Source organism: Copadichromis virginalis, linkage group LG14 (genome assembly GCF_057382275.1).
Source record: "Copadichromis virginalis isolate Kocher_CV1m ecotype Utaka linkage group LG14, C_Virginalis_male_GT1.1, whole genome shotgun sequence".
Classification (NCBI taxonomy): domain Eukaryota; kingdom Metazoa; phylum Chordata; class Actinopteri; order Cichliformes; family Cichlidae; genus Copadichromis; species Copadichromis virginalis.
Window position 1 is genome coordinate 24504670 of NC_140631.1, and position 62234 is coordinate 24566903.

The window sequence follows — 62234 nt, forward strand, 5'->3', positions numbered from 1 at the left end:
CTTAGTTACACCGCAGAAGTTAGGTTGCTGGAGGTTTCCCATGATGCACTGTTTCTTTTTCACTCACTTTGTGTTTATACATTTACTCTGTAATTAATCATTAGTTATCATTAATCTCTTGGTCTCTTCCACAGTGTGTCTTATCTTGTCTTCCTTCCCACACTTATTAAAGCAGATGGCCGCCCCTCCCTGACCCTGATTCTTCCTGGATCAGGTTTCTTCCTGTTAAAAGGGAGTTTGAGTTTTTCCTTCCCACTATCATAAAATATTTGCTCCTAGGAGGTCATCTGATTGTTGGGATTTTCTCTGTATCATTGAAGGACTTTTAACTTACAATGCAAAAGCGCATTGCTGTTGTTGTTGTTGTTGTGATTTGGTGCTATATATGTAAACAATTAGGAAAAACACTGGACACTTCATACCCCTATATGAATTTATTTGATTAAAATTGTTACGAAAACACAGAAAATTTCACTTTGGTGTTTTTTATTTTTCCTACTCCAGAATTTAGGGAAAAAAGAAAACATTTTTATTTTGGTTAAAAAAAATTATTGGTAAACTACTTCAAAATGAATCTTAAAATAATGCTTTAAGCTTGCCTTTGGAGAAATTGTACGTTCAAAATGATCGACACTATGAAAATGACTAGGGCCAGCAACATAAAGTCCATAAATATACAAAAACATTAGCAGGTCCCGCTCTTTAACCTCCAGTGCAGAAGTCAAAGTTCAAGATATGTCACCTTGATGCCTAATTTTAGTCCAGAGTGTAACGAAGCAGTGTAACGAAGCAGATCTGTCATCTTCGGAACATAGTGCTGGATGTCTTCACTGGAGCCTCACTCACACTTTTTTAAGTCTGTCCTGAATGTGATCATAAAAGATGATCCCTGGAATGAAATAATGGCTGTAATTAGGTAGAGAGAGGCAGATGGACCTAAAGGGCCAAAATGGAAACTAAAAACTAGATTTTAACAAGAACTCGTTAGTAACTCATTCTGGATAGCAATCACCCACCACAGAAAAAGTCAGTCGGATAGAAGTTGTCTTAGAGCTTTGAGTGAGAAATTGACTTCCCTTTGTGGAAAGTCAAAACTTACTCAGAGTCTTTGTTCTTTTTCTGTGAAAAAGCTCAATGTGAGATGAAGAAAAAGAAGTTTAAAGTTTCAGCTCATGAACAGAAACTGTTCTTTGTTGTCACTGTGAAAGAAACAAATAGATGAGCAACAATTTCAACAGTTTAGTTTCATCATCTGAGCCATGGAAAAATATATTTATATGCAAGCCTTAAATTTAAATGGACTATTTTATTAATTTAAAATGTTTTTCTTCCTGCTCAGTTTAAAAATAAATTGTAATCTGTTCTAATACTGTTCAGCCAAGAGCTTCACACTTTTTCACACATCAAGTGCTTGCTGAATCCAAAGTGATGAAAATGTTGCACATTTCTAAAGGTCACCTTTTACAGATCGAGTTCAGTTTACAGACAAGTTGTGGAGAGAGGCAGAGACAGAGAGCACTCATGAAACTAACACTGAACTAAAGCACAATCAAGGACTCGGTTACTCACACACACACACACCACTGTACTCACTCACTGCAGAGCTTACTTCTTCTTCCCGCCTAATGACATATTTTCAGTTTTTTTCTTCTGTGCCTCATTGAACAAAAGACACACCTTTATGTTAGCATTTAGTTCTTTAGTGTGTGTATGAATGTAGGCTTACTGCAGGCATTTGTGTGTGTGTGTGTGTAACTGAGGCAACAGCCGTGTGAAACACATTGCATAACTGATAACTGGCAGTGATTGGTAATTCCCATGGAAAGCTTAAATGGCACTGTGGACGTCAACATGAATTTGTTTACCAGTTTTCATTTTTTTCGTGCGAGAGGAATATCTCATATTTTGATATTCCTACCAATTTCCCCAGCTCTAATTTGTTATGGCAACATTAGTTAATTTTAATTGCTTGACAAGTACATGCTCAACTGGTAATGTTCCCAGTCTTGCACGCTGCATCACGCTGCACTCACAATATGAAGTTTTGCTTATAAAAAAATGATATCAATACAAGACTCAGCAACTTCTCTGTTGATTTCCTCAACAGTCTACATGTAGATACTAATGCAAAGGCTAAATACTGCTGCAGACAATAGACAATATAGACAAAAATTATTTGATTTGACTTGCCTGTGAGGGCTGAAATGAAGAAATACACACACTGGCTACTTTGGTGGGTACACCTGTTCAACTGCTCATTACCACAAATATCTAATCTGCCAATCAGAGGGCTGTAACACAATACATTTAGGCATGTAGATGCAGTGAAAATTACATTCTGAAGTTTAAACCAACCATCACAATAAGTAACAACGGTGATTTATGTGAATTTGAATGTGTCACTGTTGTTGGTGTCAGACCAGCCTGAGTATCTGAGAAGTGTGTCATGAATATGCACATGAAAAAAAGAAATGTCATAAGATGTTATAAGAATTGTTTCCAGTACCTTGTTGAATGTAAGGCAGTTCTACAGGTAAAGGAGGCTCAACCTGGTACTAGCAGAGTATACCTAATAAAGTGGCCACTGAGTGTAGTATGGCATTGTTTTGTATGGTTTCAAAAATAATAAACCATATAAGGTTTTCTAAAGTATAAGGTGAGCTTTCAGGTAGGCAGGTGCAACGAGCTAACAGAGGCAAGCTAGCTGTGTCTGTATGCTAGCTGTAATAAATTTACTGAAAAGAAGAACATTTAATTACCTATCTAACTTTAAACTAGAAAGAAAATTAGATTACTTTCCCAAACCACAACTTTCATTGTCCCCACTGTTATAAACTGTTGATTCCATTCACTATCGTGATAAACACACAAAATAGCCACATTAGCTAGCTGCTACATTAATGTCAGGTCAGAGAAAGAGCTAGATAGATAAGAGTAGGGATAGAATAGGTTTTACCTCTGTCATAGCATCATCAATCTGCTTCAGTTCCTCATAGTGGTCACGAGAGTCTCTCAAAGGCTGAACCATTAGTTCTTCAATCTGAGGGAAAAGCTAGTGGAAAATACCACAGTATAAATTTAACATAATCTGTTTACAGTACTATGCAAAATAGCCAGCTGTTATTTCTTTATAATTTGCTTCCTAGGTGCCAAATTTTCTTGCGATTTTTGTAAGTGATCTTGAGCAATAGAAACTGGACAAGTGGAGGACAAAAGAAGTGACAGGCCTAACAAACTTCAGAAGATGAATAGTATCTGAATGCCAAGACCTAAGAGATATGTCTGATTCCTCAACTGATTGATCTACGGTTGAATGAAACCTCATCATACTTTTGCACAGTACTGTACATCTGCACATAGTTGGAAAGACAGAGTTATACCTTCATGACAGTCTCAAACATTGGAATAAGGACAAACTTGATGAATCCAATTTGAGCTGTGGGTTTGGTAACTTTATCCCTGTCCATGAAGGGAGCGACGGGGAGACCCTCAGATTTCTCCCTGTCACTCTGGAAAACAAATTTGTCAAAGTATTGTTATTAAGTTCAGTGTATTCAGTCTTTGCTTTAATTTGGCATTATTAGATCACAGATTTACTGATGAACATCATTGCTTTGGATGGCGTCACCTGCATAAAGTACTCCTCAAGTAGACAGTCCACCCACGGTTCAGCAACTTCAGTTGGCCTCACCTCATTGGAAATATCACAGCACTTGATCAAAAGCATCTTCAGCTGAAAAAACAAACATACACTTGTAGAAACACATGCACAACACACACAAACTGAGAATAAAAGTAAAATGCTAACTTTTGTCTTTCAGCATTCACTGTATTTCTGTAACCAATTTCCCAATTACACTAACACAACCAGTTTCACTTCTGCAAAGTACAGCACAATCGATGAGTCTGTTTGTTCTGAGGTCACATCTGTTAAGCACAGTAAAAGAAACAGCCTATGTCAAGCAGAGTTGCAACATGACCTCCATGATGCACAGGCTACGTACGCATGTCACATGCTCTTCATTGGTGAAGTCAAAGTTGTCCACTTTTTGCTTAAAAGCCTCTAGTATCTCTCCGTGTCTAGCCATATCGGTGGCCAGAATGAGGGCGATAATTGCCTGGAAGCATAAGAGCAAAGTCAAAGTAAACTTGACATCTGCTTATACATGAAACATGAAAATACGTGGCAAGTTTGTAGGAATTGAAATGAAATGGCATGCTTGTCATAAATATATATTTGTACTAGTAATAGTTTTGAATGCCCGTCTAACCTTTCGGATCTGTTTGAATGCTTCGGGATCTACATTCGCAAAGATATTGCACTCGGGAAGAGAGAGGATCTGGAAAGCCACGGCACAGTGATGGTTCTCCAGCGGAGAGATGTCGTTGTAGCGTACTGCCAGCTCTGTGCGTGCATTGATTTGGTACCTGATAGATGGAAGACATTGTTGAATGGATGGACTCAAGATGGATGGATAGGATATTCTCATGAAGTTTCTCTGATAAGAGATATTCTCGCCTGCCTGAAATCCACAGCCCAAAACAAATACGATAAAAATGAATTGCCATGTTTACATAACCGAGTTCTCTCCATGCAGAACTAGTTTCACAGTCCATCAACAAGTGTTGTGCAGATGATGTCAAAATATACCGGGGGTCAACAGGTATGTGCAGCTCTATCAATCAACACCCCCTACAGAGAGAATAGCGAATCTTACGTGTTGTTGTAGCCCGGGTGGTCCAGGTCGTGACACACTGCAGCTGTCATTAAAATGCCCATATCTGTGAGCGTCAACTTCTCCTGGTCAGCAGTGTAAATGAAAGAGCTTGTTACAAAATGTAAATGATCATTATCATAAAAAGGATCTTTATTTTGCAAAAATGGCATAAATGCTGGAAAAGTCAGATAAATTATACACTTGAAATGCATGAGCGCGTATACACATCCACACCCGCAAACTGCACCATACCTGCAGATTGCAGAGATGAATCATGCCATACATCATCTGACTAACACAGAAGCAGTGACGAAAGTTGTGGAAAGGGTTGTTACGGTAGTTCTCCTGAACTGCCAGCTGAAAGGCAGAAAATTATTCATTCATTGGGCTCACTGCAGAGTCTTGAATTAAAAGCATTTTATAGGTTGTGCCCTTTAAAAATTCTTTTTCAATCTGTGTCTGAACTCTCTGCATTATTTAGTATAACCCAGTATACCCCTGCTGTCCTTTATTACCAGCCAGCGTTTCAGGGTGATGGGGTTCATGTTAAATTCCTTCACCAGTCCCAAGTCATGGTACATGTACTCCAAACAGCTCAGCATCTACAGCAATAAGAAAAGAGAAAAGAAGTCAAACATCAGTCATTTGGATGACACAGTGAAAATGGTTGAAGGAAACTGACAAACCTCGTTGTGTTCCCAGTGCCATACATCGAACGTTGGCTTCTTCAGCGCCTCAATAGTCTCCTGAGAGAGCGTGTACTGCAACGGCCAAGCAAGTAAAGCCATCAGATCATCAAAGACCTATTATATCTTAAGAAGGGTGCTTTGTCCAACAGCAAAGAAAACATTTATCATAGATTAGACACCTTTGGGTAACTGGGGACGTCTCGTCTTGGAGTGACCTTCTTCCCATCATCAGAGAAGTTGTACTTACATGGACAATTTACCCTGAGATAAGAAGGAAAACAATTTGAGACATATTCCCTTTTTTCTTTTACTAACTAACTTTTGATATAACTTTTGAAATTTTAGAGGCTTTATATCAGACGTCACCTGCCACCACCTCTTGAAGTCATTTCGTCTCGAAGCTTCTTCAGTTCATTTTTACACTTCTCAATCTCCACTACTTTCAAGCCCTCCACTGAAACAAGAAGAGTAATATTTTCTTAAGGAATGTGTTCCCTCTGGAATATTGCAGGTTATAGTCAATCCAAATGATGTTTCCTTTCAGATCCTCTCAGCTGTATCTTCCTTTAACACACAAAATCTTTGCTTGATTGTCTACTTGTTCCTTTGACTGTCAAGTACCTACATGATCAGGAGTTGAGCAACCAAACTTGGCACACGAGTACATCTTAGGCTCCTTAAGGTTCTTATCTATGTCGGATATTTTGATTTTATCAGGTTGCCTAGCAACCACCTAGGAACATGCTAAAATGATCTGCTAAAGCACAAACACCTATTGAAAGCATTATATGACATTTATTTCAGAACAATAATAATTACATCATAACAACTTGAATCATACATGATATAATGTCTTCATGTTGACTAGCAATTTTACCTTTAAGTACTTACAACACCTTATAAAAGCATTTTATCGTTTTAATTTCATAGCCAAAAGCATACATACAGCGATACTATAACATTAACGTATTACTAGTTGTATTAAATAGACCACTCACACTCTACCCTCTTTTCCAACATGGCTATCCTGTTGGTGACCTCAGTCTTTAACTCATTGATGCGAAAGGCTCTGTGAGGGAAAGGCAAATGACAATATGAGAATTTTATGGAGAATGTCAGGTGGTGCAATCGAACGAAAAAATAAAGAAAACAAGCCAACATCAGCTGACGACGCAGCCTATATATGCATCCTGTCGGCAAATCAGTATATAGAGCACATTGTTTAAGCTGCTTTAGTGTGCCTACAGTTTGCATATCTACAATCTGCTTTGCAACCAGCCTTCACCCTATTTCTTCCTCCTCATGCAATTTCTGACTATCAGTGTGATATCTGCTGTCACCGATGCCTGCTTTGTTATGCACCATGGATCTTGCTGCTGATTTGTGTGCATAATTACTGGAACTGACAATATTGTTTTGACTATATTGGTCCTGACTAAACTGTATTTTTCTTTTTACTAACTGACTGAACTTGCCTCTAAGGCCTGAGCATTTGTCAGTGAAATACCACGGTGTCAGATATGTGTGTTAGGTATGGGCAGTAATCTGATTAGTTTTTTCAAGTAATGAGTAAAGAAAGGGATTTCTATTTCAAAAAAGTAATTAGATTACTGTTACTTTCCCGTAAGCACACTGCGTTACTAAACCATGATTGTTTGTAAGTGTGTCATGACAATGACGTACAAGTGTGCGACGTCCGTGGCTGCAACAGACGTGTGTAGATCAGAAATGGATAATATGGAGTGCGGGAGAGAGTACAACCATGCAGCGTTTAAAGCTTGGAAGTACTGACATTACTTTGAGTTTGACTCCGTCAGTAATCATTAATTATTAGTAATTACTTTTTTCAAGTAACTTGACCAACACTGGTTAGGTACGTGTGAAAGAATAAAAGATGAAGACATTACCTGCTGAACTGCTCAGCGACTTGGGACAGCACGTTCTGAAACATGTCCTCCTTCTCTGCAAACATCAGTATAGTCTCAATAAGCAATTATGTTGTCAGATTTGGGTATTGATTACTTTCTGTTACAGTGATTACTTTGAAAAACATGTGATGTTTCAATGTACATTACACCGAGCTGTTGAAACACTTTACCTCCGAGCTGAGGAGTAGACAGTGGAACAACTTTGTACAAAGAGCTGTGAGGAAATCAGATGTACAATTATTATTATTTCTTTTCCTCAAGGTTTTAAAGTCTTTTTCAATTTTAGAAACACTGCTTCATGCAAATTTGAGAAGCAACTGTTATCTGGTTATTATTGAAAGCTTCTTTGCAGCTAGTTAGATCTGATGATGATAATGATCGTGATTACTCTGCTACTTTCCCGAAAGTAATTATATCCCAATGTCTAACAATGCTTTGATCCCAATGCCTAACAATACTTTAACAATACTTTGGAGAGTTGGTAGGCATGGTTGGATCGATGGAGACCAAGGCACCCTCTTGATCCACCATCATAATGGCAGTGTTCCTGTCGCAAGATGAGGAAAAGAAAGAGAGAGTTAAAACATCTGCCCTTAACTTTTTATAATTTACATACTTAATTGTTTATTATCCTCCTGCTATAAAACAAGGAAACACAATTTTAAAATTTGCCAAAACCATGTTTAAATCTCAAAATGATGTAATCTATTAGGCAAGTAACAAGCCTATTCCATGTTTTTATATCCAAATTTGATCCATCACTCTAGACTGTTTTTTTCTGCTTTTTTGTAAACAATACATTTGAAAATTCATGGATAACAATAATCAAATTTTGCATTATGAATATAATTTAGATTAAAGAGTCTGGTATATATTGATGGCTTAAGCATTACAGAAATATAAAAATGAATTTGATAATGGTCACTTCTTACATTGGGTGAAGCTCTTGTAAGCTTGTTAAGCACTGTATATGTATAAAATCTTTTAAAAATTAAGCTTTATTTATTTATTTATTTATTTATTTATTTTTGTGTGTCAGTTGTGGAAATAAGTTTAACCTTGAACCTTTTGTAAGACACACATACTAATTGTATTAATATTTCTGTTATTTGCTGTTAAAAAGCACAATTGTGACATAATTTGACAGGCATGTTCCTGGGTCTTTGACCCAGTTTTTACATTTATTTTGGTCTTGTCTATTTAAGAGATTTCTAGTTCTTCATTAGTCTTGAGTTTTGTTTTCTCTGGTGCATCTCAGTTTGTTATTTCTAGTTCGTGGTTCTTGTTTTGTTACATTAAGTTCCCTTTCAAGTCCAGTCTGTTGCCGGTCTCGTCTCCGTCTTGTCATCAGTGTCTCCTGCTGTAGTCTGTTTAGTCTCCGTGTTTTATTATCCTTTGTTTCGCTTTTTATGTTTCAGTGTCTGTCTGGTCTCTCTGTCTCCTAACTGGTTTCCTTATCCTTTCATGGTAACTTTTCAGTGGGCCAGTCCCTGTGTCAAGTTCATGTATCTCAGTCTAGGTCTCAGTGTGTGTTATTTCCTGTTTTATTTTGATAGTCTCCTGCCTCCTTTGTATTGTGTTCTGGTCTCATTAGTCTCTGATTAGTGTCAGCTGTGTTCCCGCCTGTGGCCTTTTCCCTCGTTGTCCTCTGTGTGTATATTTTGTCTGAGTATCCCTGTGTGTGTGTGTTTTCCCTGTGTTGAATTAAATGTGGATTATTTCCTGCTTAGCAACTTTCAGTGTGTTCTGAGAGAGCTCAGCAATAAAGCTGTTTTTGAATTCAACCTCTGTAACTTTAGTAAGACTAAACAACAAACCTGGGAATGTTAGATGATGAACACAGAAGTTCCTTGATGTCACATGGGCTGCAATGCTGGCTGAACACCACCTGTGATGTAAACACAGCTCCTGCTTTGGTTTATTTTTTCAGATACACATCTTATTCTCATATTCAGGTATAGATCAAATAAATTAGTTGTCAGTTACAGTCATGTAAAATGAGTCTTCTCAAAAGCAAACATTAAAAAAAGTGCTGCCATTTTTGTATCAGGTACACATTCACACAAACAGTTGAAGCTTGAGGCTTTAGAGTGTCTGTGTCATCACCTGGGAACATAAGGTAAGAGTCAATTATTTTTAATAGTTAAATAAGTCAAAAACACCAGGGAACAATAAAAAAAATAATTTGTTCATTAAAAAGGTGGATAAAGTTTGGTTTTATTGATCTCAAATTGCAGAAATAAATTTGCTAAGTTCATGAAACTTAAGCGTAAAATACAAGCACCAAGTTTATAAAATCTGCTTAGAGACTTGGTGGTCAAAAGTGTGTGCATCTATCCATGTAATCTCAAGTGAGCAGATGTAGCAGACAAACAACAGCCTCAGGCTGTGTGTTTGGGGCTTTTGAATAGACATGTCATCGCCAGAAGAACTCTACATCACCAGATCAGCAAATCTCAGTGTGTGTACTGAAAGCATTAGCCATGGCAGCTGCTGTTGTTATGATTAAGAATCTGAAGAAAATCTGTGCTTTTTTTTCCCGTTTCTACATCGCCCTCCATTATTAACTCAATTTCTGCTTATTGAAATGTTAATGTAATTGAATAGATAGATAGATGTAAATCTATATTGTGTTCTGTGTACAACATCAAACATTAACGAAGGTTTGTGAGAGCTTCACAAACAGGTGTTTGGGTCTGTCATTAACACCTGTGAAGCAAACTGATGAGCACCACTCTCTAATTTTAGCTCCTCCTCAGCTGAAGTGTATCCACTGGGAATTTGCTTGTAGGAAAGCCTAGGAGGTGAATTATAAATGGAATCATTTAACTGCAATAGTTATCGATTGCTGTTTTAACAATTAAACCTATTATGAAATTTTAATTATTATCCTAAAATCGATAGAATAATAAAAAACTGAGTCACTGAAACGGGGTAAAGGTTTTGAGTTAAACCAATGAAAAATGGATCCGTAATATTGATAATGCAAATATTTAAAATTAGACTCACCTTCTGCACCTTTCCATCCACATCCAGGTAAATAGTTTTGGGGGCATAGGAGGAAGAGCTGGAACCCATATTGGCCTCCCTCTCCTCTCTTACACACCCACAGATATTCTGTGTTGGAGTCCTGACAAACCTGGGAACCACCAGGGTATTTCTGCAGAGCTTATAAAAGCATGATAGTTACCAAAAAACAAGTTTTACAGCAAAAAAAACAAAACAAACAAAAAAAAAATGGTCACAACAGAACAGTACTGATGCAAAATATCACTATGAAAAACATAAAATTGTGTATAAAACAAAAATGAACACACAGTCAAATAGTTTCTTAAATTATCTTCCAATAAAACAGAAACATTTAACATTAAAACAGTTGCAATAACTAAAAGCGTCATCACATCTTTTGAACTCACAGCGTTAGTGAAGCTTCCCGTGCGGAGGCTGGAAGTAATGACCCAGGTGCTGAGGATGCAGCTGACTCACATGCAGATGCACGCGCACATGCTCAGACACAATCGATGCACATGCAAAAGGGAAAGCTACGAGGAGGAGAGAGAGGCTGGGAGCGACGAAGCTGGTGAGGAAGGGTACATGTCAGGGAGCTGGAGGGGTATGGAGTAATATGAAGATAACTGGTACTTGTATTGGTTGCCATGGAACTTAAGTGGCGTGGAGCTTTTAGGGGCTTTTACCTGAACCTCTTATCTACAACGTCCAATCCCCTGAAAATTATAGGAAAACACAAACACAAAAGCATCATCAGATACTGAAGATAATTTATTTATGCCACTCCTGTCTGAAAAATTACATTACAGTTGCAATAACAACAGCGGTTGTTATTGGGCCAAAAGGCACACAGGGCTCAAACAACACTCTGATTAGGGACTCAGGGTTACGTGGAAAATCCTAGAAAAGTATATCTTATCAAGGGGACTAAATGTCCAACAAAGGAGGGGTGTATTTTCAAATGACCTTGTTCTTTGTGTGAGCGTGTGTGTTCCTCCTCTCAGTCGGCTCATCTTCTTTATTTTTAATGGCAGGTCCTGCAGAGGGTTTGGTCAGATGAGTTCAGAAGGGCACTTGGGAAGATTTCAAGGCACATTTATTTTTCTTAGCAACACTAAAATACTACAAAACAATGATTTCATACATTTTTGTTACACATTTAGGCCATGTAAAAGATTGACTGACCAGGCTTGATGCATTTCATGTAGTGCATTTCTGATTTAAGTTTTGATGTTGTTGTAGTTTGTTTATCTATACTGCATAAGTAGATTTTCACTGCAAATGCTCCAAGGTGAAAAACCTCAGAAAGAGAAGCAGATATAGCCCTGAAGGACAAAGTAGTTAAAATCAAAACGGCTCTGTTGTAAAGAAGAACAGATGCATTAATTATCAAACATGTTAAACATGCATTTTAATCCAGCAGTATCAAAAGTATTACTGAGGCCCAAAGAGCTGCAGGATATATTCTAGGGCTTATGAGTGGAGGAATGACACATAAATAAATAAATAAAGCTCTGTCGCATCTTTTAAATTCTTGTCTTATCTTTTCTGATCTCTTTTTGTATACTTTTAGATAACAGGGACTCTTTGGGTCACAGAAACTCTGCAATGTTAAAGGGGAAAGTGGTTCACAGAAGCCAAAACAGATTGTATGGATTTATTTTCTAAATTTGCTGGGAAACGCTCTCTTAATCTTTAGCAAAATATTTCATGAGCCTCTCCAAAATAAATCTAGTTAAGAATGTGCACCACTGTTGTGTGGACTTGGACTGAAGTAAGCCAAGCCATTATGTTTGCTTCATTTGTCATAAAATAATCTTCATCTGGGCATAAAACTGCTTGTTATCCAATTCAGGATCCAATTTAAACTCTTACTTTTTGTTTTTAAGTCACTCAACGCCCGAGCCCCCCCCTACTTGTCAGAGCTCCTCTCTGCCTATGCTCCAGGAAAACCCACGAGATCTAGTTCAAAACTATTGTTGTCCATTCCACGGACTAACCTCAAATCTCGTGGTGATAGATCCTTCTCTGTGGCAGGTCCCAGACTTTGGAATAGTCTCCCCTTTAATATTAGATCTGCTCAAACTCTTGAGCAATTTAAATCTTTACTAAAGACACACTTTTACGCTCTGGCTTTTAACACATTATGACCCAAGCATTTTGGATTTATCTGAATTAGTTAGTATTGTTTCAATTCTTCTATTTTATTGTTTCTATTGTTATTATTGTATTACACTGTAGTTTTTAATTTTATTGTTATTGTTAAGCACTTTGTGCAGCATTGGCTGTTGGAAATGTGCTATATAAATAAATCTGACCTTGACCTTGACCTTGACCTTGTTAGTCAATTGTCCGATTACTTTTGAGCATCTGAAAATGGGGGACTGTGTATAATGGCTTTAAATCCATTCATCCATCCATCCATCCATCCATCCATCCATCCATCCATCCAGGGTCATGGGGGGGCTGAAGCCCAGCAGCCATAGTATGAGAGGCAATGTACACCCTGGACAGGTCGCCAGGCTGTCACATGTCTGACTTTAAATCCTAAACAGTGAATGCAAGAAAATGAAATAAAATCAAATGGTGTTAAACCCCTTAAATTTAAACTGAAAGTGAGCACTTCAGTCCCACCGTGCTTATTATTTAAAATCCACCGTGGTCCCGTACAGACACAAAACTATAAAAACTGTCTTTATCCAAGAAATTATGGATCAAACTGTGTAAATGAAAATTTTATAAAATGCTATGAGACCTGTAACTGCTGATTTTCAGTCCAGTTCTTCTGTAATTTGGCAAACTCAACCTTTTCAACCTTCCTCACTTAAGAATGTCAATGTAAAATCGATTGCTTCTTTTTTTGTCCCTTGAGTTAGATGTCTTTTTTAGATTTAAAGGTGTCTTGAATCATTCATAGGTCCGTGTTAACTGACTAAAAAAAAAACAATGTCCAACCTTTGAAAGACCTTCTGAATTTTGCACAGTTGTGTATATTGAAGCCAAAGTCAGTACTTCACTAGATCTTTGCCTATTCAGAAAAAAAGCTGGATAAGAACTTTCCAATAGTAAAATGTCACCTTCCTCCACAGGGAATTTCACACTGACTGCTTGGTGTGAAGAAAGGTGCTAAAAAAAAAGAGGCTCCGTCAGGCAGCAGGAGGTGGTCGTTCAATAAACTGGGAAAACTTCACACATCCTCTCTATTCAGTTACTGCAGATACAAACACACACATGCTTTCTGCACACAGACGGGTTGCTGTTCCCCAGAGGTTAATTACTGCTCTGCCTTCTAAGCTCTTCTGTAACCACTGGAGAACAGGTGGAAGATGATGGGACAGACTGTGCTACTAATAATCAATATGTGATATCAAAGTACACAGCTGAATAAAAACGGCCTGTTCTCACTACCAAAGGATATTTCATTTTCCACTTACTGTAACACACATGTGATTATGCACATGTATTCTTCTCGCTGCGTAATCCCATGATGCATGTGTATTCATGAGCCTGCCTGCTAAGTGATAAATGGTGTTTCAAACAGAACAAAGACCACGAAGCCCAGATCAAAACAGGCGGCCCCTGATTCGCTTATGCAACCGTAATACTCACACCTTCAGTGAGGGAAGGTACAGTTCAAAAGCAATCAGTAAAATCATGCAGATTTTCATGACAAAAGATGTCCAGCTGGACCTCTGAAGGGAACACATTATCTTAATAATAGTGATAAACCGGGATACTTTGTTTGCATGTGTTTGTAGACACTTTCACAAGCTCACATCCTCTTATTCTGTGTGTGCGAGTCTCATCACCAGGATCAAAAATTCATTTTCTCCTTTCAGACCTTTTTACCTTTATAAGTAAATCTTGCAAAGTGCATCTAACTAAAAGCATCATCACATCTGTTGAACTCACAGCGTTGGTGAAGCTTCCCGTGGCTATTCTGTACATGTATGTTGCATGCCTGTCTGTAATGCAGCCTTCACCTATTCAAAGTGAGAGTCAAAGGGTAAATATGATACAAATGGTTCAAGGAAAATATGATTTATGTTACATAAATTAAAAGTTCCTTTTTGAAATAGCTCATTTTAAAGTCAGTTAGCTCATATTATTCATACCTGAAGCAGATATAGTTATGGGTTAAACAAAGGCCGCTGTCACTGTACCACCTGCACTTGCCAATATTAGGCAAAACAAAGGGGCAAAATAGTCTTCATGAGTTTGTCAAACAAACAAACAAACAAAAAACCCACAAAGATTAAAAAAAAAAGCAAACTATCATGAAAAACAGATCATATAAAATACAGTTAGATGTAAATCTGTACTATTTAAATTGTTTCCTGCCAGAGTGCATAAAACTCAAGTATTCAAGGAAATGTTTGAGTGACACCTAATGGAGCAGACAAGTATTGCACTTAATATTCAGAACGGTACATCGAGTTCAGCTACCTTACAAAGACAAAGAGGAAGGTGTGTCTTTATTTCTTCTGTGCCGTGTGTAGCCAGCATAACAATAAAGTGTTTATGTAGATATCAGGCAAGACATAAAAGAAGAGTGAACATCTGTAGCAGTTATGATTTTGATAGAAATAAAAGGATCGCTTGATGACAAACTACAAATTATTTAAATAATTTTTATTACCTTAGTTACACAGTGACCTAATGTGGCATAAGGATACAGGGTGTGCTTTTAACTGACTAAAGAAAAATAACAACAAACAAAAACTGTACAGTCACATCTTAAACTTCCCAATAATAACTCAACAAGGAGCAAAATATATATCAGACCCAGAAACTCTTTAATGTCTCAGCATCATATACATTATATACTACATGCTGGTGGACAGGATATAACTTTTCCTGTGAGAGGATATATTTTGAAAGGACCAGAGAAACACTGTGCATAGCCACAGAGAAATAGATGATAAATAATGGAAGACAGAAAGTTAGCTGAAAGTGAACTCATCTATTACCCTAGTGCATCAGATCCATTATTCTCATGGCCGAACACAACCAACAAACTATACATGTACATCACATAACATGAGTAGCTGTCAGTGCTGTGGTGGGGTGTGAGTCTGATCGCTGGTGTCTGCACATTCCACCTCCACAGGCAGGTGGCCGGTTGGGATGCCTACAGGAGGACGGACCTTTCTCACAGGACTGAAACTGCGTGGAGATGAGCCCGGGGAGTGAGCAGGGGAGCGGACAGGGCGTAGGGAGGAACCTGGAAGGGGTTGTGGAAGTGGTTGTGCGAGTGGAGAGGAGCTGCGAGGGTATCTGCGTGGGGTGGACCAGATTGGTCGATCAGTTCTGTGGGAGGAAGGAGGCGGGACTGAAGCGTAGGTAGCGGGGAGACTCGTTTCTGATTGGCTCATAGCATTGCCAGAGCATTCTTCCAGTCGCTCCAGGCTCTCCTGAAATAAGATGATGACACATGTGTGACAGCTGTGGGCTTTCATCGGTGATTCTCATGTAATCAAGACATAGTTTGTAGCAGAACATCAGCTGGACTATGTTCATAGTCGTGACTGTACGAGGTTGTAATTATTATTAACCAACTGACAGTTTAGTAGCAGAGCTGCTGGAAAGGTTTTTCCCCAGATGAAAGAAGGACTTACATCTTCATTGAGAACGTAAAGAGGCATAGGACTCCTTCGACCAAGTGTAGATGGTTTGGGTACAACATCAACTGTAAAAGATGTATGAGTATTATTATGCAGTCCCAGTTTTTTTTTAGCTTTAACTTCGTAATATGCAATGTTAATCCTGACTGTTACAATTTAAATATTAGCCTACAGTGTGATGCAAACATCATGAAAGTGCTGTACACAATTAATAGACTGCGAACTATAACTGCTGCTCACCATCATGGCCATTTTCACTTTGCTCCACATACATGGGAGCTCTTTGGGGGACAGGTCTGTGCTTCTTCCTAAAGCAAAATAAATCAACAAAACAAAACAAGAAAACAATCAACTGATTTAAAAGACACCTTTATATATACTGCAGATCACAGTTTTGTACTATTTTCCCACCAAATGTCTAGAGACTGTGGAGCTGCTTGAGATTCTAGCCACATGTTCAAGTGCACTATCAAAGCCAATGAGAGAAAGAGGGGGGGGGGAAGAAAGAAGGAGAGGAAGAAACAGAGCAGCAGGGGAAAGAAAAAAGACTGGGAGGGGGGGAACAAAAAGAAAAGGTCTCACTTGGAAGGTTTCCAGCAGGCACACACTGTCACCAGGGTGATCAGGAGGAATATGCCCCCAGTGGACAGGATGATGTATAGCGAGCTCCGTCCTAAACCAAGGTAATACAGAGGCAGAGAAGAAAGCCAGAAAGAAAATAAGAGGAAAGAAGGAAAGAGCTTAAAACACACATGCACACACTTAAATCCTTGTGCACTTGTAAAACTATACAAAGAGTAGTAATATAATCTAAAAATGCTACATTAGTTCCTGATCTTCCCCCAGTGAACATAAAACATTTCTAACACGTCACAAATCTGTAAACATCTGTAAATTACAAGTAACACTATAAGGCATGCTCCACTTTCACTCGTCATGCAGCTCTGAGCCTGTTTGTAGCTATCGATCCATCCTCCACCGAAGGTCGCCAACGTGTTTTTCTACAGGTGGCTTATACAGGACCCTCCATCTGCCTTTAGGGGTAAGGTCTGAAGCAAAAACCTGCATTTTCCTCGACTCTCTAACACCAGCCAGAGAGCACATATTCAGCACCTTTACACAACTTTGATACAGATACTTCTTCCCACATGGAGTGAGAACACCTGATGCAGGTGTTCTCAAAGAAAGAAGCGGTTCACACTCCTCACACCAACTATCAAAAGCTGGGGTGACTGAAAGTCTTGGAAATATGTACTCATAATTCCACTGGTCAGCTAGAGCACGGTTTTCAGCAAACACTCTCAGCGGCACAGGTAAAGGACTCCCTGACTTCTTCCAGAATCCTTTTTAAGATTCTAACGGACTTGATGTTGGTAACGTTGCACATCCTTTCCAATGCATCCATAAAGCAGCTTCTGAGCAGTCTGCAATCTGAATGCAGCAGTCTTGGCTAGTCTTGTGTCAAAGGGGGTCCTTGTCCTTCCTTTGACACAGAAAGAGTAAAGAGGTGCCTTTAGCCAGTGCCGCCTAGAACAGAAGAAATTCACAATAAGATGCTGGACATCTTCAGTGAGCCCAGCAGGTGAGGCCATCACGAAGCCTGTGCCACAAGGATGAGGCAACCAGATTGTTGGCAACCAGAGCTCTTTCTGTGTCGGACAGCCGGAGTAGCAGTCATTTCCATTTAGACAACCTTTCTCCTGCACCCCGTTCCAGTTCTGTTTCTGAAAATGTTCATTACCTATAAATGCTTTAATAAGAATAAAGATGTAAACTTTATTGATCTCTGCATTAAACCCATTCACTCAGTGAAGCAGTGGGCAGCCACCAATCCAGCGCCCGGGGAGCAGTGTACAGGGACGGTGCCTTGCTCAGGGGTACCTCAGGTAGCCATTTAGTGGATTCGAACCACCGACCTTCCAAGCATGGGGGGGACCACTCTACCTACCGAGTTATCCCTGCCCCACCATTCCTATTACATTCCTTCCCAAGCATAAATTTCCTGGCAGGGTTGGAATGTCAACTGTACACCATTTACCCACCAATAAAGTAAAACCATTTACTCTAGCTTTCACAATCCCCACATTTAGGTCATATGTCTTGCAGACATTAAATATATCTCTCATAATAAATACATTTTCTAACATAGATCTGGCTGGGACACAATATGACTTATCTTCCGGAACTTAAAAGTCTGTTAGATAACACCTTTGAAATTTTTTTTATATTCGATGCATAAAAGAGTCAGTGTTCTCCACAAAACAGCAACGGTAGTCTCTACTGAATCTGCTGGATTCATTGTGACTTGCTGACCTCTCCAAGTGAAAAAGAATGTTGTTGGTACATCCATGTCCTTAAGCTTGGTAAAGCGAGCTTGAATTAGAGCCCCTTTAGTGCTCTCCTGAAGAAAATAACTTAATTCCATCTTTTTATGATACAATAAATCCTGCTGACTATTCTGACTGACTGATTGGAAACACTGTTCTTCCTGTTGCTGTTTCTGAATTACCCTCCTAATGTTATCAGTAGATCTATAAGTGTATCGCTGACAGATATCTTTGATTTGAGCTCTCCCTTCCTCCCACCGTGTAATTAGAGATTGAAACCCATTTTTCTTTGATCTCCAGAGATCATGATGATAACACCTTGAATTTCTGCTTTTACTTGTAAAATTCTACCATTAATATGTTCTGTACTTGCCAAAAAGCTGTATGTCCAAAGTGGGCCAAAAATAAAATACCGACCCCTTCGCAGAAATTTGTTCCATAGTTAAAAATACATTGCTGTGCCCAGCAGAAACTCCACTCCACTCTATTTCCATAAAATTATCACTGTGGGTTTCTTGTAGAAAAAATAAATCTAGCATCTTTTGTCTTCAAGTTCTGTAATCAAAGCTCTATTCTGTGCATCCCTCCCCCAAATTTATATTTAAAGAGGTCACCTTTAAATTTAGCAATTGAGAAAAGGAAGAAAAGCAGACACGAAAAAACTGAAAATAAGAAACATTAGTGAAGTCTAACTATCTTGAAATTATTCTAAAGGCGTTTAAGTTTGGAGTCCCTACACCCTAAACTCACAGTTTTGAATCTGAGGCACTTAAGCTCCTGTGCCAGTGCTTCATTAGATAGAAGGGGTGGAACTTCTGACGATGTAATCCAGGTGGATGGTATAGCAATCATGAGCTCATGATTTATTGAAATGAGTGAGTTGATTAACCAACTCAGGTTGCTTAACAAAAACAACTCCCTTATTTATACAGGAAGCGTATGCAATATTTCCATGCCCCACTTCGTCTCAAACTGCCAACAGCAACTGCTCCACTGTGATGCTGGGCTGTGGCACCGCTCTCACTCTCTCAAAAAGCGACAGTTTTAAATGCACCTTAGAACACACATGCATCAACATTACAATGAGCGGGTGGAGGGAGGTTTGGAGTCTTCTCTCACCCCCGTTCTCTGCGACCTGCTGGAGCAGGGGGGCTAGGAGGAGGAGTTGGCCGTCCGACTGCGGTCTGGAGTGTGGAGCCTTCCTGCTGCTGCGGAGTCGGGGCGGTCTGCCTCCCCCCACCGCAGGGAAAAGGGAAACACCACCTGGGTCTGGGTGCAGTTCCCCCCTCCAGGGGCGAGGGCACCTAGACCCGGTTTGTAGAGTACGCTTGGGGAGTGTGATCGTGTGTACAACGTCTCTTTATGTCTGTCTCCACGTTGGTTGAGTGTGGAGTAAGTGCATATGAGAGCATGAGGGTGGGAATGGATGTTTGTATCTGTGTGTGCCTGTATGTCTGTGTCTATATGTCAGGTTGGGTGTCAGGCGCCACCTCTCTGGGGACATCTCAGGCCCTCCAAGGTTTGGAGGCCTATCTCCCCCTACCACCACTTCCCCTGCCAGTGGCGGACCCCCTCAGACATCGGTGCGTTGGTGGTTCTTTGTGTCCGGGGATGGGCGTCCAGGTACACACCGGCTCACTCCTTGGCGGCCGCTTATCGGGGCCTGGAGCCTGGGGCTCGCTCGGGCCACTTCGGAGGTGGGGTGCCCCCGGCCTCTCGGCCTGGGGCTCAGTCACTCAGGCGCAGCTGGCTGCCGGCGGAGCTCACGGGCGCGTCACTGCAACTCCCCCTGGCTTCTGCTCCGCGGCTGCTGAGTGAGCCCTCATCTGGGACTCTCCTCAGCTCTTTCCGGGACAGTGGCGCAGCTGCCCCTCTGTTGGTCTTCCTTGGTCTCTTGTGTTCTGGGGGCCTCTGGATGTCTGGAGTTTTGATCTCCTCCACACCTGCTTCACGCCCTGGAGGACGGGGCTGTGGCCCCCCCACACCCTCTAGCAGATTATTACATGAAGGAACCTTTTAAAAAAACAAAAAACAAGCGCGTCCATGCTCACAGGTGTACACACGGGTGATCACACCCACAAACTACACCCTTTTTGGCTCCTACCTCAAAGCACACTGTGTTCTGTTGATCTTATGTGCTGCACAATAATGTTTAACATTTAGTATTTACTGTCATATTCCCATATATCATTGTGATGTTGTTTATTCTATTACTCTTGTTCTCTTCTGCTTGCTTTCTTTTTTCTTTCTCAGCAGGTGATCCAGGTGATTGATATATGCATTTTTTTTCTCTGCCCGTTCTGTTGGTTTTTGTCTTTTGCCCTTCTCCCCCGTCCCTCTTCTCAGCTGTTTCTCTTTCCCTCTTTCTTTCTCCCCTTCTTTCCCCCAGTAAAAAAAAAAAAGCGACAGCGTCCAAAGAGAAGTCACAACTAAAAAAGCCACAAAATGAAAACAATTGTTTACGAATATAACCACAAAAAAGAATATGAATATGGCAAAAAGTGTAGATTGAGTGTGCTGGCATGAATAGTTGCATTGAAGTAGCTCATTACGGTTATCCCTTTCAAACTCTGTACTATGAAACTATGCAAGCAGAGGAAACAGAGTAGTTTGAAAGCCTAAAGCTGTCTCCTCGTGCAGAACATCACAGTACAGCAATAATGAAGTCAGGATTACTGAGGTCCACTGAAGCACAGCGTCCTCCCACCTGCCTGTGTTTTTTCCTTCTCCCTCCTCATAAATAACCGTCCATTCATTGGATTAGACTGCCTCTCCCTCTCTTGCTCCCTCTCAGCCTGACATGCGGCTCTTCACTGGCGCCCAGTAACAGGCACTCTGAGCCAACTCTGTTACAATCACAGCCTGGATTTGCACTTGTTGTAAACAACATTGTTTGAGAGGCCAGCATGTTTGTGTATGGGTCAGCATGAGATGATAATTGCTCCTGCTAGCTCCTACAGATGGAGGGTTTGTGAATAATGAGAAGAAATTTACTGTGCATAGTTACCTTAACATATAAAGCTATCATTCAAATTAATTTAAAGGATTTTTAAAGATTATGCTGCCCTGCAGTAAGTAGAATTTACACTGATTCCAGTTTAACCAGCTACAACATAAATGCAGTTTACAGGCTATTTGTTTTACAGGCTACATTTACGTTTACAGGCTTTTTCACTGTTAGTCCAATTCTCTGACCTGGCCTGAATGTTATTTTCTTCTTCTTTTTCTTTTAAGCCACTTAACACTGATCTCTGAATCAATCGATCAATCAATCAACCACAGTTGTATATACACATAACAGACGACATAGCAAGGAACCAATTTTAAAGTGCATCTTTAGGTATTTAGGTACTAACTTTAGGTTACTAGCCGGTCACAAAAACACATCATTTGTTCCCATATTTTTTGCCAAATTTATGAAAATACCAAAGATTACGCAGTCAGACTGCCATTAAATAAAATTTTTGCACCAATAAGGTAATTCCTAGAGCTATGAGCTGAACAAACAAACAATCTACAGCAGATGAACAGTATCTGAAAGTCACATCTTTAAGAAATTAAAAAACATCCAGAAAAGTCCTGACACAGGACCTAACAGATGCATCTAACCCTTCAGCTGATCCATCTACTGTTCACTGAAGTCTCATCAGAAATGAGTCGCAGGGAAAGGGTGGCTGTCATGAAGCCAAATTTCACATCTTTGGCTCAGTATCTACAGAAGGAGTCAGCAGAGAGGTACAACTGTGAGTTTCTAGAGTAATCTTATTGAGGTTATTATTGTTATTGTGGGATCATCTTGACAGGGAACTCAACAGAAGGTCGCCAACATTCAAGAGCTTTGAATGTCCACGAAGAAGCCTGGAGAACTATTCCTGAAGACTAATTAAAGAAATGACAAGATACCAAATTTTGACTGCCAAGCTTTTTCAAGATTAAAACATTCAAGATTCAAAGATTTTTATTAATAATTTTTGACATGTACACAACATACAGGAGAATCAAAATACTGTCTCTCTCTCTCAATTGACTGTAGAGAAGATTTAAGAAAGATGAAGGACGCTCTAGGGAACAGAGAAATTTAAACCTATGTGTAGTGCAGTAGTGCGTGATATAAATAAAATAAATATATCCGCTTGTGACTAGGACAGCACTGCAAATGATCAACAACAGCCTGTATGACGGTGGTGCAGATGGTTGCAGTAGAATTAGAAATGTACTGTTTTTGCCTTATATTCTGCACTTTTGTGTTTGGACATATTTTAAGAAATCGTTGATTTCTCCTTCTATTAGCAAAATATAGAGAAATGGTACTTTTGCACATTACTGCATGTACCGGTATATACTTGTGTCTTAATGCAAAATCTTTACACTGCCATACTGCTGCATAGATAATACTTCTTAATGCTTCTTCCAGCTCTGTTCAACTATTATTAAATGTTATCACCCATACCCCCCACCCCCCTCTCTTTTATGTAAACACGTGTCTTTTGAGTTCCTACCAGCGTAACTTGCCACCTACTGTAGACAGTGAGCCTGACAGGACTGCTCTTCGTGTTGCTGATGGGGTTCTCCACTGTGCAGGCGTAAATGTCATCGTCTGACATCAGAACCCGCGAGATGGTCAGCACCTTTTGGTCATGCGAAAGCAGCAGACGCGAGTCATTCGTCAGCACTTTGCCTCCCTTCAGCCAACTGTAGACAGGCTTTGTGCCATTATCGTGGGAACAGTGGAGGTTGAAGTGCTCGCTGTACTCCAGGACAGAAGACGCCATCATCTGGATGTAAGGCTTGGATATAGGAACTGGGAAGAAGGACAGGGCAGAAGATACAGAGGTGAATGAGATTGAAATGACGTTCTCTGGACAGGAAATTTCATTTTCAACCTGTATTAAATTTTATAGGTCCTAACTCATCTTCCAGTGCTCTGCTCTTGTTGCTCAGATGTTTTGAAACACGAGTAAACTTGGCTATAGAAACGAGAGTAACTCTGCTTACCGTCCACTGTGAGCTGAATGTAGCGCTCTCCAGTGAAGGTGTCATCTGTGATGGAGATTTCCACTTCGTACACCCCTTCATCCGACAGCTGCAGGTTGTGAAGCAGCAGCGAGCCATTCTCAAACACCAGGATGCGGTTGCGATACTCGGGCCTCAGGTTTCCAATGATGTCCGTCCCTATGGACTGCACGACAGTGATCGGTTTCACTTTGTCCTTCTTTAGCTGCCACTTAACAACAGGCTTGTCTGTGCTGCTGCTCGAGTAGCTGACTGACAAAAGGGCTTCTTTGCCCACCGTTCCTCTCACCACCTGGGTTTGGCTTGTGACATTCACTCCTGACACCTCACCTGTTATAAAAAAAAAAAAAGGGGGGGGGGAAGACACAATGGTGAGGTCTTAAACTGATGAGCAAATATAGAGGTGTGTAAAGACAGTGTGAGGCAATGATGCTCTGCCAGTGATTGGAAATACATGTGGAAATTATGCAAAACAAGCTAACAAATGAAAAAAAAAAATGCACTAAATGATACTACTAGGCAAACGCAAATAGTCACATGCAATACACAGTTACAGTGCAACACAGGTATTTTACTCAAATGTTTTCCTTTGATTCATTTTGAATCTTTATCTTTATCCCTGTTCAGTTCATTTATATTGCTAGAAATACATGATGAAAAAAATGACAAACCAAAAAGGTGTAGGCTGAAGCCACAGCTTTTATATAAATTATGATGCAAGGAATTATTTCCGACAAAAGAAGAACAAGAAAGAAAATTTAGACCATTCATCACAAATGTAGCTACAGATGAATGCTTCCTCTTCCTCTCTAGAGCAGGGATGTGAAACTTATTCTCCACTGTGGGCCACATACACCATCACTTTATTCTCAAGTCAGCTGGACCAGCAAAACTCCTCATTCTGTCAGTGTAAAGAAGATTTAACTACACATTTAATCCATAAAATATTTTAATATAATAAAAACAAGTGCAGTTTAACCAGCACAGCTCTTTTTCCACATTATGTAGAAATGCTTTTGTAGTAAAAGAAAGATATCTGTCACATTTGAGGCTTGAAGTAAGTCATAAATGTTCAAAATGACAGAAACAGTAATGGCAGCTCATTGCCCAGAGCCCCAGACTACCCTGGAAGTATAAAACAGAAAGATTTTGTTAAGTCATATAAAAGATTTCTGCTTTTTCCTTTTTTTCGTATTGTAAAAAATCCTGTGTAAAAATGTTTTTGCACACTATGTTACGTATTTACCTAGGAAAAGCTCTTTATCAGTACCTAAAGCTGTAAAACCTATTAAATTACAGGGAGTGCCATGTAGCAATGTCCACTTTGCCAGAAATCAAACCAAGAACTCACAGCTGTTGGCATTTGCGCCTATGTTGTATACTCCAAAGCTGCTCTCCTACTGGATCACCCTGATATTTTATACATATGTATTTGAGTTAAAATTTTACCTGCAAATGCAAATCTGCCAAATATTGTAAAACCTGCAGTTCTTAAAGTGAAGTAGTTTAAAGTGTCTAAGAGCATCTATTTGTACTGGGAACTTTTGTGATCACTGCAGTCGTGTTACGCCGCTAGAATACAAGAGGAGATTGTAAGGATTTAAATGCATTTGACCTAAATGTGCAGAGGCCGCCTTGAAATAGAGATAGCAAGTGCTTTTCTCTCGAGTGTCGAAACCCTTTTTGCTCTTTTATGTGAAAAAGAATCGCTTTTACATGACCGATGACTTAAATGTGGGCAATAAATCCTTTAATAACATTTCTGACATGTTTTTTTTTAACTTTCACTTTTTTCTTCTCTCTCTTAACGATCAAAAGGTTGGCACATTTTAGTTTTACTGAATACACACATGCTGGTTTTACTTCAGTGTTCATGTCTTGATTACTACCCTGTTTCTGTGAACCCCACCCTCCTTCTCAAGAATTCCTCATAATCTCCTGGAGTGAACAAGTAATACACTAATTTTGATTTGTGCACCCCAGCTATCCTCCACCCCCACAGGGACATTGGAATAAGGAAATATAGCGTGAGCCACATTTCAGCTTTTTTAAGAAACCCTGTCTTGGAAACCAAACATAGCAAAGCCATTATGTCCACAGTGGAGTTCCTGTAAATCAGCTGTAGCTGGACACATGCAGGTCTGAACAGTGGCTTCGGGCCCATGAGGGGCATCCTACTGTTCTGGCTCAGTGATGGAGAGATCAACCTATGAGAGCGACAGAGAAGAGAGAGGGGAAAAGAGGGAGAGAGAGAGAGCGACCATTCTTGCAGAAAGGCAGTTAGCAAGGCATCGCCTCATTGCCGTGGTAACCATTTGGTCTGCCTGACAGGGGTTGCCAAGGCAATAAGACAAAGGGCATGATTGTTGAGACTAGTTTCCTCCCTTGAAAAGAGTGAGGGAGGGTTAGAGAGAGAAATTCTTTGTCAGTGGTGAAGTTGGAGATGGACACAGGATTCAGTGATTCCACCAAACTCGCCTGCTTTGGGTAAACTGGTACAGCTGAGAAATCAATCCAAACCTTTTAAAACCAAACTCACCGTACTGTAAACTTTTGACACTTGGTCATCATTTCCTCATCTGAAACTACCCACACACTCAGGAGAAGGCCCTGCCCAGTTCAACAGCTCTCCACAAAACTCTTTATCATCACACTTAACCTAGACATCCCCTCCTCGCACGCCTTCAATGGCCTCTCCATGCTCCTTTGAGCTTTAAATGGGAGCCCAATAACGAGCACCACCCTAGAACAAATCCATTGTGCTGCCAACCTCACAAAGTGCAAGGACAAAAATAAAAGCATCAGCGTCTAAATGAACTGGGATTAACTTTGCTTCAAAAAGAGTCGGTGTGAAAGACTTGGATCTTGGTTTTAAAGGCTATCAAATAATATAAATCTGAAATAAAGATGTGAACTAAATGATAATTATTGTGAATTGGCACACTCAGGCTGTTATTTGCATTCATTTTACTATTTACATTCCTTCAGCAAAGCAGCCTGCAGATCATTACCCTCTTTTTTCTGTTAATAGTCAAACAAAGACTTGGACTTACCTGAAAGGACAAAGACGAAGAGGCCAAGGAGCTTCAGCAGAGGAGGAATGTCAGCGAAACTGCCGTCTCTAGAGGAGGGTTTCCTCTCCACCTTCATCTTGTGTCCTGGGCAGAGTCTTTCTCCCACTTAGTGAGCATGGTTTATCCACCCTGGGCACGTCTCTGCCGCTCAACACTATCCACCGCCTGCCTGCCTGCAACACTGGCCTCTGCCTGGTCACACTGAGCCCCACTCTCCACACAGCACCCCACTCACTGCCAACAACAGCCAACTGTGTGTATGTGTGTGTTTGCATGTGTGTGTTCATGACACATAGTTTAGACGAGCTCCCCTCTTCCCTTTCAAAAAGTAGTTAACAGAAACTCTCTGCTTTTAGTAGATCATCTGCTATTTTCTAAAAGTTTTTATATTCTTTTAACTACACAAAAAGCAATTCAATGTCGAGTTCAGCTACTTTGGAAAGAAATTCACGCTGGAAAGGACTACTTAATTCAGCCAGAAGCATTTCTGAGCTTTAAGTAGGTTCCTTAGAGCTTCTGGAATCTACTTAAAGCTCGGAAATGTCTGAGTTTGAAAAACAACTCATTCCCCCCCCTCTTTGGCCTATTTTTGTGGCATTGTTCAAACTCCTCTCTGGACTGGAGCCTCACAGTAAACACACAATTTGCTGCTTGACCACCAAACCAATCACACGGAGCCTTTTAGGTATTTTGCTTCTGGTTTTTACGCACTACTGTGTCAGGTGCACGATGCTATGTACAAGACATTCATAGTAATAGCAGCAAACGAAGAGCAAGTATAGAGAGGTTTTGTACCTGCTTTGTCCTCTAGGTGGAGTCAAAACTGCACCAGAGTAGCAAAGTGACATATGAGAAGAAGTCAGGAGCCGGAGGCAAAGCTTAGAGAGAAGATAACTAAATTATTGGAAGTGATGCTAAACTTTTCATAAATCCAAATGCATGTGAAAATCAAAATGGGAATCTTACATGTGAGGTAAAAAGTACATGTGACAATGCAACAAAAGTCAAAATTCAATAGTTCTGTTGCTTTAGATCCTTCCTCTGACTGCCAGTTTGCATGGAGCTCTAATATCAGTTGGGAAGTTTGGCAGTCACTTTTTATTACAGCAGACACGCTGCCATGTGTGAAATCCCCGTATGTTTGATCAGTCTGTTTTCTGTTTTTTTTTCTTTATTTGTTTGTGTGCACTGATGAGTCAGTTGCATTATAAATCATCTCTCCCACCTTCTAAAAGTCTTTTGTCAGGAGTTTTTTTTGGAGCATTTTGTTTGACAACAAAGGGATGTTTTATGCAGAGGAGGAAGCCTGCGTTGATAGGAAGAAGAAAAAAAACAACAACAACAAAACCTTCCAGGACTGTGGGAACAGCTGCTGTTGACTACCACTCTCACAGGGCTGGTACTCCTGTGTAGTGAGCCATCAAAGTCGAACCTCTCCCCTCCACCTCTGCCCTCTCTAAAAGAAACACCTCCCATTTCCTCTCATCTTCTTACAGGCTCTAAATCAAGGGGGACAATTTCCAGTCAGCTGAGCGAAGAGGGGACTAGAAACAGACCGAGCCTGTGTGTCTCAGTTAGTTTGGCTGAATGTGTCATAACAGAAGCTATTGTCACTTTTAGACCCCATTAAGACTGATGTCATCCCCACACATGCAGATGCAACACAGTGCATACATGATACAAATGATACTCATATCTTTTGAAATCTGGGATTCTTGCATTTAACAACATCTCCTATTAGCTGATATTTGTGCAGATGTAGAAATAAAGCTCATATTTTCTGCACACTGCCCACTTGTGTATCCTACTCAGAAAACATGGTCTCTCCTAAGATGGCGAGGGCAGTCATAACCACTGGAAAGAGGATAATTACGCCCCCTGCTGTTTGTCCTGGCTTATTCTTCTCTAATTATCACCCAGGAGACCAGAAATCTTTGCACACTGACAGACTGAGGAAGAAAATGAACTAACCAAGCAAATCTTTCTCGTGATTTACTCTTAAAATGGTCCGGGTCAGCTTTAGTTAAGTGCAAGCTGCGAAGAGAAGAAAATATTATTCTTTAGTGTGTTTAAATCTGGCTCTCACATGATGATGTATTAATATCCTCACACGATTTTCCAGCTCATGTCTCTCTCTTTTTTTTTTTTGTAAAACTGTCTTTTCCATCACCTTCAGAATTCAATCTACAGCACGAAGTGGGTGTTGTGCTATGTTTGGAGGTGTGCAGGATATTGATTGCTCACCCACAGTCATTAAAGAGACAGGAGAACGTGGCCATGGCACCTCTGGGACTGAGTAGGAGAAAAGAAAGAACAGGTCCATATAAAACCCGTAGAGGATGTTCATGAGATTTGCGGCTGAGAGGAGGAAAGTCAGCTTGAGAAGGAAGTGTTTGCGCTCTGCCTTTGCGAAAAACCGCCGCAAGCAAAGGCGCTGGCTGTTCCACCTCTGCAGCTGGCGACGTGCGAGCGACAATAAGTGACTTTAACGGGATCTGCGTGATGAAGTACGGCTCGTGTTTTTCCTGTTTGAGAATGCGTGTGTGCCGTTTGAGTTTGTGCAGTTCGCTGTGTGGCTCAGATGTGTGTGGGTGTTCTGAGTGGGTGCACCAGGAGACTGAAGATGCTCTATCCTGTTTCTCATAAAGTGAACAAGACTGCCTCGGCAGATGAAGCAAAACTGTGTTATTCTTTTGTGATTTTGGCATGTAATGTAAAACGGATATACACAGAGAGTGTTTATGACAAGGCAACTGCTGGTGGATTTACATGATCTGAACATCTAAAAAAACATTTTTAGTACAAAAGAGTTTTGTGTTAATCATTCATTAGAGTTGTTGTTAGAACACTATTTCAGCTTCACTGAAACTGCTTTTAATTGCCAGCCTTGCTTATGTTCCACAGAAAAATGAGCTGCTTTGGCTCCTGTAATGTTTACAAAAAACACCAAAAATATCAAGGATTTAATTCACGGACAAAGACTGAGGTGACAGACACTTTAAAGCAGACATCTCACTGAATATTTAAGGTGGATTTATTAGTGTAATGCCACGTCTCTACACCGAAGTTCAGCAAGGTACTATTCAGTTTTTTTGTGTTTTTTTTTTTTAAGCATGAAGCCTCTGCATACAGGGACAAAGGATTTCTACACACCCGATTTAACAGAAGTCAAACAAGTAAATCCCACCAACACAACAACAGAGCATACTGAACCAGTGTGTTATTATTTAAAGCTGTACCAAATGCATCTGGAGAAACAAATAAAGAGGAGTGTAAATTACTGCATGCGTACTGTTCTGGAAGATCAGATTTATAGAAAATGCTTGGAAATGTGGAAAGAACGATTTCACTAACCATGTGACCAAAAGGATAAACAAATAGAACATACATAGCTACTTTTCTTTTGATGTTTTAATCAGTCTTGTAAGCAAGTCAAATAGGTCAAGAACTGTCAAGATACAAGCACATCAGGAAACAATGCAAAATAAGAAGTCTTTTTAAGCCACTAATCACCCAACGTGATGCGTACGAGGTTTACACACAGAGCATATGAAGTGATCCATCCATAAAAAAAAGAAAGAAAGGAAAAAAAAAGCTCTGTTTAGCATTTAGAGGACATTCATTTTCACTTTCACAGATCATCGTCTAAAAACTAGCACACTACCAGAAGTTTCACAAGTACATGCAGTGAGTTGCAAATTCTGGGTCAAAGACATCCGTACTGATGAGGCTGCTGAAGAAGCAGAGAAGGAGTGTTAAAGTTCACAAAAAAAAAAAAAAGAGAAGGGGAAAAAAGATTCACATAACACACCCTCAAAACTGTTCATTTTCTACTGCTAATTTGTGTTGAAAAAAGACTCCTGGGGTAAAAAGGTCTGCCTGAAAGCCAGCCTAGCCAGCGTATGCCGGCTGTCTCTCACTACCTTGCTTTGCCTCTTTCTCTTCATCCAGGTCGGGACAGGGGTGTCACTGCTCTGGCACAGATGTGTCGTCTCTCTCTACTGCCCCCGATCTTCCTGTCTCTAAAAACAGAAACCGGCATGGCAGTTATGCACCGTATAGGACTTGAAGGAAACTTTAAACTGAGTTTCTATTTAAGGGCGGTTCATTTCCAAGAAATATGACTCTTACGATGAATATATATAACAAATATGATTAAAATATATGTTTAATTTTAAAGAGATAATGCAACGCTTAGAACTTGATTCCTTATCATGGCCGATAAAACTGACGAGCACTTCAGCTGTAAAAAAGGGGGTCTGCCCCTGTGGGAGGTGCTTGTGACGCTTGGTTCCAGTACGACAGGCCCATTAATTCTGCTTGGCCCTTTAAAGCATATAGTGTACCTAATGCACCTGAAGCTATAAATACTTCTCCTACATAAGGATACAAGGCAGCCAGCAACTGGGTTAGGAAGAATCACTGACGTAGACACCTTGTGTCAACCTCATCCCCAAAGAAAAAGCTCTTTTGTCTCACAGGGGGAAAAAAGTGGCATTTTGAGAGCTAGGATTCAAAAGTTTTATATCTTCAAAAAGTTTCCAGTGGTCCAGATTTAAAAAGACAAACTATGATTTGAAGGAACGCAGATGTGCAGATTCGGGAGTTTAACTTTTACTGTTTTCATCTTTGATCTTGGTTTGCAGAAGGCAGAAAATCCATCTAAATGCAGCGTGTGCTCGAGCTGAAACAGAACAAGTCTTCACACTTCTCCAGTTGCTTACAAAAAAAAGAAAGAAAAAAAAAGCATCTGTTGTGACAATGTAGCTTGACATTTTTGAAACTAAACTGAACTCGGATTAAAGTCTTTTATCACTGGCGCGTTCACGGTAAATCTGGAAAGAGATTCATGTAGCAGAAAAAAATAATTCAAAGAGTCAATCATCTGTTGCTAAATGAGTCAGATATGTATTTCATTAATCACACTTGGTTTGAGCCTCAAAGGGCTCTAATAGCTGTATTTAATTATGTATACAATTTAAATGGATTCTTTTCCTGCTGTGTAAATGGGGAAAAAATGGCTCGTGTTCCTGCATTATGCAGCATTTGGAACATCCCTAAAACATCAAACTGTGCTAAATTATTTAACAGTAAGCCTAAAATTTGCTTGCTTATCATTTGGAGAATATTAAATTGCTTTAACTGCAAGACTCAAGAGACAGTTTACTAAAATGGCACTTTAGTGTCACTGTTATGTTACAAGGTCTTATTCCCCTTGGATAATATTGAATATTTCCAAGATTATACCTTCTAAAAAAAGAGGAGGACAAAGTTTTGAATTAAAGAAAAAAAAAATCGATTAAAAAAACTGGATTAGATCCGGCTTCATCCCTTCATCATGCCATTTTGCCGTTGAACAAGCTGTGCAATTCACAGCAAAAATGTAAAATTTCGTTATTTCGATTACAAATTAGGCTATAACATAATCAGGTCATTTACAGCAGTGTGTGGTGTGACAAGTTTGACACGAATCTGCAAAGTGATAAAGAAAAAGTCTTGTTTTTCCGAGTACTGTAATTTTTTTCCTCATAAATTTACCTGTTCTCTTACCTTATTTCACTCCTTTTGGGGCTGGCTACCTTTAAAGTCTTATCCCTAGATTCTACACCACTGACCTGTTGAACACATCCCCAGTGATGCTCACCTCCTCCCCTTCTGTTTTGTCCTCTGGCTTCAGCTTCTTGCGAGTCATGTGGCCACGAAAGCCAGCCTGAATCTTAGCAGCAGCCCTGTTGGCTTCGGGATCATCCAGGGGGATGTCCATTATGTCCTCCTCCTCCTGGGGCCGGCTGCACTCCTCCTGTGTAGAGGACCACAAAGTATGAGTGAACAGATTTCATGTTTTTCTTCATGAAACACTGGTGGGATAATCTCATGTTCATAACAGATTGCAGGACCATATTTTGTAAAGTTAACCATATAGGTTGCACTGTCTTTTTTGACAGCAAGCAACTTGTTCATTCTTGTTACACAACTTCACTGGGGCTCTTAGGAGGTCAATGGCCCGCTTTTTCCTCACTCTTTCCCCTCTTGTCACATACAGCATATAATACTGCTGATTTCATCGTTTAGCCTGGAAAAGCCATTATCTCTCATATCACAAAACATAAAGCAATGCACAAAATTGATGAAAAAGACTGCGTGGTAGTTTAATGTTTGTGGATAACTGTAGTTTCATCAAGCAAAGCTTAAGTGAAGTTAGAAGTCACCTTTCAAAGAAAAGATAAACTTGTAATTCTGCCGCATTCAGCGTAAAAAAAAAAAAAAAGGATGACCCAGCGAAAGCGTCGCAGTCACAGCAGCCTCTCGTTCAGACACTAAAAGTACAGAATCCACTGTCCCAAAGGAAACATAGGGTGGGTGGAAATTCTGGCTTGTCACAAACTGTCAGTGGAAGAGTGCCAAAGCTGTCGACGAGTTATGTAAACACCAATTCAAATCGTGTGGCAAACGCATATCAGCTACACCCCGTGCTTCGCTTATGGTAACAGACTGACATTTCACACAAAGGCAGCCCACAGAATGATCCCACTGTCATCCCACTACCTCAGTGAAGCAGTGCATCATGTCTCCAGTGAAACCCCTCCAGTGTAGGAGTGTGACCACCCACCTGTTCAGCCAGCATTCATTAGCCTCTCTGTCTGACTGCTCACTGAGCAGCCCGAATCCAGATCTTTCACAGCAGCAGAGGTGCAGGGTTGCTGCTGCACTGGATTTTTCTGGCAACACACCTTCTCAGTCTTACTGTTATTGAGTTCCTCGAGGGCTCTTTGATTTATTCTGACTCAGATTGATTTGAAATATTCTGGTGAAAATTCTCTTTTAATGTGATGAAAATAGCTCGAAATAGTTTTATAACAAGCCTTTATGTGGAAAAAAAATATCATTATTTGAGGACCATGAAACCACAGTGGTTACCATATACTGCACTCAAGGCAAAAAGAAAAACACACACAGCGGTGTGCATCCGAGGACAACCACATTTGGCAACTAACAAACTATAACTGTACATGCATCCACCTGGAAAACTGATCAGTGCCTAAAAATAGATCGAAAAATATTTTTGAAAAAGTTCATCTGAAGCTCGTACTTACGTTATGACAGTCCATTTCTTACTCTCAGAGATGATTTCAGTCTTCAGGTGAGATGACCTGCTATGACTTCTGTGCCCGAATTTCTATGTGGACCAAGCAAAAGCTCTCTTTAAACGAGTCTCCGGTATAATACAGATGTCTCACTGGCTCTTACTAACAATCACTGTATGTTCAGTAACACCCGCTCACGCACAGAGTGAGAGGGAGAGACATACAGTGAGAGGGAGAGAGAGGGAGAGCGGCAGCAAGGGAACGATTGAGAGAGGAAGAGGAAGGGAGGGAGAGAAAGAGAGACCTCCTACAAACATAACAGCATGTGTTCATCTTTTCAGTCTCATTAGGGTTTCTGACCTACTGTGTTCATTTTACAGTTACAAACATGTAACAGAGCTTAACATTCACTAAGAACAACCTGATGACTGAAGTAAACGAAACAGGCTGGACTGTGCTCTATTTCTCTCTCAGCAATTTATAGCTTGACAGTTTTTCCCACAACTTAATTCATCCTGGATGCAAACTAGGAAAGACTACCACATGCACCAAGCACCATTAAAATTCACACAAGTTGCAGTGTTACAATAACAAACTCCCCAAATAAAAACAAGTGACAAACTTGGAATTACTATGTAAACCAGATGGCCATAAAACAATAAATGCTGACTTTGAAAATTCTACAAATAGTGTGAAAATAAAACTGTGTAAGCATCTTGGGCTATTTTACACTAGGAGGTGTTATAAATTTATTAGAGGCAGAGTGAGCTAACAGCCCTCTCCATCCCTCTGATCCCAGCTGGTATAGCCGCCCACACTCCTCTGCCAGCCTCAGAGACAAGACGGAGAGAGAGGGAGAAACAGAAAACATCCATTTATCTGAGTTATATCTCTGACATTAACTCACTCCTGCTGGTTTGCTTGCCATTCACATTCAGACAATATGCTAAGTTATGCAAACGCCTAATTTCACTGGGCTGACCTGCTTTATCGATCAGCTAACTTTCTCAAACTGGGTATTTATATTTATACTCACTGGAATGAATTAAGAAGTCGATCCTGCTTTCATGAGTGCATCTAACACAGTATTGAGATGATTAATGTATAGGAATTTCGTTGTGGGCAGTTGTAAATAGACAGTTAAAAGCATAACAGTCCAACATTACAGGGGAGAGCTGCTAGGTTACTGCTTGAGCAGCTGGATTTACATTTATACACTCCACAGTTTTGCTGTGTTTCAGCTAAAGTCAAATCCATCGCTAGGTAGGCAAATACAGAAACTGATGTTTAATCACTTGGTTAAAACTGTTATTAAAAGGTAGATTACTGATACAGAGGGTGCCTAGCAACTATCAGCATCACCATCTCCTATTAATTCCATGACGACATGAAGAGAGCAGGATGGTGAGGGGTTACCATAGTAACATAGTCAGTACCCCTTCCTACACTCCTACTTTGTGTGCGTGTGTGTGTGCGCGCGTGTGTGTTTGGAGTCCTGTTGGTCCAGACAAATCAGACGGGGCTAACTGTGACAGCAATAAAAGAAATTACAGGCTTAATTCACAAGACAAATTGTTTAGTTGGTCTTTTATGATGACAGATTAGAGAATCAAGCTTCAATCTGTGGAGGCAGTGGAGGCTCCCAGGAGGAGTGCGGCAGGAGTGAAGGCCTCCGACGGCCTCTTCCGCGTGCCCAAATGTGAAAAAAAGACTGATTGCGCTTAACTTTGAATGTGAAATTCCTGTAGATTTCAGCTGAGATAATGACATTCAAAGTATAAGTGCAAACTACCATAAGTCATCCAGAAAAGGAACTATTTCGAAGGTATTTTCAATCACCCACCCCCAGATCCACCGAGGGAGAAGAAAATGAAGGCCTCTGTTGATCAGGCTTGTCCTCACAGAGGTTATTTATATAGGCTACCTGAGACAGGAATGGAAACAGAACAAACTGTAGCCTAGCTAAAGCCATCTCTGTGTCAAACATTGTGTCATCCTCAGCTGGCTAACAGAAAGTGGAGGCCATGAAGTTAGCTGCCAGGGCGCGTGTTAAACTCAGTTTATTGCTAATTTTTTAATAGGGTCATGTCTTTACTGTGTACAATTATTAATTAATACCTTTAAGATGCAAAGTAGCTTTCACATTTTAACGATAAAGGGAGGAGTGAACACCCAGTGTTAAAAAGAATCAAGATTACCTTGTCGGTACTCTCTTGCACTGTGGTGTCCTCAGGTAGCCTTTCTTCTCCTTGGTGGACATCAGCAGCCCAATCTGCACTGTGAGGGAGCGTGATTTTCTCCTCCTCATGCATCATGGCACTTTTCTCTTGTATTTCAGAGTCAGTCATCCCCTCTCCAAGTTCCTCTCCTTCCTTTGATGTGACCTCTTTTTCCTCCACTGTGTCCTCTGGCTGCGACCATACAAGTGTTATCCGACTCTCCTCGTTCTCCGGTGGATGTTGCGCTCTCTCCTCAAAGACTTCTCTCTCTGCCCCCATTCTAGCCATTGATGTATTTGACTGGGTTGCTTGTGATGAATTATTTTCCGCCCCACCATCATTAATTTCCTGATCCCTTGTCTTGCTGTAAACCTTCTTGTGAGTTTCTTCGATATCTCCTCCAACCACATCTGTCATGTGGCCTTCTTTGAAATCAGGGTCATCTGAGCCTGTCTCTTTTTCTGAATCTTCACTCTTGAGAAATATGGCCTCACTTAGCTGCTCATTATTTTCAATTGCAGGATTGGTTTCATACTCTTGGTTCTCTTTTTCTGCCTCTGTGCTATGCTGATTTAATGAGCTGGTGTCCTCACCTTTTTCCTTTTCATCATCATCACTTAAATTGAGGTCATCTGTCCATTTGGCCCTGTTAACTCCCTTTTCAGCTTCATGTTTATGGCTGCCTTGTGTATCAGCAACACAGTGGCCAGTTGGAATTGCAGTAGTGTCCTCTGACTCTTCCTTCTCTCGCATTTCTAATACATCCATCTGTAAGGCATTTGTTGAACTCTGTTCCTCTGGCTGTTTCTCCGCAGCCTTACTAATCTGCTGAGCTTCTGGAACATCTTCAAAGCTAATTTCAACCAAAGAATCCTCCTTTGGAATAACATTACCATCTAAGCTACCCCTGCTATGAGCTACACTTTCATGAGTCTCCCCAGAATAAGCTTCAGTCTCTGTTCTTTCCTCGTTTCCTTTGTCTGGCTGATCCTCTGCTTGTTCTCGGTTGTTCTCAGTGATTTCAGCTTGAGCCACTGATGATTTTACAAGAATGTCCTCCGGCTGGTGTTTCAGATTTTCTTCACTAACACGTGTAACATTCTCAGCAGTTGCTCCTTTCATTGTTCCCTCTGTTCCTTCAAGCTCTGCAGCGCACACATCCACATCAGCTAGGCCAGAATACTGAATGACTTCCACTGGCTCTACAACTTCAGTATTTTCCTCTTCTCCTGAATCGACAAGCTCCTCGTGTGCAACTGCTGGTCCTTGTTTGTTAACTTCCTCATCTTCTGATGCTATTAACTCCAGAGCACACACATCCACATTTGACAGCCCTCTGAATGATGACAAGTCAGTGGGCTCTAACTCAAAGTGAGGTATATTTTGGTCTGGAACAGTTTTATTAGCCGCCCTGTCAACTTGATCAAATACAGTTACTGCTGGATCGCTTTGGTTGTCTGTGCCACTCGGTTCCTCTGACTGTGCAGCTGCTGTTCGGAACCTGTAGACTGACTCTTCATTGTCTGTGTTTTCAGTCTTTTTTGAGACATTAGGGTGCGAGATTTCATCTGAACGACTTGATTTGTCTTCAATTCGGGACTCAAATGATTTTTCTCTAAAAAGTAAAAATAGAACTTATGTAATTAAAATGCTCATGAAATGACAGAGCAAAACAATGCTTTTCAAAAGAGAACATGTAATGATGCCTCTGTAAAACTCATCTGGAAATTATGCTTATCTTCCTGCAGCTGGTGGTCTTTTTTTGATGAGTTCTTCCCTTTCTCCTCAACCTTGGCACTGCAAATCTAACAGTGATTCCATTACTAAGCTGATGAGTTTCTGGTATTCTAAGCTTTTGTTCCACAATGTATTTTCCCTTTTCTTGATAACATCCCCTGAAAATGCCAAATTTCTATAGGATGTGTGGCTATTAAATAAAGAGAATGAACTAAATGTAAGCTTAATACTGCATTAGCAACATTAATTAATTGCAAACCTTCTTACACTACAGCATTGATTTTAAAATACTGATTATTTCTGGTTTTAAAAACGTTCAGCTTCCATGAGACTGTTATAGTGCATGTCAAAAAAATATCAGTTTTATTGCGAGGATAACTGCAGTCACGTGACTTTTCTTTTCTAGTTTTCCACAGCGACACAAAACCACAACTGTGCCTACAAAAAAAACAATAAAAAAACCTTAAACCAAATGACTCCAGAATCACTTCAGCAGCAAAAAAACGATGCTGTATTTCATCATCATCACTCCTCTCTGTCCTTTCCCTCTCGTTCCTCCTCTCCCTTTCCACTCGCGCCTCCTGACTGCACATCACATGAGACTCACTTGGAAACGGTCACCTCTGTTGCTGTTTCTTTTGAAGTGTTAGTCTGAAAAACAAACAAACAGACACAAAGAAAAGTCTGCAACAGTGAACTGAAAGTAGCTGCTGAACAGAAACAATCTGCTTTGATTTGCAAATGATTTAAACCCTATAATTAGTTGGAAGAAAGACATCACGTCGAGTGCTGAAATTGAGAATTGTTAATATCTTCTGAAAAATGCCGTGCTGATTTGTATATTGATTGGCAGCCGTGTGGCGATATATATTTTTTTAATTTAAGAAAGGGACAATAAATCACCTAAAATGTAATCCTTAAACATCACCCCAAACCTTTCAGTTCAAATCTATTACTTTAATCTCAGAAAGTTTTTTCCAAAAAGGAATAAAACTGTTTATGCTTAAATAGCCATTTTCTCCATGACTTACCTTAGATCCCTAAGTATAGTTGCACCTGATGGGATTAGCCCTCTTTAACTGTCTTATATCTCTTATCCTAAAGTTCAACAACACTGACTTGAGTCCCCTTGGCTGCTGTTAAACACATTTCCTGTGTTGCTCACCTTTTCCTCTTCTATTTTGCCCTCCGGTTTCAGCTTCTTACGATCCATGTGGCCACGAAAGCCAGCCTGAATTTTAGCAGCAGCCCTGTTGGCCTCAGGGTCATCCAGGGGGATGTTCATTATGTCCACAATGTCCTCCTCTTTCTGGGGCTGGATGCCCTCCTCCTGTGTAGAGCCACCAAGTATGAATTTATGATGCTAGAGGAGCAGATTTCATGCTCATATGGGAACGAGTTTCTTCATCAAACACTGGAGGAAGAATCTCATGCTTAACAGATTGCAGCACCATATTTTGTGAAGTTAACCATATAGCTGCACATTTGTTTTGCTTTTTTTGACAGCAAACAAATTGTGGTTATTCTTGTTATTAAGTAAGTGCAATGGGGCTCTTTGTCACTTCAAAAGCCAACACCATTTCCACAGGTGTAGAAAATAAAACAGCAGCCACTCAATCTGCCTTTACAAACATCTGTGAAAAAGCTCTGATGAAAATGTTTTATCACTAGCAGTTTTAAAGTATATCTGGAAGCAGATATACCAGAAAAACCCCCTGAAAGATTAAATCACCTGTGGTTAAATTAGTCAGCTACGTCTTTCATTAATCTCACTTAGCCTCAAAAAGGCTCTAAAAGGTGTATTTAATTATGTATACCATTTAGAGGAAATATTTTCCTGGAGTGTAAATGGGAAAAAATGGCCTGTGTTCCTGCATTATGGAGTAAATGGAACCACCTTGAAACATCAAACTATGCTAATAATTATTGAAGAGCATGCCAAAAGTTGTTTTCTTATCTTATATAGAATATTGAATTGCTTTAGCTGCAAGACCCAAGAGACTGTTTCCTAAGATGGCACATCATGGCTATTTTTATGTTACAAACTTTCAGCCTCCTTAGATAGTCTTGAATATTTATATGAGGTTTAAAGTCTTGAATTTATGAGAAAAAAAGATTGTGTTTTTGTCCATAAACCTCATTACTTCATAAAACCTCAAATGCAAACTGGGAAAACTCAAAAGTGCTCTGTGTAAAATACAACAGGACGAATGTAAGTGGCAGTTTGCTTATAACTTACCTATTTCACTAAGTGTAGTTGTTGTACCTGATAGGATTAGCCCTCTTTAACCGCCTTACATGTCTTATCCCAAAGTTGAACACCACTGACCTGAGGCCCCCTGGCTGCTATCTTCAATTTTACTTACCTTCTCCTCTTCTATTTTGCCCTCTGGTTTCAGCTTCTTACGATTCATGCGGTCACGAAAGCCAGCCTGAATTTTGGCAGCAGCTCTGTTGGCCTCAGGATCATCCAAGGGGATGTCCATGATGTCCTCCTCCTGGGGCCGGCTGCACTCCTCCTGTGAAGAGAACCACAAAGTATGATGGTAGAGGAGCAGATTTCATGCTTATATGAGAAAGTTTTGCTGTGTGAAACACTGGTGGGAGAACCTCATGCTTAACAGACCGCAGGACCATATTTTCTAAAGTTAACCATAGATGCTGTACAGTCTTTTTTTGACTCGAGTGAACTGTGCTTGCAGAGCTTCTCATCGGCTTTAGATAACTGCAGTTGGGCTCACTGTCACCTCAAACCAGTGTACTTCTAGTCACAAGCCCAGATTAATGGGGATGGTTGCTGAAAGGGCATCCAGTTTAAAATCTTTGCCAAATCGAACAAACATCAAGAATGAGATTTCCATACCGGATCAGCTGGGGCCCAGGTTAACAATGACCGCCTCTGGTGCTGTTTGCCAACAGGGTGCCGGTGGAAACTGTGCTACTGTTAGCCAAAGACAAATGAAGAGTAAAGGCGGAAGGCATGTTAGGAGGCAGTGAGAGAGAAGGAAAGCAAAACAGATTACATATGTGTGAATACGAGGGAGACAGGTGTAAGTGAAGCTGCAAGGAGTAGAGGTAGCGAAGGTATATGAGTTTAAGAAGAAAAGAGTGCAGGCAGGGTGGAGTGGGAGGGGATGAGTGTCAGAGATGATTTGTGACAGAAGGAGAGCATAAAATCGAGTATATCAGAAGGTCAACTTAGGTAAAGCAGCTTGGAGACAAAGTTAGAGAGGCAAGGCTCGTTAGAGTGGTTAGGACATGAACAGAGGCAAGATGTACTGGACAAAAGAAGTTAATTATGGAGCTATCCAACAGGAGGAAAAGAGGAAGACCACAGATAAGATTTATGGATGTAGTGAAGGAGGACATGCCGGGGGTCTGTGATAAAGGAGGATGCTGACCATGGGGTGAGATGGAAACAGATCCACTGTGGTGAGCTCTAACAAGAATAGCCAGAAGAAGAAGACGAATATACCATTTAAACTGATTTTTTTTTCTCTACTGTGTAAATGGAAAACTGTTTTTGGAGCATACCTAAAACATCAAACTATGTTAAATTGCCTAAGACCATGCATAAAATTTGTTTGCTTATCATGTACTGATTATTCAGTTGCTTTAATGGTAGGACTCAAGAGATGTTTTATTAAGATGGCACATTAGTGCAATTAATCCTCGAATAGTCATGAATATTTCCAGAAATGAGAGAAAAATTGTGTTTTTGTCCTTAAACCTCATTATTTCATCAGACAGACCCAAGACTCAAAAAGTGCTCTCGATAAAACACAGCAGCAAGACTGTAAGAAGCAATGGTCATATTGGTCTCTCTATTGCAATGTAGGAGTAGTACTAAAGTTGGATCTTTGCCGTCTTGCTGTTGAACAGGCTGTCCAATTCATGGAAATGTCTCTTCAAATGTCCTTACTATGACTGTGCTTAAGTCTGTGGTGCAATGAGCTTGATCCAAGTTTGAAGAATGAGGAAGAAAAAATAATTAGTTTCACTTATAATTTTTTTTTTGCTTTAATTCTCAGAACACTCCTTTATCTTTTGTAAAACTGAGTTTTTCCCTTAAAATTTCCTCTTGCATCAAAGACAATATCAAACTTTTTATTTAGCAAATTAATTTTTTTAAACTCTGAAAAATTTCCCTAAAATGTTTAATTGGTTTATGCTTAAACAACTCATTAACTGCCTTATATCTCTCATACCCAAGCTCAGTCCAACTGGCTGCTGTTGAACACAATGTTGCTCACCTTATCTCCTTCTTTGACCTCTGGCTTCAGCTGCTTACGAATCATGTGGCCACGAAAGCCAGCCTGAATTTTGGCAGCAGCCCTGTTGGCCTCGGGATCATCCAGGGGGATGTCCATGATGTCCACAATGTCCTCCTTCTTCTGGGACTGGCTGCACTCCTCCTGTTTAGAAGACCAACAAGTACTAGTTTATGATGGTAGAGGAGCAGATTTAATGGTCACATGAGATTTCTTTTCTCTATCAAACACTGGTGGCAGGATCTCAAGCTTCACAGATTGCAGGACCACATTTTGTAAAAAGTTAACCTTGTTTGTCTTTGTTTTATTTCGCATTGGAGGACTAGGGTTTTTGCAGCATGAACAGCCTGTTTTTCAGAATCAGAATACTTTATTAATCCCGAAGGAAATTAGTCATAGCAAATGGAATCAATCTAATTTAAGTCCAGACTTTGACTAGGTAACACCAAAGCCTTGATTTTGTTTTTCTGAGCCATTTTGAGGTGGACTTTTATTTGTCTTTTACTTGCAGACCTTATTTCTTATCTGTTCTTGTGTTTCTTTAGACCATGTCATGACACCAGGTAGGTTTTTCTCATAATAAATGAAATCTTTTCTTGGAAACATTTAAGTGCGACAAACTAAAAAAATAAATAAAAATGAGAAGGCACTGTATTTACAACAGCACACATTTGCAGTATAGGTCAGAGAACTAAACTGGCCTGTTTGCAGTTAAAACCTGTCATCCAATAAAAACTTCTGGCCCATTGGAACCACAATATATGACAAAAAAGAACAACAACTGTTGAAATAATATGCCGAGCAACTAAAGGCAACATATGCTTTCAAAACCAGTCTTTGGAACATTAGCCCGCAGTTTTCTTGGTGATTTTTTTTTTTATGTTTTGTCCAATTAAACATGAGCAGATATTACATTTATATAAAATTCTAATTAAATTTAAAGTTATTTTCAGCCTTTAATATCTGTTGGTACCATTTTCAGGTAAACACAGAGTTGGTTTTCTTTTTTCTTATTGAGTATCTTGTATATCACTGCATGTTGTTTCGTGTTACAGTTTACACAGCAGTCCAACTCTTTGGGGAATGAGGTTGCACAAGTATGGTGCGACCATTACCTAAACTTATACAACTACCTCAGGGCTCTTGAACGCATGGTTGTTGTAGAATCTATCTTCCAGTTTAGCAGCCCACTCGGCAGGGTCCATGCCACTCTCTGCAATGACAGAAAAGCCGTACTTTTCAGGTCAATTCAGTTTCATTTACATTATGCAAAGTCACAAGGACATGCTAGTAATTTCGAGGAGCTTATGGGAAATATGATAGGCAAACTATTACAAGTATTTAGCGAAGAAAAGAAACATACACAAATCTTTGAACGGGACATACTGTTACTTCATCACGTTAAAAGTTAGAAAGTTATAGTTACCTTGTCTTTCTTTTAGAAGAGCTTCGAAGTACTGCGCGGCATATTTGGGGATGTCTTCAGGCTGGTCTCGTAGGACTTCACGGGTCAGTCCCTCTAGTATGGTACCAAATCCTCGCGGGACCCGCAGGTGAGTGTTTGAGAAAGGCACTGCCATTTTTTAAGGGGGCACAAACGTCTGTGACAACTAGCTCTAAACGACTCTCATTAACTGACTTCAGAATACCAGAAACCTTAACAAAATTTTTTTATGAATTAGTCACAGTGGATACCTAAAAACTGGCAGCAACCCCAAACCAACTGTTCACCCCGGAGTGTTTTGTTGATAGTTGTTTCTAAGCAACGATTAGCGCTACTACGGCCATCAGGAAGGGTCAAATGACATGAAAGTCAAGAAATGACAGCTTTATTGAATATAAACCTCAATACAGATACACCACGCGAACAATAGAATAAAAAAAGCATAAATGGAAAACAAATACATCCTTCAAAACCATATATACATAAAAAACATATCTCTATTTTTTCTTCACATTCCTCTGCAGCAGCAGTCGAAGTCAGGCGTAGGTGATCACTGCATACTCAGAGTTGGTGCTCATCTTGCGGCTGACCTCTCTGACCTGGGGAACATGCAGTCTGTCAGCTGAACGAGAGGCCTGCAGGTGACACCTCGGTTTATCTCCCCACCGCTGGAGGGGAAGAAGGATAAAAAAGACCCCTAATGTGTTTGTGCTATAAACAGAGTTTTTATACTTTCGCACTTTTTACTAGCTTTTATTTATTTATTTATTTACAGTTTTAGACTTTTTAAAATATACGTATATATGGGCAAGATTAATGGAAATCAGCACAGGTATTATAATAAAAACACAGAACGTTTTGAAAAAACTTGACTCAGTCTTGTAGACATTCAAAGTCTTAGTAATCAAAACCTCATCAGATAAGCTGTGATAACATTTTCTTTTTTACCAAACTAACAAATACTAAAACTTCCTTTATTTTTTTAATTTTAGTTATTTAGTTTTTCAAGTTTGTGTTTTTGAGTTAATTAAAGTTTGTTTGTTTGTTTTCACATCCACTTTTAGTTTTTAGTTAACCTTTAGTTAGATAAAATAACCCTGGTAATAGAAATACTGGTTGTAGGCTTTTCTGTTTTTTTCTTCTTCTAAATTATCAAAGCACATCTATACAAGGTAACCACTTAAAAGAAGGTAACCACTCAAAAAATTGCTTTGCACACATGCCTTACAATTACACGTAAATAAAAAAAAGCCACAATTTGTTTAAAACCTTAAAAAATATTCTATTTTTGCTTTAGCTTTATTTATAGCATTCCTCACATATGAAATGAGTAAAAGAAACTTTTTGAACAAGTAAGATGAACACATGAACGTTTCTGATATAAAATGAATCTCATTGCTTATATATTCTGCAATTAGCAATTCAGAATCATGCACAGGTATGTGAGCTGCAGCACACTGCAAGTAGCTGGTAATAGAGCATGGGAAATAACATTTCGAGCTCAGTGAAACACAAGTAACAAACATGTTTACTACTTTGTCTCTCACCTCTTTTTGGTCTCCGGCTATCAGGTAGCCGACCTGAGTGAGTTCTGGTGTGCTGACACCACGGACGGTGATCATAATGTCAGCGTAAGGAACTTCAGTATCACTCTCATTATCTGGGTCAGAGAAAGCATTTGTTTCATTAGTTATTGTCTTTGTTTCTATAGGGTAGATGATGATAAGGTGTCATTCAAATGAAAAGTGTTGAGATTGTCTTACCTGGTGGAGGAATCCTCAAAGTCACCCTTTCACTTTGTGTTGACCCTGAGAAATAGGACAGGTATGAATAATAGAAGGAACAAAAATTGAAGCTCGTATTTGTCGCTTTTACATTTGATATTTAAAACTGTTTACCTTTTATCTGTAGCTGGGCTACATGTGGTGATTGTGGTAAGCTGAAAAGGAAAACATATAGCAAAAGGCCCAATAAAGAATATTGCAAGTCTAACATTTAAAGGTAATTGAAGTCAGATTTAAATAAAGAGAAGTTCTGAAATTGTACTCACTCCAATTTGGACACAGTAGGCTCCTCTGGAATATGAGATATTATCAATATAATGTTAAATAGTTATACGGACACAGTTGTGTATATTTTATCATTCAGAACTTTTTAAAGCTGGTGTATGTTCACAGTGTAGTATCTTGTGATCACCTTTACCGTTCCAGTTCTGTCTGTTCCGATTAAAACACAAGTATACAGCCAATGCTGCAAGAACCAGGGCTACAGCTACGGAAACTGTTGCCAAAACCTTAATTCCAGTAAATTCTCCTGTTAACATGGAAACAACAGTATTAACTTAGACTGAACTGGATCGAAAGGCAAACATTTACTTCTCCCTTCTCCATACAGATGTTAATAAGTAACAATGATTCTCTTTAAAAGTTTTCATAATATCCACTGTTTCAGAGTCCCATCTCACCTCCAGGGGAATTTGGCTTGGCAGGAAAAGATGCTGAAGAATGAAGAATGCAATATATTAAATGAAAGTCATGCTCAAAAATGTTCAGCTACAGCTATGAAAAATTTTGCATCTCTTCAAATCACAGCTTCTTACCATTTTTGTTGTAATTTTTTGGAGCATCTGTGTTTGGAAGACTTCTCTGAGCTGAAAAAAGGAAAAGTTAAAGTGAAATCCAATTTGCTTACCTCTTTATTGAGCAGCTGCACATATTTGCATAAACTAAAGTTTATCTACCTCGAAGCTGAAGCAAAAAGAGACGCTCTGTTTTTTGTTGAAGCTGAGGATCCTCTTTATCTACTGTGTAGCAAGTGTAGTTGTTTTTCAGATGTCCCGCGGACACATTGGTGAGACAAAGAAACACTGTGCAAAAGCTGCCTTCTCTAAACATCATGTGGCAGCCAAAGATGTTGAGCGCTTTACTCCAGTAGCCTTGAACGAATCCACTGGAGCAATTGTAAGTGCAATTTAATGTAACGGAGTCCCCCAACTCCACAGTCACTAAATCAATGGGTGTCTTCGTGTAAATACAGTTTACACAATCTGTGAAGAAAGGTAATAAAATTTTTTACCTCAAATAGCACGCATTTGTCTAAATAAATGTGTTTGAAATATCTAAAGCCCAGGGCAATAACAAACATCATATAAACTTTACCTCGTGTCATCCAAAAAAAGAGTAAAGTGAGATAGATTGAGCTGTTCATTGCTGTTCTCTGTTTTTCTAATTTTCTCCTGCCTCAAAAGATGAAACTGGATCTGTTGTGCTCCTGTAGGCTGGTGATGCATGCACCTGCACAAACACACTTAAGTACCCACACACATGTTCCAACGCTTGAGTGAGGGTACAGGAAGTGGTAACCCAAAGATTACGTTGCTGTTTAAAAATATTCATAACTTTCCATTTATTGCACCTGACATCCTGCAAAGTGCAGGCGCAAAAATGTCTGCAGATCCACTAGTCCTCACTGCACCCACAGAGGCTGCATTTGAATTTCCTTTTACACCGTAATTAAATAATTTATCCTAAAATTTTTACCTCGTGAAAATATAATTGGTCTTATGTGATTAAACATTTAATGTTTGGCAATGGAATTGATTTAATTTCATTTTTAATACCTTAAAAAAAACAGTTTCTTCTTTATTGCATCTTAATGACTTACAAGAGCAACATAAATAATTTAAATGATCCACCAGCAGAGACACCATCTAGGTGAACTTCAACGCGTCATGCATTATTGAAAGAAGCAGATATAGTTACTGAACATTACTGCACACTATTGTCAGCTGAAGCAACCACCTGGGAATCAGATTTCATCCACGTTTCACTTTTAGTGGCTGGGGGCCTCTCACTTTCAAGTCTTTAAACGATCACTCTGGGAGACTAACTCCATTAAGTCTTTAACGTTAACTTAGTTGTTACCAACTTCTAAGTGATTCAGCAATAATGTGTTCATGGGAAATAATACACCTGCGCTGCTCTTTAGCTTTTGCTATCTTTTTACTGCGGACGGAGTCTGGAGTTTCTTCAGGTAAGCAACTCCTTTTTAAATATTGACAAATTAAACTAAGTAACTACCAAAACCACACTGACTACACGAGAATGTTCTATCTATTGTTCTAACAATAATTTATGTAGCGCCTGAAGGGAGTGCAGACTACCCCCTCAGTGAGGAAACAGATGTGGATCAGTGTCCAGGAGGAAAATACTTCTTCAACCAGCTTTGCTTAGAGTGTCCCTCTGGTCATTTGTGAGTCATCAACTATTTTTGAACTGTTAGATCTGTATTCTTTCACTAATAAGAGAGTTTTCTATAAAATGGATAATAAATTATACAAATTATAAATTATTTTTGTTTTATAGCTGCTCTGGCAATTCGTCTGCACCGCAAAGATGCCCAGCAGGAACATTCAACATGTACACAGGGAAGAGCAGTATCACTGACTGCAAGGTAAGACATGTTAATGCAAAACAAAACAACAAAAACACTTCTGGCTTCATGCTTTGTTTTCAAATTAAGAGAAAATGCATGTTTCAACTACAGTATGATGACTTGTCATAGCAGAGCCCATAGAAGAGCCAAAGTGAAGACAAGTGACTGCAGAGCGATGCAGGAATTAATAATTAGTTACAAAGCTGTTTTGTTGTCATCATGTGTGCTCTTATTGCTCATTTCTTTATGTCGCAGCCTTGTTTTCCAGATCTCATCAGTTCAGAGGAACGAGTGGATTGTAAGCTGTGTCCTGCAGGCTTCTCATGTGATCCAACCATTGGGATTCTTTATTTATGCCCCCCAGGACAGCATTCGCCAGAGGGGGTCCTGCAGTGTCTGAGCTGTCCTGTGGATTCTGTCTGCACCTCGGGTTTCCCTTATAGGGTCAGACCTAATAATAGTGGATAAGAAGTTAAATCCTCCAACATTCTGTGCATTTGAGGCATTCTTTTTTTTTCTTCTCTTTTGTCAACATGTCTTATAGTGTGGACCTGGCAAGGAGCCCAATCCAGATCACACCGTGTGTAACGACTGTCCTCTGGGCTTTTATTCTACTATGTGTACGATCCAGTGTCTGCAGTGTCCAGCAGGTATAAAAGACAAACAAAACAAATCTTCTGCTCCCAAACATTTAAAGAAGTTTGATATAAATAGCTTTATTTACAACTAAAAAGTTCTCATAAAAATGTAAAAAACACTTTTTTTCTTTGTTTCTTAGGAAGTTACTGTCCAGATAGTGGAATGTCTCAGCCACTTCCCTGTCCTCCTGGTTGGTCTTCTACACCTGGACAGGGTTACTGCAGCAGCTGTAATAACACATCCATACTGTGTGGTGGAGCTATAACCCCCCGCTGGAGCCAGCCAGTCCACAGAGCCAGTCAGTCCATCACCTGTCGACCAGGAACATACAAAGATGTAACAGAAGAGTTTGGTTGTATGGTCTGTCCATTAGGTTGGTGTTAAGTGCTGCATGTTATCATTCATCTTATAATTTCCTTTACTTACCAAAGAAATGTCAAATGTACCTGTGTTTTACCCCCGCAGGTCATTACTGTGTGGGAGGGGTAGCTATACCCTGTCCTGCAGGTACTTACGGCCCTAAAGAAGGCCTGCAGAGACTGAGAGACTGCACAATCTGTCCTGCAGGTAAAGGAATGGTGGCAAAGCATCTGGACAAGTGGTAAAATTGTTTGTCCATGTGCAAAAACTATATATGTGCAGAAGAGTATGTCTCATCATATCTATAACATACCTAACCCTTGGAAAGCAAATGTAATAGTTTATCTGGACTGTATGACTGTATAATATCCTCTTAAAATGTTCTTCTATGAAGAGTGTTATACATAGCATTGTATAAAAAATACTTTTTCTCTAGGGTTTTACTGTCTGGAAGGTACCTCACAGAGACCCACCTCCCAGTTCCTGTGCCCACAAGGCTATTACTGTGAAGAGGGCACTGCCACCCCGCAGGGGTCACCTTGCCCCACTGGCACAGCGGGGGAACAACTGGGTCAGACAAGTAGGGCAGGATGCAAGAGATGTAGGGAAGGACGCTTCTGTCCTGCAGGTAAGTCTCAGCATTAACAAACTGACTTCACTTGACAAAAATATTAAGATGTGTCCCAGAAAGTAACTATTTTCATAGTTGAAGAAATAAGATGAAATATAGATTTTAGAGTGTGTGTGCGTATCTGTAAACAGGGTCATCAAGTCCTGGTTTGCCCTGTGCTCGGGGTAGATACTGCCCTGCTGGTACTTTGGAAGAAGTTATATGTCCTCCAGGCACCTTCACCCCTCATCAAGGGGCGATAAGTGAGTTTAAGTATGCTATTATTATTATTAATACTAATTATAAGTATTATTATTATTATTACTGATTTATATATACACTATAGTAGACACAAAGCTCTGTTTTATATTTAGTAAGTCAAACTAAATATTTTCTTTTGAAATGAATTTATACTCCTTCACAAAAGCCCCAGCCTAATATGATATTATAGCGCTCTATCACAGCAAATCCCAGTGATTATATAAAAATATAGGTGTTGTTTATTGCAACAGATGGACACTGAGAGGGCAAATAGAAAAACATCTAATTTAGCAATATAAAAACAACTGCCGATGGCAAGCTGTAGCAGTGAGCCCAGTATAGAAAAATGATGGGTGACTGTAAAGAGAAACCTAACTATGTGCACAAGCAGTGAGTACAGCATAGGAATTTATGGAGCAGATTTACTGTTTGCCTTAATCCTGTAGTATCTTTGCCATGACAGTAGGATTTCCCCCCCAGGTGTGAAAGACTGTCTCAAATGCCCTGCTGCCTTCTACTGTCCTGTGGGGACAAGTGACCCAGTGCCCTGTCCACCGGGCTCCTTCAACCCTTTAGAGGGTCAGGATGAGGAGGCTGATTGCAGAGAGTGCTATGCAGGAAAGGCCTGCACACAGGTAGCCCTGAGAGCCCCTGATGTAGACTGCATGCAAGGGTAAGTTGCAATCTCAAGATTAAAAAAATGTTGTTGTTTTATTCTTTTTTTAATCAAGCATGCTTTAGTGCTATTGTATTCTTATGTTTAGAGTACTGTAAATCTGACATAAGGGAGCCCTGTAACTTTTGCATTTAGCCACTGAGACATTGATTTTTATGTTGCTCCTTTTCAACCCACCTTGACATTGTTACTCTATGACTTTGATCAATTTGTCCGTATCTTGACAGGTTTGTGTGTCCTCCTGGGTCTTCAAAACCAAACGCGCCATCCAATGCGTGCCCACCGGGGACACTGAGCAATCGCACTGACCTAACTGACCGCTCACAGTGTCAGCAGTGTCCAGCACGATATGCCTGTCTTCGAGGTGACATTTCATATAGATGTTCAGATAACCTTTAAAAGTACTCTTTGATATTTCATAGTATCTGAAGATATGAATTCAGGTCAGGTTTTCATACAAAGCTCAATTATGTATACAACTGTATTACTATACTGTGTGAACTGAGTGTATATATTTGTGATATGAGACATTATATTTGGTTTCTGTTTTTCTAGACTTCAAATGCATTATGATTACGACTACACAACTGTTATAGTTTGCTAATCAGCCAGAATAAATGACATTCACATTACAGTAAATGTTTTAACTAAGAACTGATCATCACTGCTTCTTTTTAAAAGATGTCGCATTTAAACAACTAAAATCCACAAAAGTCATTATTAAAAAAAAGAAAAAAGAAGACGATGCAAAAGAAAATGCAAGTTTTGTCACATGTTGATATTTGTTTAATAACGTTGTCATATATTAGTGTCACCTTAATCTACTTGTCTGTGTTAATTCTTATTTGTCAGGAACTGGAGATATCCAGAGACCCCCACTTCTCTGCTTTCCTGGACATTATTGTCCTGCTGGAACTATGTTCCCCACCCAGTACAAATGTCCTGTGGGTACATGGAGCGGTCACAGTGGATTGGAGGCTGAAAGTGAGTGCCAGCCATGTCCACATGGCTGGTACTGTTTGGCTGGTTCAGGAGCGCCATCAGGTCGATGCAGCTCTGGACACTACTGTCCTGAAGGTAAACATGAATATGTTATATATGTATATATGTGTGTGTGTGTGTTAAAAAAGCTAACATTCTTTATCCTTTATGAGCATTGCATGCTCTTAGAGATAAATACAGGTTTCCGTGTGAAATTAATTTCGTAGAATGAGATTTGTTTTCTCTACCCGAGCTGTATTCATGAGTCATTCGTGTTGATATAATCATGTCGATATTGCATCACCAGGGACTGCATATGGCACGCAGTTTCCTTGCCCTGAGGGCACCTACAGCATCCAAATGGGTAACAGACGCAGAGATGACTGCTTGATATGTCCCGAGGGCTCGTTCTGTCAGCAGGGCACCTCCAAACCTTCACCTTGCCCACCGTAAGCAGTGATTGTGTGTCAGTCATAAAGAAAAATGTGAGAATGATGACGATATGGATTTTTGTTAGCATTAAGCTGGTTTAATGAGTGTGATTTAGTGTATTGCCCTGCATCTCCAGCTCTACATTTCGCCGTCTGAAAGGAGGTCGGAGGCTCGAGGACTGCTCTTCTTGCCCTGCTGGCTATTTTTGTCCCCACTCAGCCACTGTCAGCCCCAGAGTGTGTGGAGCTGGCAGCTACTCTGTAAGATCTTAACTATAAAACATCCAATGTGACTGGACCCCTGACAGAACCTCTGGAAACTAAAGCCTTTGTATTCTCATCCTTCAGTAGCTGTTTTGATTGTCCTATTTTTAGATTTCCCACCCACATGATATCGTCTTGCATTGCTCACTTAGTAACGTATATCAGTAAATGTCAGGTAGAGGAGTTTTTGAAGTCAATTTCTTTCATAAATCAATATTTTGCTCGCAATATTGAAGCAGTGTCAGTGTTTTTCCAGCATCTTCCAAATTAGATCCCCCTCTCCTTTGCATTTTCAACGTCTATTTTGCTGTATCCCTCCCCCATACTGGTTGATATCTTTAACTTCAGCTTTCTTTCTTCACGTTCTCTTGTGTGTAGGATGAGGGATCTGCAGAGTGTTCTCCATGCCTGCAGGGCCACTTCTGCAGTAATGAGACCACTAGTGAGGAAGCCATGCTAAGTGTCATGGTGTGCCCTCCAGGTTTTCTCTGCTCTCAGGGTTTGGCCAGAGACCCCCAGCGATCAGCCACCCTCTGTCCTCGAGGTTTCTTCTGCCCCGGAGGAGGCATTGTGAGTCACAGACTGATAAATTCAGGAGAGACTTAAAAAAAAATTAAAGTTATGTACTTATGTTTTCATATTTGGACACATTTGACCTCTTAAACTACATTTAGTCTTTACTCACAGGATCCCAATCCCATTCCTTGCCCCAATGGCACCTACAGTGAATTTCCTGGCTTGCGTGATGCCAGTGAGTGTATCCAGTGTCCTGAGGGGAAGTATTGTTACTCCCAACAACCTAAGGAGCAGCCTATTACCAGGCCTGTAAGACCATAGATTTTTTTATGATCAGAAAGACAGCATTACCATTACCAATTATAGTCAGTTTGTTAATACTGTTCACAAGTTTCTACCTAATAGTGATTTTAGATGAAGACTGCATGTTCAAAGCAAGTACCATAACCACTATTATGTTGTCCTTTTTTTTCTTTTTTCTTTTTTTTCTTTTTCCCTATTATGACTATTATGTTGTCCTATATTAAGACAGAGGAGTGTCCCGATGGCCACTATTGCCCCGCTGGGACCGGTTACCCCTTCACATACCCCTGCCAAGCTGGCAAATACAGAAACAACACACTCGGTCAAAGTGGAGAGGCATGTATTTTGTGTCCATCCAGGTATTACTGTAGCAGCCCAGGAACTCACACTCCTTCAGTATGTCCACAAGTAAGAATAAGACTTTTAAAAAACTGTTTTGCTGTATGGGTGAGACAGTTTTTAAGTGTGCTTGCATCTGTTTATGTAAAATACACCAGAGGCACAAATGGCTCCTTTTCCCCTTCTGTGCCTCCGTTCAGGGGTTTTACTGTCCAGACGGCACTTCTGTTCCTGAACCTTGTCCTGAAGGAACCTACAGTTCTCGCTCTGCTCTTAGTGATAGGTCTGAATGCACCCCTTGTGGCGGAGGCCAGTATTGCACTGGAGTGGGACTTTCAGAGCCCTCTGGAAGCTGCAGAGATCGTTTTTACTGCAGAGAGGGAGCCAAGTCTGCTGTATGCTAATGTTATTACAGTCATTTATTCTGTATTTATTCAGGGTATACCAATAATTTTCTTTACTTGTTGGGATCAACAAATACAAATACAACACATAACAACTTTATGTTGTAGGATTTCATTACGCGGCAGTAAGTTTTTGGCCTCTCTTCACTCTTATTGCCAGACTCCTGTCGATGGACCAACTGGAGGTCTGTGTCCGGCAGGAAGTTACTGTCCTTTAGCCTCGCCCTCTCCTCTCCCCTGTCCTTCTGGCACTTTCAGCAACAGCACTGGCCTCAGCAGACCTGAGGAGTGTACTAGCTGTCCGCCAGGGTAATCCTATCGATTTGTTTTGGAGGACTATGTACAGCTGAAACCTCTACTCCATGAGTCAGTGTGTTTCTCTCCCTGTCAGTTTTTATTGTGCAGGTTCTAACAACACGTCACCATCAGCCCCTTGTTTTCCTGGTTTCTACTGCACTGGTGGCTCAGCGTCACCTGTTCAGAATGAAGCAGAGGAAGGGCATTACACTTCAAAAGGGGCAGCCAGGGCAGAGCCATGTCCTCTTGGTTATTTTCAGCCGGTAGGATATACTACATGCCAAGTGCTGCTACACTGAGCCTGTATTTCTTTATGATTGGATGATAGGCTAATGGTATATTAAGGGTTATTTCTTTTGTCTGTGCTTGGCAGCGTCGAGGTGCACAGTCATGTTTGGAGTGTCAGGGAGGCAGATTGTGTAACCACACAGGCTTGTCCCAGCCACCTCTGTGTCCCACAGGACACTACTGTCCTCTAAGATCCACTGTTGCTCACCCATGTCCTTCAGTGAGTACCTTTATGTTCTCATGTGGTGTGAAATTGTGGATGTGTCATTGTAGAGTGTCAGTGTTCGCTGCACGTTTTACTTCATCACTCTGTCTTCATGATTTTGAATTTCCTCCCATAAATCCCACCCTATTAAAATGATTCCATGTGATTATTATTCAGGGCTCTTACTCTGACCAGCCTGGTGGTGATGCTGTGCAGCATTGCCGGCCATGTGACGCAGGCTTGTTCTGTAGCAGAAGTGGTCTTTCTGAACCTCAGGGTCTCTGTGACCCAGGACACTACTGCACCTCTGGAGCTTCCACTGCCTCACCAGTAAGATTTAATGAATAATAACTTTATTTACTATGTGGTAATATTATCTTATTTGAAAAGGATCAGATGATTTTTTTTGTTGGAGATTAACAGAAAACTGTAATTCTATAAAGGCATTTTAAGTAGTAGCTCATCTCAGAATGAGTTATTTGTTTTTGGGACAGTAGCTGTATTTGCAGACTCATTAAGAATTACAGTTTCCTTATTTTACAGGTACTGAAATATTATATCATATATTTATTGTCATGCTTTTATTGGTTTACGGTCTTTTCAGACACTGGTCTCAAATGTCTTTATATTTACCATATCGATTTCCGAAGAGTTTCAAATGGCGAAATATTTGACTTTTTTCTTCTTCTACGGGCTTGTTGTTGAGTTATGCTTATAATTCACTTTTGCTCAAGTGAAGCAATTTGTCAGCATGGTGCAGTATATGAGCGGGGGAAGGAGCACAGAAAAGGAAAAACTGAAGGCAATTAAAGAGGTGGAAATGTCCTGGTTTTTAAGTTGAACGTGTCTGCTTTAGTGTCGTGCAGTTGACACTAGCATCCCCAGGCTTCTACCTTTCTACCTATAAAACCCGAGAGCAGTCAAATGGTGGAAGTGGAAGCTAAATTGGCTAGTCATTCATATGTATATTAGGTCGTTACCTAGGAATTCTGGAGGGAGGGGAGTGGGGGTGAGTGATTGAGGGGGTGGGGGAGCTGCTAAAAGCTGTGAACTTCCTTTTGTGTTTCATCTTGATGCATTCTCAATCATCCAGGGAAATAAATCTCCAAAAGTCACCAACTTGGAGTGTTTCAGTTTGCCATCTTGGGGAGAAATCAACACACATGGGTGTATGTCCTTTGTTGCTGACATTTATTGATAAAAACAGTACAAAAAACCAACCATTTGTACACATATTTACAAATAATTCAACATTGTCAGCAATCACTCACAATCCTGGCACTGCCACGGTATCTGTCGTCTGCATTTACCACATGTGTACCTGTAGCAGTGAACACATCGCACAGTGGCCTGATTTTTTTTGCATCTGTGTTTGACCTGACACGTGGCCCTTTTTCCAGGGCTCGGTGTGGAGGGTTCTGCCCGAAGCAACTGATCTTTTCTTGCCTTCTTCGCAGCTACATGAGAGTGAGCCAACTCTGTTGCAAGCGCCACCAGGAAGTCCACCCGTCTTTCCTTCGTCCCGGTGCATGCTTGATACAGCACATGTGCATTCAGTGCTGCCATGTCAATCATGTTATAAAACACGGCGACTGGCCAGCGCCGTGTTCCTTTGCGGACAGTGTACTCCCGAACCGTCTGGTCCATCACATCCACGCCACACTTTGTTTTGTTGTAAAGGGTGACAGTGTTTGGCTTTCTTTTGGTGGTGTTATCAGTCTGAACCACGCTGTGCATGCTGCTAAGAATATAGACTGTCTTCTTCCGTTTGGCCGCATACGCCGTCAGCGTGGCAGCAGAGGTTGAAAACACCTAAGAAATAAGATAAATTGTTATTTTCATAGCCCTTTTACACACAATGAAACACATAAACATAGAACCACAAAAGACCTGCAACATACCTGAGTGGTGAATTCATTGCGATCTGTCTGTCTAGTGGATTGAGGAATTTCCCTGCGAATCTTGTTGACTGTGCCGAGGATGGTGGTTTTCCGTCCAAGAAGTTTTTGCGCAAGTGAAAGCGATGTGAAAAAATTGTCCGTGGTAACATTTCTGCCCTTGTCTAGGAATGGTTCCATCAGCCTCATTACTACATTTTCAGAAAGTCTCTCCCCAGTGGGACGACTGGGGTCCTGCAATGTCTTCCCAAGATATGGGAAGACATTGCAAATGTACTTGGATTTTAGGTCGCAAGCCACCCAAAACTTGATCCCAAACTTGTCCGGTTTACTTGCAATATACTGCAGGAAACAGCACCGAGTCTTTGATGGGAAAAGCTGTTCATCAATGGTGATATGTAGACCAGGGTTGTAGCACGTGATGCAGTTGGTGACAAATGATCCCCACACACTGGAAATTACAGCAAACTTGTCAGTCTTTACTCGATCACAGCGGGTGGACTTGTCATCAAAGCGTAGGTGTTGCATGATGTTTTGGAAGCGGTTTCGTGCCATAGTTCCAATTATCTGTGGGTTTCCCAGGTTTGCTGACCAGCAGTCATTTACCGATGGAAGCCTGCAAACCCCCCGCAAGATCACAATTGCAATAAATGCCATTAGTTCAGGGAGGTCCATGAACCAATGAACATCCTCCGTTTGCTGTGCATGTTGAATAGTCCATTCTTGAATGCTACGAAGCATGTCAAGAGTGACGAAACACAGGAAGCTCTGAAGGCGACTCGAGATACTTCTCCTGGCCTTAGCCGTTGGCTCTCCATCTGCAGCGTACGCTTCTATTGGGGTGAAAGGGAGACAGGTCCCCACATGTTCTTCACGCCACACTGTGCCATCTTTCGCTGTCTCAGTCCCCAAACAAGGTCTCTTTTTCGGTGGAGAAGCAGTCTCCTCATCTGCAGTGTGAACAAATTCAAATTGTGAGCAAAATGGGAAGGTCAAACAAAATCACAAATGCATGCATAGATACTAATTATAATTCCAGTATCTCCTCCTCTGTATCAGAATAATGTCTGAAATATCTTACTTACTAACTACATCCACTTACTTGTTTGAAATGAAAAAGGAAATAACATGAAATGAAACTAACCGGAAGACTGATCAGACAGCTCTGAGTCCGAATCCGGCTGAACTGCTAGGTCTTCTCCATCCGAGTCACAAGGGTCGACTTCCGTCAGGATCATTTCCAAGGCCTGCTGAGTGGTGAGTCTTCTCTGCATTTTCTTTCCTTGGAGAGGAGGTCCGTACACCAGAGGATTCTTCAGGGCAGGGCGATGAATTTTCTTTCCTTGGAGAGGAGGTCTTGGACGGAAAACCACCATCCTCGGCACGGTCAACAAGATTCGCAGGGAAATTCCTCAATCCACTAGACAGACAGATCGCAATGAATTCACCACTCAGGTATGTTGCAGGTCTTTTGTGGTTCTATGTTTATGTGTTTCATTGTGTGTAAAAGGGCTATGAAAATAACAATTTATCTTATTTCTTAGGTGTTTTCAACCTCTGCTGCCACGCTGACGGCGTATGCGGCCAAACGGAAGAAGACAGTCTATATTCTTAGCAGCATGCACAGCGTGGTTCAGACTGATAACACCACCAAAAGAAAGCCAAACACTGTCACCCTTTACAACAAAACAAAGTGTGGCGTGGATGTGATGGACCAGACGGTTCGGGAGTACACTGTCCGCAAAGGAACACGGCGCTGGCCAGTCGCCGTGTTTTATAACATGATTGACATGGCAGCACTGAATGCACATGTGCTGTATCAAGCATGCACCGGGACGAAGGAAAGACGGGTGGACTTCCTGGTGGCGCTTGCAACAGAGTTGGCTCACTCTCATGTAGCTGCGAAGAAGGCAAGAAAAGATCAGTTGCTTCGGGCAGAACCCTCCACACCGAGCCCTGGAAAAAGGGCCACGTGTCAGGTCAAACACAGATGCAAAAAAAATCAGGCCACTGTGCGATGTGTTCACTGCTACAGGTACACATGTGGTAAATGCAGACGACAGATACCGTGGCAGTGCCAGGATTGTGAGTGATTGCTGACAATGTTGAATTATTTGTAAATATGTGTACAAATGGTTGGTTTTTTGTACTGTTTTTATCAATAAATGTCAGCAACAAAGGACATACACCCATGTGTGTTGATTTCTCCCCAAGATGGCAAACTGAAACACTCCAAGTTGGTGACTTTTGGAGATTTATTTCCCTGGATGATTGAGAATGCATCAAGATGAAACACAAAAGGAAGTTCACAGCTTTTAGCAGCTCCCCCACCCCCTCAATCACTCACCCCCACTCCCCTCCCTCCAGAATTCCTAGGTAACGACCTAATATACATATGAATGACTCCAGCATTTGACTGACTGCTCTCCGGCTTTTAAAGGTAGAAACGCAAAATGATGACTCCGCGGGGGTCTAAGGTAGAAAACCAAAATGACTGCTCTCCGGGGGTCTAAGTGTTGATTTGATGGCAGCTATTCATTTTCCACACACTTTGACTGCTAATTTCATTTGATATGAGCATGAATCTAAAGGCCTGTTTAGTTTGAATTGCATTAGTTAAATAAATAACCCAAGTGCTTTTTGGATAGGCTGCTGATAGTGCGTAGGAAATTAATGACAGCTTCCAACTCGAACAGCCCACAGCTTTAACTTTTAAACTTCTGACTAGAACAGTCAGATGATCAAACTTCTTTGTATTCCAAAGCTAATTTCTTCAAACTGCTTCTTTGGTTCAACACTAAAACACCCCAAAGATATTTACTATTATTAAGGACTATTTAGAAAATTGTTGCCGATTAATTGCTCTCAGTCACCTTATAATTACCCCATCACTCTCACAGGTTGCTGTGGCGTCTGGCGGTGTCTGTCCTGCAGGCTACATCTGTCCACAAGGAACCAAGTACCCACAGCAGCACCCATGTCCTGTGGGAACCTGGAGTAACACAGTGGGAGCCCAAACCTGGTCCTCTTGTTTATCCTGCCCCCCAGGACTCTACTGTAACAGTACTGGACTCAGCCAGCCTTCTGAAATTTGTGATATAGGTAATGAAGTGCCAGCAGTGCCTGATGTGATCTGTGTATATCTGTCATTGCCATAGTGTCTGTCACTAAAATAAGCAGAAAAACAGAAACTGGTTGGATGAAACGCTCTCCAGTGTTTAAGAAGTCACTAAACCTTTGCATCTTCTGATTTATAGGATATTATTGTTCTGGAGGGGCAGTGGTTTCAGCGCCCTCTGATGGTGTGACAGGTGACATTTGTCCACTTGGATATTATTGTCCAATGGGCTCAGCATCTCCTCTTCTCTGCCCTGATGGGACTTACTCAAACACAACAGGTATAAAAATATAATTAAACACAAATAAATCATATTTGTGATTTTAAATGCAGATGTTACTTCACTATTAAATTATTCTCTTTTGTTTAAAGGGGCAGAAATGTGCGATGACTGCCCCATAGGAACATATTGCCTATCTGGAGAAGGTGTCCAGCCGTGTCCGGTGGGACACTATTGTCTTGGTGGTGGCGTTGAAGGTATACTACCCTGCCCACCTGGTACATACAGTCCTCAGTTTGGTCTCAGTCAAGTGGAGCAGTGCCTCCTTTGTCCAGCAGGTGAGAGTATTGTAACATGCTTTTTTTTTTAAACTGCCTGAATGATACTGGGAATCTGTGGATACAGTGGTTAGCTGAATTAGATTTTAATATATTAACTTGTCATTTATGAACTGGGGTTTTTAAAGCTAATTGCTATAATTAAGAGATAATGGCAGAATGACTTACCACATTTAATTACCTAAACAAGGAGTAATTTATGACGTGATTCAATAAATGCTTCTAATTATTACCACTGCAGTGAAGTTTTCTTTTCTCTGCTTCAATTACAGGCTTCTATTGTGAGGATTGGGGTCTGTTTGAACCCTCTGGGCCTTGTCAGGCCGGTTACTACTGCATAGCTGGTACACCAAATCTATTATACAGCGTGTTCAGTGCCTTTGTGCTGTTAAACCGACTTTCACAGCTAAAATGTGACCAAAATGTGCAACATTTCCAGGCGTGAACTTTCAGAACCCCGATGGCAACTTCAGCACAGGAGTAGGAGGAGCATGCCCGAAGGGAAGTTACTGTCCTGAGGGCACCAGTCTGCCTATGCCTTGTCCGCCAGGGACCTTCTCTACTAGGTGTGTTGGTCAAAATATTACACACACTATTATACCATGGACCTGTAAATGTTTATGCGCATTTGTGTTTACATTTGTATGGTTGCAGTCTTCATCTGGTGGACACCTCTGGCTGTAGTCCATGTCCAGCGGGTCACTTCTGTGGCACTGCAGGTCTTACTCGTCCATCTGGTCCATGTCAGACTGGATTCTACTGTCCAGGGGGAGACACAACAAGCGCAGGTTTTCTTGATTCAGCTTATGCAATTCCATGTCAGCACAGCTATAATTAATCAATGTTGTTAATTCATGCTTTACATGAATTAAAACTCCTGTAAAGCAGAGCTAATGTATAATGTGTGAATATAAATGTTATGAATAGGCTTTAGAGAGAAGAGAAACAGATGCTGATAAATACAGGAAACTAGAATGTGTGAGGGTGTTTTGTTGAATGAGCGATTACTGAATTAATCATGCGTTATCACGAGATTTATCACATTAATTTCAGTACATTTCCACATCTAATTGGTTTTTCTTCTCCAGGCGCAAAAGGAGGGCTTTGCCCAACTGCTCATTACTGCCCTGAGGGTAGTGCTAGCCCATTGCCCTGCCCTGCTGGAACATACAACAACCTCACAGGCCAGTCAGTGTGTTCCCGCTGCCCTGCTGGGTACTACTGTCCAGAAAGGACCGCCAATTTTTCCAAGTTTCCCTGTCCACCTGGATTCTACTGCCCTGATGGTACAATCACCCCAAAACTGTGGTCATGGTTATGATTCTTTATTAGAATGAATGATTAGTAAAAGTTCAGCTTAGTCTGAAAAGAAGCAGAGTGTGAGCTTCGTATTGAACTGAAAGCTGGTTTCAGCTTCAGTAAGCTATTGTCCCCAGCTTTAATAATAGAAAAGAAGTTGCACACTTGTTTATATCTAATTGCATTACATGTGTAGGAACTAAGCATGCCACCCAGTTTCCCTGTCCACGTGGATACTACAACCCAGAGCCCATGACGCAGAGTCTGGACAGCTGCCTGCCTTGTCCTCCAGGACACTACTGTGAGAAGGAAAGGCTGACCAAAGTGTCTGGAAAATGCAAAGCTGGTCAGTAACATTGTCTTTGTTCATTTGTTCCAAAGATACAATCACAGCTTGCAGCCTAGTTTCTCAGTGTCAGGACTTTGTCCTCTGTGCCAGCGTACGTGTCTCCGAGGCCCAGCAAAACAGTCTGGAAGATTTTAGAGTAGGGAACAAAGCGTGCACATGAAACACGAAACATCACAGCTCAACACCAGTCACACTTCAGCAACAACAACGTCTTTTAAATAATTCTCTGTGTATTATTTATTTATGTGCAAAGATGCAAATGAACTTCAACACATCAGACACATAATGCACACGTGATAGACTGATGTGGAAGCCTGAGTAACTGGTTTATTAAGACTTTTCTTAACAATGTCTCATCTCTGCCACCTTGCTCTGTATCGCCATCTGTTGAGTATACATACATACATATATATATATATATATATATATATATCTTTATATGTTGAGAAATCATGTTTCACTAATGCTTAGACGTGTCAGCTGCAGGATCTTTTCTATATCACACAGAGTTTGTGATATCTTGCTTTGTTTCTTGCTGTTTGTTCCTCTCAGGTTGGTTCTGTGTCTCTGCAGCGTGGAACTCCCAGCCCTTTGACCTTGACAATTATACAAATGCCAACTGTCTTTGTCCAGCTACATCCACAGGGGGGCGCTGCCAGGCAGGATTTTATTGCCCCTTAGGCAGCTCAGAGCCCCTACCTTGCCCACCCGGAACCTTCTGTAATGTCTCAGGTGCACAAACACACTGTTTTCTAGGCTATAATAGGCATATTGTTACATATAGGTTCTCAGCTAAATTTGTGAAAAAGAAATAAAATTATATGTATATTATATAAAATAATATCATCAAAATAATACTTTGAGAA

At 40.5% G+C, this 62234-nt stretch overlaps 4 protein-coding genes across 8 annotated transcripts; all 4 read right to left on the minus strand.

Moving 5' to 3' along the window:
* Nucleotides 1–419: 419 nt before the first annotated feature.
* Nucleotides 420–10770, minus strand: pde9ac (phosphodiesterase 9ac). 2 transcript variants are annotated; one of them, XM_085430053.1, is made up of 19 exons: nucleotides 10752–10770; nucleotides 10345–10503; nucleotides 9153–9223; nucleotides 7805–7882; nucleotides 7506–7549; nucleotides 7315–7369; nucleotides 6406–6476; nucleotides 5774–5861; nucleotides 5587–5668; nucleotides 5405–5479; nucleotides 5234–5320; nucleotides 4971–5075; nucleotides 4719–4801; nucleotides 4272–4428; nucleotides 4005–4118; nucleotides 3629–3733; nucleotides 3381–3509; nucleotides 2957–3052; nucleotides 420–889 (listed from the first exon to the last, which is right to left on the minus strand). In XM_085430053.1, the coding sequence occupies exons 2-19, from the start codon at nucleotides 10411–10413 to the stop codon at nucleotides 839–841; spliced, it is 1560 nt and encodes a 519-aa protein (XP_085286179.1). In that variant the 5' UTR covers nucleotides 10414–10503; nucleotides 10752–10770; the 3' UTR covers nucleotides 420–838. The 2 variants fall into 2 exon arrangements, with proteins under 2 accessions (XP_085286179.1, XP_085286178.1); XM_085430052.1 differs by having other exon boundaries at nucleotides 420–1656.
* A 4185-nt stretch (nucleotides 10771–14955) lies between these two features.
* hepacama (hepatic and glial cell adhesion molecule a) lies at nucleotides 14956–27682 on the minus strand. Its single transcript, XM_085430062.1, has 7 exons — nucleotides 26362–27682; nucleotides 23291–23638; nucleotides 22815–23096; nucleotides 16551–16641; nucleotides 16209–16276; nucleotides 15963–16033; nucleotides 14956–15758 (listed from the first exon to the last, which is right to left on the minus strand). Exons 1-7 carry the CDS (start codon nucleotides 26456–26458, stop codon nucleotides 15396–15398), a joined length of 1320 nt encoding a protein of 439 aa, XP_085286188.1. The 5' UTR covers nucleotides 26459–27682; the 3' UTR covers nucleotides 14956–15395.
* A 1716-nt stretch (nucleotides 27683–29398) lies between these two features.
* nrgnb (neurogranin (protein kinase C substrate, RC3) b) lies at nucleotides 29399–43471 on the minus strand. Of its 3 annotated transcripts, none has more exons than XM_085430060.1 (9): nucleotides 43121–43471; nucleotides 42828–42907; nucleotides 41677–41838; nucleotides 39790–39942; nucleotides 38589–38753; nucleotides 38031–38074; nucleotides 35666–37301; nucleotides 32027–32182; nucleotides 29399–30404 (listed from the first exon to the last, which is right to left on the minus strand). In XM_085430060.1, exons 1-9 carry the CDS (start codon nucleotides 43272–43274, stop codon nucleotides 30381–30383), a joined length of 2574 nt encoding a protein of 857 aa, XP_085286186.1. In that variant the 5' UTR covers nucleotides 43275–43471; the 3' UTR covers nucleotides 29399–30380. The 3 variants fall into 3 exon arrangements, with proteins under 3 accessions (XP_085286186.1, XP_085286187.1, XP_085286185.1); XM_085430061.1 differs by having other exon boundaries at nucleotides 39790–39939; nucleotides 42825–42907; XM_085430059.1 differs by having other exon boundaries at nucleotides 42825–42907.
* Nucleotides 43472–43514: 43 nt separating this feature from the next.
* LOC146694006 (uncharacterized) lies at nucleotides 43515–46405 on the minus strand. Of its 2 annotated transcripts, none has more exons than XM_085478826.1 (10): nucleotides 46297–46405; nucleotides 45879–46184; nucleotides 45738–45788; nucleotides 45603–45635; nucleotides 45341–45451; nucleotides 45189–45213; nucleotides 45037–45077; nucleotides 44902–44946; nucleotides 44686–44798; nucleotides 43515–43806 (listed from the first exon to the last, which is right to left on the minus strand). In XM_085478826.1, exons 1-10 carry the CDS (start codon nucleotides 46343–46345, stop codon nucleotides 43675–43677), a joined length of 906 nt encoding a protein of 301 aa, XP_085334952.1. In that variant the 5' UTR covers nucleotides 46346–46405; the 3' UTR covers nucleotides 43515–43674. The 2 variants fall into 2 exon arrangements, with proteins under 2 accessions (XP_085334952.1, XP_085334951.1); XM_085478825.1 differs by having other exon boundaries at nucleotides 45335–45451.
* Nucleotides 46406–62234: the final 15829 nt, after the last annotated feature.

Excerpts from the sequence above, each read along its gene's own strand:
- LOC146694006 (XM_085478825.1), bottom strand. The coding sequence starts at position 46,345 with ATGAACAGCTCAATCTATCTCACTTTACTCTTTTTTTGGATGACACGA. Across the intron at positions 46,185-46,296 it reads CTTTTTTTGGATGACACGAG|ATTGTGTAAACTGTATTTAC; the intron begins GTAAAGTTTATA and ends CTTTCTTCACAG. Across the intron at positions 45,636-45,737 it reads AAAAAATTACAACAAAAATG|CATCTTTTCCTGCCAAGCCA; the intron begins GTAAGAAGCTGT and ends TTCATTCTTCAG.
- pde9ac (XM_085430053.1), bottom strand. The coding sequence starts at position 10,413 with ATGGGTTCCAGCTCTTCCTCCTATGCCCCCAAAACTATTTACCTGGAT. Across the intron at positions 5,862-6,405 it reads GTTGGAAAAGAGGGTAGAGT|TGGAGGGCTTGAAAGTAGTG; the intron begins GTGAGTGGTCTA and ends TTCTTGTTTCAG. Across the intron at positions 3,734-4,004 it reads ATGAAGAGCATGTGACATGC|CTGAAGATGCTTTTGATCAA; the intron begins GTACGTAGCCTG and ends TTGTTTTTTCAG.
- nrgnb (XM_085430059.1), bottom strand. The coding sequence starts at position 43,274 with ATGGCAGTGCCTTTCTCAAACACTCACCTGCGGGTCCCGCGAGGATTT. Across the intron at positions 37,302-38,030 it reads ACAGAGGTGACCGTTTCCAA|AGAAAAATCATTTGAGTCCC; the intron begins GTGAGTCTCATG and ends TTTACTTTTTAG. Across the intron at positions 30,405-32,026 it reads ACAAAACAGAAGGGGAGGAG|AGACAGGAAGATCGGGGGCA; the intron begins GTGAGCATCACT and ends TTCTGTTTTTAG.
- hepacama (XM_085430062.1), bottom strand. The coding sequence starts at position 26,458 with ATGAAGGTGGAGAGGAAACCCTCCTCTAGAGACGGCAGTTTCGCTGAC. Across the intron at positions 23,639-26,361 it reads CTTCGTCTTTGTCCTTTCAG|GTGAGGTGTCAGGAGTGAAT; the intron begins GTAAGTCCAAGT and ends TTTTTATAACAG. Across the intron at positions 16,642-22,814 it reads TGTCAGGCTCACTGTCTACA|GACGGAGCTCGCTATACATC; the intron begins GTAGGTGGCAAG and ends ACCTTGGTTTAG.